The following is a 72089-nucleotide window of genomic DNA, read 5'->3' as shown; positions in this document are numbered from 1 at the left end:
TACTAATTTTCTTAGCTTTGACCAAAAAGATGGTAATACTAAAAAATAAAAATAACTAATAAGTTTTAAACAAGAAAATTCTCACACTCAAGTTTTTCTGGTTAGTAATTAGCTCCCCAAAAAAGTTTGTTATTACCAGATTGAGAATGAATAAAGATTTATGTGGTGGTGATATTTTATCGTTGTGTTCATTTATTCTTTAAGGACTAACTCCAGCACAGTCAGAGCCACTTGACAGGTGTGAAAGACCAGCAGCTGTAGAAACACACTGTCTCCTGCAGGAAACCCCACACCTGCATGTAGAAGGCGTTGGTCCACATAGAAAACTTGAAACTTTCACTGTAATCTATGGCTTTCCTTTGATATTTGACTTGCTACTGTGTCCTAAGTAAACAGTGACAATAGTTAGGGCTAGCATGACTCCTTCAAGCAAACAACTCCAGTTACAAAGAGGTAAAAAAATATTATGTGGGTTTTAATTGGCTAGATTTGCCATCTCTCTACTGTATGTGATGAAAGGTTACCAGATGAAGAAAAGCAGCAGTAAATTCTAGTTATTGCTCAGGAAATTGCTGTAGCACTTCATTTTAAATGCAATTCAAAGCGAAATGCTATTAATAAAAAGGCTCATGACATGAAAAGTTTATTTTAGAGTGGTATAATGCAATTTAGGGGGATGCTGGAATTCCAGGGTGGGATGTTAGACTATCTACAGAGCAGGAAATGATTTGCATTAGGGGAAACTTGAACATAATTGAAATCAGTTAGGAAGTATGGATAACAGGGAATCTAGTGTTTTTACAATGCTCTCTTTCTCCCTCAGGATGCTCACTACTAAATAGCTGGGGGAAAAGTTTTAAAATATCATTTACATCATGAGAGGTAGCTTAGAGGTATATGAGATTTAAATTTAACCTGAAACTGATGAATGGCAGAATCTTAGTACTGTGTTGACAAATTTTTGTGGAATGGTATAGAAGTATAAAGTAGAACAATTGATCCTTAGCTTTGCCAAGATTTCCAGTGTGGCTTCCAAATTTTTCCAATACCCTTTGGACATATCCTATGGCATATCTTCATGCAATATATTTTAATGCTAGGTTTTAAGCATTTTCCTAAGATGTCATTTGTATGAAGAAAACATGAACACAGCCAAAATCTCAATCCATTTCTTATTGCACCCAGGATCCTGATCCAGTTCTCTGTAGAGCAAGATTTAAGATTACTCACTCATTTCAACATGTAAAATTAGAAGATACTTATGTTAGATGATGGATACTTGATACCCACATGGGGATATAAATGGAAAAACAAAACAAAATACAAAAACTGTACCATTCTATTTTTGTATGCAAAATGATTTCTTTGATTTAGACTTTTTGGCAACTATTTATAAAACACAGCTTTCTTTGTGACAGACTGCCTCTCTAATGTTATAACCATATTAAAAACTAAATAATTTAGGAAAGAATGGAGAGGTCTGTTTCTCATTGCACTCAAGAGAACACACAATGGTTATACCAAGTTTCTAATGAATTCATTGGTTTTGGGGTGCATGTTGGTAGGGACTGCCTTTCTTGTTGAAGAGAAGATCTATTGACATTTGTTTCCCGTGGGACTCACTGCATGCTGCCATGTCTCTCACCATTGAGTTTTCTCCTGGCCTTCAGCATGCCCTGCATCACTCTTACACTCAAGACTGAATATACACAAGGTAGCTTGCCCAGAGGAACTTCAATCTTCCATTCTTTGATCACCAGGATCTGGCTGTGTTTCAGGCTTTCAATTCACTGTAATCATAGCCAGTAATGTAGCATTTGAATGAAATTAATAAATAATAATAATACAAAACTGCAAGCTGCTACTATGATTGATCTAAAATACAGACATTGCCGTTGGGCCAATATTTTAATCCTGATGTCTGTACATTGAAGACTCAGCATATCCACCTGCAAGCAAGGAGACAGAGAGCAAACCCTCTTGACTTTCATTCTTTTTTACCCAAAATCAGAGAGCATCTTCTGTTTAAAGAGCAGAATTCTATAGCAACTTTCATCTTTTCATTACTAAATAATTACATGGAGGGCATGTAAACTTTGCTGTTAAATGTGCATCTAGAGGGTTTATAGGAACCCATCCTTGTCAAAGTTTTACAAAGCATGTTTCAATACTCCTATCTCACTTGGTCTTCAAAGCAACTCTATTTCCCCACTTCATGATGTGAAAAGTGAAATGCAGTAAAAAAAAAAAAAAAAAAGGCTTGTCCATGGTTACAAAGCTAGTAAGAGTCAGAACCAGGAGAACACAGATCTTCTCTATCCTGGTAAATGCTCTTTCTAGCCTGTGACTCTGCTTATCAAAGCTCTTCAATAGTTGGTCTTCATTGCTAAATTCATAGCATTTAGCTGACCCTACAATTTGGTTCATAATTTGACACACATCTTCCTCCATACCTTTTGAGGGAGAAGTTCCTCTCCAACACAGTGGTTTCTGGCTTATTTTCACACAGGCTTCTGAACACAATTATAACTTAATGACTCCAGAGTTTCCTAGAACTGGTATTCTTTTCTGAAATGAGTTACCCAGATCTTTTTTATGCACAGCTGCATGAAATGAAATGGAAATATGAGATCACCATTCTTCATTCTCTTGCTCAAATTCAGATCTGCAAATATGTTCTGAAAGCCTACTGTGTGCCAGATACTGGGCTATATGTTTTTAGATGTAAGTATTAAAGAAAATACTTGACACTATATCAGCTCTGGCTGGCCTCAAACACTCTTCTGACCTAGCCTCAGGGTTTTGCTATCTTTTTCTGAAAGAGAAACTGGCTTAACATTTGCTGAAGCTCAGATTTACTGATGTTGAATGCTTTGTAAATCCAATAAATACAGTTCGGAAATTTCGATGTTGATCTTTTTATTCTTCTCTTATCTGGCCAGCTGCAGGGATCATGAGCACTCTGGCCTGTGAGGTTGAGAAGCACATGGCTGGTCAGTCCCTGCCTGGTTGAGAGGCGGTCTGCAGTCCAAAAAGAAATAGGCTCAAGTGCTGCCAGTAAAATATGGACACAGGAGTCTTATGCCATCAGAGTCATCTTTTTGACCCTTGATAATCTTGATAAAAGAAACATGACTACATGCTTATGTTAAGCAAAAAATGTGTAATCTCTGAGTAGTATCTTTAAGGATTGTGATGGACTGCTTTGTCTTTTAGGAAACTAACTCTAATAATAGTGTTGACAATAAGTTGGGGAAAATGGAAACAGAGGTAAGTTAGGAGAGTGTTGCAGTAATCTAAACAAAAGAAAAATAGGACCTGAAAGACTAGAGACGCAGTAAGAACACTGAGTAGCTAAAATATTCACTAACATTTTTAGATATGATAAAGGATAAAAATGGGAAGATATTTCAAAGTTTCTAGTTGAGAGACAATGAAAAATGATGTTCTTAGCATAGATAAATAGAAGAACATCGGTTCAGAAAGAACATATGTTTAGCTTCTAGAAAGATTAGTTTGAGTTCACTTTGAAACATCTATGGTGGGTGGTAGTGGTGGGGAACGAGTGCTCAAGAAAGCTTGAGGATGACAATTTGGAGGTCAACAATGTTTAGGATCAAAGTCATGGTCATTTAGTGTGATAAGACTATAGTCCACGCATGAAAACTGAAGAAGAACAATTAAAGATGGAAGATTGCCAAGAAAGGATCTGAGGCAGCATTCTGATAGGTATAGAAAATGAAGGAGAATGTGATAGCAAAAGAAGCTGAAAAGAGATTTTTTTAAATGTCAAATTCTGCCAAATTCAATTAAGAAAATCACTAAAAAGCCTGCTTTGAATTTAAAAAAGTTTTCCAGGCAGCTTAAAGAGAGTAGTTTATTTACAATGATGGAAACAGAAGTCAGATTGCAGGGCACTGGGGAATGGATAGAAGGAAGTGCAGACAGTTCATAGGAAAATAATCTTTCAAGAAGCTAACCCAAAAGGCGAAGGGATGAACATTCATTGCTAGGAAATAAAAAGATTTGAATTGAAGAATAAAGTTAAACCACAAAAATAAAAGTCATTGTAATTAAAGCATTCTGGTTCTTTACATTTTCTATAAATATTATAAAATGGTGGACGCTAGGTTTATAAAAGAAACTCCCATTGTGCAGAGAAAAATCTACACCCTATTAAGTACAGATATTTAGCTTGCTAGTGTTGAAATTTAAACTTGGAATTATTCAGGACAAATGGGCAAGTATAAACTAAAACCTACAATTATCATTTCCACAGTCTTTGGCAAAGCAGCTAATATCAGAATACCGACACTACAAAGTAAACGAAGGTAGATCTAGCTATCAAAATAACAATAATTAGAACTGTTTAAATAAACTAAAATTCCAGTAGACATTGTTACAGCAAGATCCCCACGGCTTAGGTGGTTAGCTTATGAGGCATTTCTATTTCTTACTTTAAATAGATCAATGTTAGAATGTCCTGACCAGTACATCAAATGTTATTTGGGATAGAATGGATCTCTATAGGTCTCTAAGAAAAAATTGACTTTGTGGTTTTAACATTCACCATCATTTTAACAAATGCACATGTTTATAGAGGATTGTATATATCTATACATAGTTATTACATTTTATAGATGTCCAACTACTCTTTTCTTTGCTTTCTTCCAAGATAATAAATTTCACTCTGAACATGTGGTCTCAAGCTAGAGAAAACTCTCCACACTTCATTGTGGCTAGGTGGGGTCCCTCTTAACCTCATCTTCCCAGTTAAAGTGAAATGTTTTAAAATTACTTTTCCTTCCTTGCATTCTCTTCCATTGCCACAAAATAGAACAGTGACGTGCCTAAGACCCAGCTTTTGTGGGGTTTTTTTGAGGTATATTTTACGTAGTGTAAGATGTATAGATTTTAAGTGGAGAATTTTGACAAAATGTATTCATCCATTTATCACTTAAATCAAGATAAAGAAAATGTCTATTATTCCTAAAGTTTCCTCATACCACTTTTCCATTCATGTTGTTGCGTGTACTAATAGTTCATTTCTTTTCATTGCTAAGTCATAGTCTCTTGTGTGACTATACCATAATATACTTACTCACATTTTTATCCACTCTTTTATTGATGGGAATGTGGTTGTCTCTAGTTTGGGGCTTTTATGAGAACAGTTGCTATGAATAATCTTGTTAAAATTTTTGTGTGAACATATGTTTTCATTCTTCTCAAGTTAATATCTAGAACGGAATTACTGGGCTATAGGGAAAGTGTGTGTTTAAATTGTATTATAGAAACTGTCAGAACAATTTCCAAAGTTGTTGTACTACGTTACATTCCCATGAGCAAAGTATGTAGGACCCGGTTTCCATCATGCAGATGAAGACAACACTGGAAGGGATGAGGAAGCAACTATGTGGGAGGAAACTTGCTCCTTGAATGGAACAATACCCCACCACCTTGGACCACTTACTTCAGCTCTCTTCCATGAAAGTAAGATAAATAGTGACATATCAAAGGGATGGAAGAATGAGTTCTCTACCCATACCATGGGAGTACATTTTTTTATAGAGAATTTTTTAACAATAAAAATCAGCTAAAATTCAATCTGCTTTTTTTGTCATCCTATACTGCATTTCTAAACAATGTCAGTGATACTGACAAGGAGTATTCCTGTATACAAGGGCAGGCTACTCATATGCCCCATCCTTGGAGTATCACTGAAATAAATGACTATCTTGCTCAAGCCACTGTATATTTTTAATACTCATCTATTCTTGAAATTTTTCTCTAAAATATCTTGATTTTAGATCTACATTCTTGGATCATTACATACTTTCTTAGAACTATACAAATATTGTGCCAGTGTCTAGTGTTACTGATAAATAAAAATAAATTAAATTTTAGGGTGTATTCTTAAACATTTGAGTTATGAACTACAAATAATCAAATCAAGTAGTCTATTATTTACTTTTAATATTACACAGCCAGGATCTGTTTTATGGAATTAATACTTTCACAGGAAATTAGAGGTACCTTATATTTAAAAATACAAAAACCTGCATTACACAGCAGTAATTTAGGCCATCATCCTGTTTGTTAATCTTGAGCAGTAGAGTCCACCCCAACAGCACTTGCAGAGCATCATATCAAGGGTTATTACAGTTCTGTAACCTCTCTTTGTCAATCACCTCTCAGCCTGACCAAATAAAGTGAAGCCAACACCCAAATCAATCCTCATTCACAACACTTTACATTCTCGACCAATGACCTTGCTGTTTGGCTGCCTTTAACACCTTTACTTCAAACTTGGGATTGAATATGTCTTCCCTTTGAGTTACAACCTTGACTTCTCCTAAGTGTAATTCTTCTCCATGACAAGGACACATCCACAGAATAGATTAGTACACTCCCTGGCACTCACTACATGTGATACAAAACTAGCACTTATATGAACAGAAGAAAGTACAAGAAAGCTCTATTCTTGCTTGATTTAACAAGCAGAATTTGGGTTTTTTGGACCTTGGAACAGAATAAAATAAATTGTACAAATACCTATCTGCTTTAAAAACATATTTGTATATACATCTTGTCCAGGTTGTCCAGGCAAAGAACTCCAGTACCACACCTGTAGATGAACGAGTTTCATTTATTACTCACTGCAGAAAGGGAAAACAAACATCATGGGGTACCATGGAGCATCATAGCAAGAGGATATCAGAAAGGACTTATCAGATTTGAGCTTGTTTTCAGTGGTCTGGGGGAACTTTTAAAGATGTGGGGCTTTAAGCTAGATTGGATGTTGTCATGAGGGGAGGATAATTTTACCTTTGGGCGTCTTAATAGATCTTATGTAGGAGCAAATACTAAGCAAAGCTAAAGCAGTAACTGGTAAAGAAGCAGCAGTCACTCATATCAACCAGGATGGGGGAATGGTTGATCTTTTTTAAGATTGAAGATATGTGATTCACGCTTTTGTCTGTGTTCAGACATGATTATATAATCGACTGATCTTTTTTTAAATCAAGCCATCATAGTCAGAGTTTACTTGTCTGATGTTGATGTTCTGAGACAACAGGACATTAATACTTATGAGTTCCAGGCCAGCTCCTTGATATCTGCAGTGGCTTTTGTCCTTCTGTATCAGTTTTCTACTGCTGCCATAACAAATTATCACAAATATATTGGCATAATACAAAATTATTATCTTACATTCCTATAGGTCAGAAGTCCAACAAGAGTTAAAATAAAAGTGTTGGCAGGACTGTGTTCCCTTCAGGATGCTGTGAGGGAGAATCCATGTCCTGAAATTTTCCAGCTCGTACCTCTAACAGCTGCATTTCTGGGCTCATGGTCCCCTTCCTCTATCTTCAAAGTCATCAGGTCAAGTACTTCTCACATCACATCACTCTAACCTCCTCTTCTTCTATTTTTAAGGATCCTTTTGACGACATTGGGCCTACCTGGATAATCCTGGGTAATCTCCCCATCTCAAAGTCCTTAAAAGCAATCATATCTGAAAAGTCCCTGTTGTCTTTCAAAGTAGCATATTCATGGTTCTAAGGATTAGCTTGTGGACAATTTAGAGGGACCCTTATTCTGTCCACCATACCATCACACTCTGGTGTTTATTATCCATTTCAAATTTTCTTATACAATTAGAAAGAAGTTCACATAAAAGAAAAAAAAATCCAAATTAAGGGGCCTTGGTTTGGTTTATCCAGTGGTTCAGAAGTGTCAAAGACTCAAGTTCCTTTCTTCTTTCAGGTCTCTTGTCCACTTCATCCTAAGGTACTCGTCATTGTTAGCATGGCTTCTAGTACCAATCCTGGATACATGCTTCCTAGTTGTCAATTAAAAGGTGAACATTGACTGGCTTCCAATGCCTCTCTTTTAAGTGTGAGAAACTTTGTTCTTTTCTAAATCTCCTCGCAAACCACTTCTGAGCTCATTAGTTCAAATTTCCTAGGCCTGCCCATCTTGAATTAATCATTGGCAAAGGAGATAGACTGACATTAATTGTTTTTAGCATATCAGTTGAGGTGCAATGGGGAGTTACTCCAATTGTCCATCTCATTATCTAGAGTTCTTATCAGCACTGGGTCCATTGAATTAAAAAGAAATTAGGAGAGAGATGTCAAGGTATAGGTGGACTCTGAACTCACCTCCTCCCATGGACACAACAAATTTACAACTACTCCAGGAGCAATCACCCCTGAGAGAAAACTGAAAGCTCGAGAAAAATAACTCCCACAACAAGAGTCAGTCCTGACTGAGGTGGAAGCCTCAGAAATTCCTTTCTGGAAAGAAAAAAAAAAAAAGCCAAGCCACCTTCACAAGCTGCTGGGCTTCATGGCCTGCCAGGAGTAATCTTAAGGTACATAGCCCTCCCTGGAGGGGGACCTGAGTGGGGGAGTATTATGGCTATCAGCATCCTTTGGACTCAGCACAACTGAGATGAGTGTCATAATATCTGGCTTTGCTGACTATTAACCACAATGAGAAATACCCCCAGAAAATATATCGGACATAAGGGGGTAAGAGCCAACTCTCAAAAGACCCATGAACAAATTCACCAGTTTCAGAAAGCAACCTAAAATCACCAGAAAGAAAGGTGCACAGTCCTTTGGTGAAGAGACTCACCTGATAGGCTCTGGGTGCACCTTGGTGAGAGGTGAGACCTCTCCAGAGACTGAGACATTGGTGGCAGCCATTATTGTGACCTAGTACAGGTGTGCTGACACAGATACTGGGAGATGTTATTGGAGTTCTTACTGAAGTCTACTTCCTCTAGTGGATGGCCTGCCCCACCCACTAGAGCACCAATTTAATTCAGTTCAGCCAGGACAGGCAGTCTGCTCTAGGGACGAGCCCTATGCAACAAGAAAGCCCTCAGGAAACTTGTGGGCCTGCATAGGCTGGGTGCCTGGATCCACTGCAGCCAAGTGAGTGGGTCCGCCTCCAGGGGACAAGGTGTGCATGAGGAGTGGGTGGGTTATTTGGGACATTGGTCTAGTGTGTGGGGCCTCTGCAGTGGGACAACTGGGTCCACTTCAGGGGATCATGACATGTAGACAAGACAGGACTGTGTTGACAGTGTGTGTGGCCCTGTGGGTGGAAGAACTTGTCAGCTGCAAAAGTGTTGTGCTTCTCAAACAGTCACATAGGGGATTGGCTCCACCTTCCAAAGCCTGAAACAATTAGGTGTTCCCATACTTGGGGCCAGCCCCAATCAGCTGCAACCCTGAGAGCACTGACAAGAGCCTTGCAGGCTGGAGGCCTAAAGCAATTGTAAGCTCATGAGCCTAGTAACAAGCCACGCTGGGGGCATATGCACTTAACAGAAAAATTGCAACAGGAATATGATATTAGGCCTTGCAGCCAACTCTGCTGGGGCTCCCTATGCCTGATAAAAGATTCATAGCAGCCACACACAGGTGAGCATTACAACCAGCTAGCCAAAGGGACAGCCTAGCCTCCCTGGGCATCCGCAGCAACAGCAATCCTGTCATAATAGAAGGACACATGTAGCCCACATAGAGGTCACTCCTGAAACATTTGGAACTGGTGATGAGAGGGAAGCACATTGCTGGGCCTCATAAGGCATCTCTTAGACAAGGCCAACTCTCCAAGATTAGGAGACATAGCTGAACCACCTAATACATAGATATAAGCACAGAGAAAGAGGCAAAATGAGGAGGCAAAGGAATTTATTCCAAGTAAGGGAAGAGGACAAAACCCCAGGAAAACAACTAAATGAAACAGAAATATACAGTCTACCCAACAGAGTTCAAACAAAATGTCACAAGGATGCTCACTGATCTTGGGAGAAGAATGGATGAGCTCAGTGTGAACATGAACAAAAAAAATGGAAAATATAAAAAAAGAACCTATCAGAAACAAAGAATACAACACTGGAAATGAAAAAATTGACTAGAGGGACTCAATAACAGAGTAGATGATACAGAAGAATGGATCAGTGAGCTAGAGGAAAGATTAAAGGAAATCGCCCAAGCTGAACAGACAAAAGAAAAAGGAATTAAAAAGAACGAGGACAGTCTAAGCAACCTCTGGGACAAGATCAAGTTCACTAACATCTGTATTATAGGTGTCTCAGAAGGAGAAGAGAAAAACAAAGGGGCAGAGAATCTATTTGAAGAAATAATAGCTGAAAACTTTCCTAACGTAAGGAAGGAAACAGACACCCAGGTACAGGCAGCACAGAGAGCAGCAAACAAGATAAACCCAAAGAGGCCCACACCAAGACACGTTATAATTAAATGTCAACAATTAAAGACAAAGAGAGAATCCTAAAAGCTGCAAGAGAAAGGAACAAGTTACATACAAAGAAAACCTCATAAGGCTATCTGCTTTTTATCAGCAGAAACTTTACATGCTAGAAGGAAGTGGCGTGATATACTTAAAGTGCTGAAAGGAAAAAACCTACAGTCAAGAATACTCTACTCAGTAAGGTTGTCATTCAGAATGCAAGGAGAGATAAAGAGTTTCCCAGACAAGCAAAAACTAAAGGAGTTTATCACCAAGAAACCAGTTTTATAAGAAATGCTAAAGGGACTTACTTCAGTGGGAAATAGAAGACCATAAATGGGAATAAAAAATTATCATAGCACAACCAGAAGGACCTACAACTAGAATATACAACTGTGTACTGAGGGGCTTGGGGAGAAGAAGAAGAAAAAGAAAAAAAATAAAATTATCAAAAAAAGGTCAATAAAATCACTGGTATGGGCAAAAACACATTAAAGGTGGCAGATCAACCACCTATGAAGATAATATGAAGGTCACAAGACAAAAGTACTAAAATTACCTATTTCCATGATAAGAGGGTAATGGACACACACACACACACACACACAAAACAGATTAGATATGATATCAAAAACATAACATGCGGGAAGAGGGAGTGAAAAAGTAAAGCTTTTAGAAAGAATTCAAACTAAAGAGACCATCAACTTAACATAGATTGCTATATATGTAGGTTATTATACATGAACCTCATGGTAAGCGCAAACGACAAACCTATAATAAATACACAAAAAATTAAGAGAAGGAATGTAAATGTAGTACTAAAGAAAGTCATCAAGCCATAAATGAAGAAAGCAAGAGAAGAAGAAAGGAACAGAGAAGAACTACTAAAACACCCAGAAAAAATGGCAATAAGTACATATTTATCAATAACTACTTTAAATGTCAATGGAATAAAACTTCCAAACAAAAAGCATAGGGTGGCCTACTGGATGAAAAAACAAGACCCATATATATGCTGCAGACAAGAGATGCACTTCAGACCTAAAGACACTCACAAACTGAAAGCGAAGGGGTGGTAAAAGATACTCCATACAAATTGCAAAGAAAAGAAAGCTGGGGTAGCAATACTTATATCAGACAAAACAGACTTTAAAACAAAAACTAACAAGAGACAAAGAAGGGCATTACATAATGATAAAGGGAACAATTCAAGAAGAGGATAAAACACTTGTAAATATCTATGTGCCCAACATAGCAGCACTTAAATATATAAAGCAATTATTAACAGACATAAAAGGAGAAATAGACAGTAACGCAATAATACTAGGGGACTTTAATATACCACCTACACCAATGTGATCATCCAAACAGAAGATTAATAAGGAAACATTGGCCTTAAATGACACATTAGGCCAGATGGACTTAGTAGATATATATAGAACATTCCATCCCCAAACTGCAGAATACACATATTTTTCAAACGCACATGGAACATTCTCCAGGATTGATCACATATTAGGCTGCAAAACAAGTCTCAATAAATTTTAGAACCTTGAAATAATACTAAGAATCTTTTGTGACTATAATGGTATGAAATTAGAAATCAACCTCCAGAAGAAAACTGGAAAACCCACAAATATGTGGAGATTAAACAAAATGCTATTGAACAAAAATTGGGTCAATGAAGAAATCAAGGGAGAAATAAAAGACACCTAGGTACGATGAAGATGTAAATATGACATACCAAAATTTATGGGATACAGCAAAAGCGGTTCTAAGAGGGAAGTTTATAGCAGTACAAGCCTACCTCAACAAGCAAGAAAAACCTCAAATAAACAATCTAAAAGTGATACTAAATGAACCAGGAAAAGAAGAACAAACAAAAGCCCAAATTGGTGGAAGGAAGGAAATAATAAAAATCAGAGCAGAAACAAATAAAATAGAAACTAAAAAATAATGGAAAAAAAATCAATGAAACCAAGAGCCGGATCTTTGAAAAGATAAACAAAATTGACAAATCTTTAGCCAGACTTACCAAGGAAAAAGAGAGAAGGCTCAAAATAAATAAAATTAGAAATGAAAGAGGAGAAATTACAACAGAGTCCTCAGAAATAAAAAAGATTATGAGAGAATACTATGAAAAGCTATACGCCAACAAATTGGATAATCTAGAAGAAATGGATAAATTCTTAAAAACATACAACCTTCCAAAACTAAACCAAGAAGATATACAGAATTTAAATAGACCAATCACCAGTAAGGAGATCAAAACAGTAATCAAAACCTCCCAAAAAATAAAACTCCAGGACCAGGAGTCTTCCCCAGTGAATTCTACCAAACATTCAAAGGCTTAATACCTACCCTTCTCAAACTCTTCCAAAAAATTGAGGGGGATAGGAAGATTCCTAATTCATTCTATGAAGCCAACATCACCCTGATAACAAACCAGAAAAGGACAACACAAACAAAGAAAATTACAGGCCAATGTCACTGAGGAACATCAATGCAAATATCCTCAACAAAATACTAGCAAATTGAATACATCAGTACGTTAAAAAGATTATACACCATGATCAAGTGGGATTTATTCCAGTGATGCAGGGATGGTTCAACATCCACAAATCAATCAATGTGATACACCACGTTAATAAAGTGAAGAATAAAAATCACATGTGATCATCTCAATTATGCACAGAAAGCATTTAACAAGATACAGCATCCATTTAGGATAAAAACTCTGAATAAAATGGGTATAGAAGAAAAGTGTATCAATAATAAAGGCCATATATGACAAACCCACAGCTAATATCATTCTCAATGGAGAAAAACTGAAAGCTAGCCCACTAAGAACAGGAAACATACAAGGATGCGCACTTATTTATTTTATTTAGCATAGTATTGGAAGTCCTTGCCAGAGCAATTAGGCAAGAAAAAGGAAAGCCTTCTCCCTGTATTTTAGCACCACTCTACTAAAGACTTGTTTTTGCAGTTCCTTTTACACACTAGATCACGTCCACCTTATAACAAAAAATTGCAAGGCATACTAAGAGGCAAAAGACACAATTTGAAGAGATATGGCAAGCATCATAACCAGACCCAGATATTGCAGGGATGTTGGAATTATCAGATCATGAATTTAAAACAAATGTGATTCCTACATTAAGAGCTTTAATGGAAAAAGTAGACAAGATGACAAAACAAATGGATAATGTAAGCAGAGAGATGGAAGTTCTAAGAAAGAATTAAAAAGTGCTAGAAATTTTTAAAAAATCCACTAATAGAAGTGACAAATGCCTTTGATAGTCTCACTAGTAGATTGGACATGGCCAAAGAAGGAATCTCTCAGTGTGAGGATCTACCAATAAAAACTTCCCAAACTGAAAAGCAAAGAAAAAAGACTGCAGAACAAAACAATAAAAAACAGCAAAGAATATCAAAGAACGGTGAGACAACTATAAAAATTGTAACACACACTTAATAGGAATACTAAAAGGAGAAAAAAGAGAAACAGAAGCAATATTTGAAGAAATAAAAATAGAGATTGAGGGGCTGGACCCGTGGCCGAGTGGTTAAGTTCTCACATTCTGCTTCGGCGGCCCAGTGATTTGCTGGTTTGGATCCTGGGTGTGGACGTGGCACTGCTCTTCAAGCCATACTGAGGTGGCATCCCACATGCCACAACTAGAAGGACCCACAGCTAAAAATACACAACTATGTACCAGGGGGCTTTGGGGAGAAAAGGGAAAAATTTTAAAAAATCCTTAAAAAAAAAAAGTGATTGATTTATCCCAAATTAATGTCAGACACCAAACCACAAATGCAGGATGCTGAGAACACCTAGTAGGATAAATGCCAAACAAACTACCCGTAGGCATATCATATCAAACTGCAAAAAATCAAAGATAAAAGAAAAATACACTAAAAGGACAATTAACTGGCTCCAAACATTCTTCCCATTAATGTTAGGTAGAGTTCCCCACTATTTATATCTCAATCTATCTCTTCTTCAAAAAAAGTAAAAGAGAAGAGATTTTTACATGAATCAAATCAACACTTAGTGTACTTAGTGTTAGGCATCAGAGAAGTAATTTCACAGTAAGAGTTCAACAGTCAATTTTACTGAAATAACAGGCTTTGAATTCACACACATCTGAATTTAACTTCTTGCTCAGCTTCTAACTACATGTTTGGCATTAAAATAATACTATCTAATTTCATTAAGCCTTAGTTTTGACCTCCTAAAAAGGACAGCAGTGTTTATTTAGCAGGGTTGCTATGAATATTAGGGACTGTATATATAAAACCTAGTGTACATCTACCAAGCAGAAGTAGCTGCTCAATAAATGATTATCATTAGGAGTAGTGAAAGGTTACAACAATGTATAAAAGAAGAGAAACAGAACAAAAAATGTTTACCTGGTGTGTTTTCTTCTAGCCATTTAATCCTAAAATTCCATAAAATTCATTTTGTCCTAAAATCCAGTCTTTCCGGATAATCCAGTGACAAGGAAGAGGCTAACATCATGAACCCACTCCTACTGGAGCTCTTTCCTATCCTTGATTTCTGTTAGACCTACCTTCTCTCTAGGTCATATAAACAGAATACTTTAGCTTTTCAAAAAATTACTTGCTAATCCAGTAAACAAAGGAACAAACATTGAGAGAACAAGAGAGAAGAATTAAGAATATAAAGTCATATCTCTGGTCAAAATGTGATTGCAAAACTTTCTTGGCCCCCAAGGCTAGAGACTCTTCCTACTGTTGGAAGCAGTAGTCTCTCTCCTGGCCTTTCCCGGAAGTTTTTCAAGGTCAATAGCTTGAAGGCAATATCTCAACTCTAGATGCACCAAAACCATCTGGGGAGTTTTAAATATACTTCTGTCTGAGCTCTGTCCTCAATAATGTTGGGTTTTATTGGTCCCTAGTGGGGCCTTGGGAGCAGCGTTGGTTTTTAAACTCTCCAGGTGATGTAATGAGCATTCAGAGCTGAAGGCCACTAGTTTAAAGCAAACTTTCACATAGACTTCAGGCTAATCCCTCCGTTCATCTCAAGGCCCATCTTTTGTGCTTTGTGTCAGAACTCACTTCACCCTCTAGCTGCCACTTTTTCCTCTTGGGATCTACTCTGGTGTCCTGATGCTCATTTCTTTATTAATGTGCTTCCAGTATTCCTTCCACTGGTTGTGAGTTGAGCGAATCAATGCATCATTCTATTCCTCAATTAGCCACTGATTCTTGGCATCTGGAAATGGGTTCTGGGGTGTGTGTGTGTGTGTGTGTGTGTGTGTGTGTGTGTGTGGCCTTTTTGCACAGGTGCAAAGTATGTATTTTTAAATGTTAATTTTTTCTTGAAGAAAGATCAGCCAGCTCTGAAATACTGTGTAAAATGTGCTCCTCTTTTAAAGGAGATGGCATGTATCAAGCACTGTGCATATGTAGGCTCTCAGGAAAGGCCTGATTTGTGAACTAAATTGGGTTCTATTTTTCCTACTGGGCTGAATTTCTTGTGGCTGGGGAGTCAAGCTAACCAGTGCCATAAAAATTTATCGCTACTCAACATTCTTCCTATGACCTGCCTACACATGAGCTCAAAGAATTTTATCATATTTTCTTATTCATTAGCCATAGATTAAATCTCTGTATGATTAAAATGTGTAGGTTCTGTTATCCACTTACCAAATTTCTTTGTTCCTAAGAGCTGACACTTTTTGGGTCTTATGGAGGCCCCACATTACTGCCAACACTTTCCTTGCACGTAAATAGCAAAATGACTTCTACCCAAAATGAAAACAGGTTGCCGATGAAATAAAAAAAGATAGCCTATTGAAAAACTTGTCCCCACTTTAATTGTAAATATATCATCTCAAGATCACTTTGGATTAAGCCCTTACTTAGTACTCCATGAAAATAGTACTCAGATGTGCCTGAGATTTTTTGCCCTGACACTTATACTATTGTTACACTTTTTCCCCCTTATTTGGTTTACGCATCCATTGTAACATAAACACAAGATTCACATTTTGGAAACACTATGAGAAAAATCCGAAGTCGTTCGGATAGAAATTTAGCTCTCTAGTATACACCTATTTTGTGATCTCTTTGTGAATAAATCCTCAGCTATTTTTCACAAGATGGTGTATGGTTTCTCTCACGCACAATCCATTATCTTAGGAAACAATTTTATTGGTAAAGAAATATGATTACTCTGCAATAATACTATGAAGACCAAAACTGAGAGCTACAATAGAAAAGAGATTTCAGTAATGCCATTCTCAATTTGTTGCCTTTTTTCTTTTCTGTATGTACTGAAATCTTAATAGTTTCTGCTCATGTTTTCCACCCATTTTCTTATCAGCTCTAACTCTAGATTTCAGTGATCTTTAAATTATTTTAGCTGATAAATGTCATAATTTAAGACTCCCCTTGTCTCATAGGAGACTCTAGAGAGAATCATCATTAACTTTAATAATATTAGTAATAATCATTCAAGGAGATTTATAGACAGACATTGTTACAAAGCTTGCCCAAACCCTGAAATACACTTTAAGAAACATCTCTGCCTATTTATATTTAGACACATTTAGACTCATTATGATTTATTACCAAAAGGTGATTATTTTTGGTTATAAAAATTCTTTCAGCAAATGACAGCCCTCAAGGTCTTGGTATTTTCTAACATTTACTCCCTGCAAATATAAAATGCTCTTACCTTTCTCTCAATGGCAAAGGTGGAAATAATTGGTAGCTTTTGTGTCTGGTCAGTTCTAACACTCCTTCCCTTAGCTCCACTCCCTTGATGTCATCACCCTCACCAAATACACACGCGCGCGCGCACACACACACACACACACACACTATATATATATATATATATATATATATATATATACACTAGTGATAATATATACAGTATCTGCTGACCACCTAGGAATAGCTATTACAGCTAGGTGGCCCAGTGGACATGGGAACTTCCTTCTCTCTACAGTTGCCTTGTAGATTTTTCCTCCTTTTCTCATAACTTTGCCATGGCCTGTGCCTATCCACAGATAGCATTCTCTCAACTCTCAGCTCTGCAAAATCTCCCAAGTCCAAGAGTATCCCAAGACTTGGCCCTGTCCCACCCCCACTTGCAATCAGGTCCCTACTCCAGAGTTGCCACAGGCAGTTCATACAAGAACCTGCTCTAGTTTCCCTACACCAACCTAGACAAACCAGTTACCCCTGTAGTGTACCCACCCCCTGGCTGACGGGATGCCTATAAATTTTGCCTCGTTAATTAACAGATACTAGAAGAGTTGGCCAGGGGTGGGAAAGGAGTGCAAAAAGATAGCTAGTAATAAGAGTAACTTTTACAAGGAGATTTATTTTTCATCATTACTTATGGTCCAGCCTTCCAAAAATCTTGACTAGGATTCTTATTCTACAATTAAAGATAAACAAGTCTGGGAAAAACTTTATATTTATAAGCCGTAGGTCAGGAAGGTGAAATGTCCAGATACAAGCTACAGGAAATTGAAAGAGACAAATCAACTCTTGAGTCCCCTGAAGCAAGAAGGTCACCAAGAATGAGCCCTGGGCATAGAAGTACTTAGAAGAAAGTGCTGCTCCTTAAACCTCTTGTCTTTCCTTCTCAGGCCTAGAGTGCCTCTGATGCCAGTTTTTAATACCCACCATCAGTCTTAGCCCTGCCAGAAACCTGCCTTGGGAACTTGGGGCTGGAATCTAAAATACTAGAAGAAGTGATCACACAGATCCAACACAATAGAGTAAAATATGTTGCTAGACAACTAAATTAGGAGCTGATTTTTGTTCCTCTTATGATGATTATCTTTATAGAAACATGAATAAAGTATTATACTTCGAGAACACTGTGAGTTAAATTAGCCTCTGCAAACCTGTATTTTTTTCATAGAGCTGATTCTCAAGAAGCCCCAGGATTGAAAATCCCTGGAATACAGAGAATTCTGCTTAATTTCCAATAGAAAGGAGACATTCAAGAATTTAACCATTTCCCCCACAATACTTTAAGAAATACTTGAAGAATATGAAGGTTTCTTTCTCTGTGAGTGAAACATTAGTCAGTGAGTACATTTCTTTATTTGGCTGGTTAGGGAGGCTGTATTTAATGCTACAATTCCAGCCTGCTCCTGGGAAATGAGGCAAAAGGTGTGAAAAAAGAATAAGTGAAAGACGCAAATGTCCCAAGACTGAAAATTGAGAATTTGAAGGTGTAGTAGTTTGAGAGGAAATGCAAGATATTGGATTTCTTTCTCTAAGTGATGAGCTGATATGGTTGATATTAGTTGTGTTAGTAAAAACAATGGAAATAGCAACCACCATCCATTATAAGGACTTCCATGATAGTACTTATTATGGGCTAGGCACTGGGCTAAGAGTTTTACATACACTGTCCTACGTCATCCTTACTGCAATCCTGCAAAGTTGGTTCTCTCATCTCCATTTTATGTTCAATGATATGGTGACACAAAGGTATTCACTAATTTGCCCTGAGTCTCATCACTTATAAATGGAAGAGGTGGGATTTGGGCCTATTTCCAAAGTCTATGTTATTTTAAGCAAGCACTGCTGCCTTTCAAGATTCAGGAAGGTAAATGGAATATGTGCTTTTTGCAAGCTCATTGATTTCTTTATTTGAGTATTCATTGTTTTTTTTTTCCCATTCATTTTAAAAATTCCTTTTGAAAAGCTATAACCTTGGCTCAGGTAAATAAAGGGGAAAAGAATTTTCTTTCTCCATAAAGATAGTGGGATGTTACTGGTCCTATGGTAGTTTCTGCCACTAACTTGCTGTGTGACCTGTGCAAAATGTGCACTTTCTGGGGGCCCAGATTCTTCATGTGTATGTTGAGGAGGTTGGCCTGGAGATCTCCGAAGTCTGTGATGTTTCACATGCTGGTGTTCTTGCGAATGTTCTGTCTCAGAATCCTGAGAACACAGGGAAACTGGGAATGAAAGAAAGGTGAAAACACCATAAGAAGACTGTGGGAACCATAAACGTGCTCCCTTCCTGCCTTCAGTTTTCCTTCACAGTTAGTATTCATTTGATTCAACCCCTCAGATCCCAAAGGACAGAATGTTATACAAACAGCACCAATGACCACTCTGGCCTGCACCTCAGGAAGAGGAGGGGAACAAGTACATAAATAAATAATGTAACAGTGGAACTGGGCAATTTTGTGGCCTTTGGGGGCCACTGGAGAGTGCCAATTTGGACCACACAAGGCTCCGGGGGTTGTAAAACAGCAAACCGCAACACGGTGTCCACTTGAAGCCTTTCACCACAGTGTGTTAGCCAGAAGCTGACTAACCAAAACTCCTCTGTGGTACAGTACAGCCAGCACAGTCTCTGGAAATCCTCACTGAGCTCTCCAGTCCGGATGGGCACAGAAGTCCTCTGGGTCTATGATTCCCAAAGGCCAGTCTGAGGATGTGTCCATCAATGTCAAAGTTTTCATGAGTCTGCTGCAAGACACAAAAGAGGCAGAAAAAGAAAGCAGAGTATGTTTTCCATAAAGTTAAGTTTGTTCACTTAAAGGATTGTCCTTTATTCTATTTTTTTGACTTTTTAAAATTAAAATATCCTTTTTCAATGAAATTATAGTGATAATAAATGGTTGATTGTATACGTTGTCTATTTTACATTCTTTGCTTGGCAAACATACATCAGGTTCCAGATTTATTTTTGAAATTTCACTGATTTGTGAAATGGAATTTGGCAGACCTTGTTGTTTTAAGGTGTGCTAGTGGGATGAAGCCTCCAGAATCTCCTGCTCCACAAATCAGGCAGCAGAGCTTTCACCTGAAGGAGGGAAACCCCTGAACCACCTCTAAGCTTTGGAAATTTGAGCCATTTGCTCCAGGTTCATGTTTTTGGATCTCACTTAATCTGTACTGTTCAATCGTGATTCAACAGGCTCACAAGAAAGCTCAGCTTGTCAACACTAAAAAAATAAATTTTAAAAGTTATCCAAGACTTATTTAGAGAAGCCCAGATTTAATTTATAAGCCTCTATAAAATAGAATGCTTTTCTTTTATTTCTTTGTACTTTGGAGAATGCTCTTGATGTTTACTGCAACCTGATTTTGCTGGATGCCAATTATGATATGGGTGGGAATAAGAGGCCAATGACAACCAAGCTACCAATTTGTGAGCACATGCAATGTGCAAAATCGTTTTTCTTTTATTTCCTCCTAAGTTCACAACCATTGCAATTTGAAAGAATGGAGAAATTCAGCTTAAAGTGGTAGTGTAAAATGGTAGAAATAACAAGGATTTTGGCATCCAGTAAATCTGACTATGAGCCCTAGCTCGGTGGCGTTGGACAACTACTTGAAGTTTTTCCTCACTTATAAAATTAAGGTAATAGTGATGGTTCACGGAGCTATTATGAGAAATGCATAATATATCACAGATGTGAAACATCCCATTTAATGGCTGTTATATGGGAGGAACTCAGCATTTGGCTAGATGACTTTATCAAGTTTATGATTCTTGTTAAGCAGCAGAGCTGAGAGCTCCAGTCTCTGCCTCTCAGTCTATGATCCTTGCAATACAGCAAGAATAACTGGTTCATTGAGCAGGCTGAGCTCAGTGGGGCATAAACATGACATTGTTGTCGTTTTCTCTATTCATTACCTTTAAATATCCTGCTAAAACTCCCTCTCCTCCTTTAATGGTATCTCAGGTTCCACAGCAATAGACTCACAGGTATGAAAATGCCCAGTGAATTTGGTCCAGCTATTTGAAATTACCAATTTATCCCTTTCAGACTGTGACCTTGCATTCCCTCTATTGCCATGTCAATATTTATAAGACTTACTTTTACAGCCAAATTGTGAAGTACACTCCCTGAAAATACCAGCCTTCTGTCGAAGTAAGTGTAGAGACGTTTGGACAATGCTCTGAGCATGAAGAGGAGATAGAGGGGTAGTTTGGACTATTACTGTGCTGTATTCCTGCTGACTTGGCACATTTCCTGTCCAAATTTATTGTTTTTTCTTCTCTAATACTAAAGAATAGGCTTGTATTGCTGTGCAACAAATTACTGCAATTGTGGAGCTTAAAACAAAGCACATTTATTATCTCACAGTTTCTGTGGATCTGGAGTCTGGGCAGGACTTAGCTGGACTCTTGGATAGGGTCTCCCTAGGTTGCATTCAACGCATCAATTGGGTCTGTGATTTCATCTGAGGTTCGACTGGGGAAGGATATACTTTTGTTAGCAGAATTCAGTTCCTCATGGCTTTATGATGAGGGCTTCAGTTTCTTGCTGCCTATCAGCTAGAGGCTGCCCTCATCACCCAGAAGCTGTCCACAGTTTCTTGGACATGTGGGCCTCCCGACAGAGGCAGCCCACAACCAGGCTGCTAACTTCTTCAAAGCCAGCAAGGAAGTGAGAGACTCCAGCAAGATGAGTGCTGGAATCTTATGTAACATTATCATATAATTCCATACACATAACCACGTGCATCCTGCAAACTTTGCCACATTCTATTGTTTATAAGCAAGTCATACACAAGGGGAGAGAACTATAAAAGGGTATGAACATGAGGAGGTGGAGCCTGTGGGAGGGTTCCCTAGAGTCTGTAGGTCACGAGCCTGTATCATTGAAATATGAGGATCCATTAATCCCTGGTGAAAATTATGAGCTGTAAAGAAATGCAGAGCTCCACAGTGTCCCCATCAAACTATACAGAACAACTTTGGAGGGATTGGAACTCACAAAAGAGTGGAGAAACTAGTGACTTACAATAAGTAAGTCTATATTCATATTAAACCCTGCCTCTGTGCCCATTGAGTGTATTCCTTCTTACAGGAAGGGACTTCTTATCTTAAAGGCCTTTTGAATTCTATAAGCTCCTCCACTAGAAATGGTCATGGTTTGGCAAAATGAACATGTTTGAGAAATGGAGTAACAGAAGGAGATTATAACATTTTGGATTAGTACTGGAGATCCATGAATGTTTGATAGGTACATTTTATTACTCAACATGAGTGTAGCATAAGGACTAGAGTTAGGGATGAGGATAGATTTAACAACATTGTAAGGAGGTACCAACTTCTTAATCATATGAAAGCCGTGATTACAAACCAAGGAGCATATGTCAGTTATCACATAATGGAATTAAGTGAGAAGTATTCACCCTCTTTGGAAAAAATTAGTATTTTCTATGCTAGGGCCTTTTTTTCCTTTGGCTACTAATGTGACAACTACTCTCCTAATCCATCTTAAGAATTTTCCTATCTATTTCACCCCCAGTTTTATATAGGCCTTATTTTCTTTGGGTCCATTTCTGCTGCTAAGACAACACACTTGCTCTATGATTATTTCAATACCTAGAGCTTATCTGTGTTTAGGGAAGGATGCATGCTTCTGCCTCTTAGCATTTCTAGAAGTATCCTTTAGATAACTGAATTTTTATGCTAACTGTGGTAATTTACATGAGAACTTAAATGTAACAATTTTTATTTACTTAAAGCCTTTTTACACAAGTAAAACTACCAATTAGAAAAACAAAATGATTTTGGCAGAATGAAGCACCAATTTTTGCTTCTCAAAACGTGCTCTCCATATTTTATGATGACTTGCCTCATCTAATTTCAAATAAAGTTCTAATTCATTTTTCCACTTCTTATTAGGTATATTCCTGGCTGTAGATCTTTAAGCATAAGGTTTAAAATAAAGAATGGCTTTTTAATACTAAATTTGAACTGTCCCCTTCACCCACCGAATTATCACAAATTATATATAATGTATATAAAATACTACACAAATGTTATTAAACTATTATAACTTTTATTTTTTTTAGAATGAGGGAATTCTTTGAAATATCTGAGACCTTAAGAAAATAATACTGCAAAACAAAAGAATGCAATATGCAAGGATCAAAAAATCAGAGTGCTCTTGCATTTTTGGTATTTATTTTTTGTTTGTTTAAAGCAAAAACTTGATGCTATATGTTTTTAATTTGTGTTGCTTCAAATTCTACTTTTAGCAGTTCAACTCTGACTTCTATGTTAAATCTGGATATTTTATTTTATTATTCGATGATAAAAGGACCTAGGAAATAGCTACTTGAAAAAGACAGAAGCTACATGGGCATCTGGTTTAATTTACAGCTCTTGTTCATTACCCTTATATGAAAATCTCAGAACATATGTGGCAAAGGCTTCTGAGAAGAAACCTTTAACCTGAACCTGAATTCTGAAGTTATGAACTAAAGTTATAAAGTTAACAATAACTTTCTGTACAACTATTTTTTTAATGTAGTAGAATTCTGTTTTGACTTTATGTACAGCTATATTTTTTAATGCAATAGAATACTTTGGACAGTGACTAATGAAGTATAATCATCCAGGGACCTGGAAAACATTGTAATTCTTACCTGATTTTGTTTCCATCCAAATTCATTTTTTTCCTTGAAATATATGTCATCAATATAAAGATTAAAGTACAAAGTCAATCATAAGACACTATATTCTGGTAACAAATGGTTTAAGAGAAGAATTAAGGCAAGAAAAAAAGGAATGATATGTACCCCAAATTCCTAGTTAGCTCCAGGCAGAGCAAGGGCAAAATGCCAATGGTGTGGGTGACCAGAAATGCTCCCGTTGAGGTGGGCAGTGCAGTATGCTCTGTGGCACATTGTACATGCCCCAAACTGTATGACTTCCTATAATGAAGACCCACTTCCTACAGAATCCAGTGCTAAATCCCCAATCCAGCTGCCCAGTGATAGAGAAATTGATTAGATAGTAGATAGATTGATAGATAGATAGATAGGTGGCTGGATAGCTGGATAATCGGTTGAAAAGACAGACATATATACATACATACAAATATATACATGTACACACACATTTGTATACAAATACATACATATATTTCTGTCAATTTATCTGTTGCTAAATGGTTGCCTGCAAAAGAGCATTGTATTTTTTAAAGCAAAATAAATAAACAGAAATTAATTTCCCTGCTATGGTTTAGCCTTATGTCTTGAATCTATCCTGTATAAGTAGGCATTAATACACATATTTATCTTTATATCTACTTTTTTATGTATTTCTGTATAGATGTGTGCGTTTGTATAGTAGGTTAGATGTCTTTTTAGAATAAACAAAAAAATTTATACATATTAAGGGAGAAAATACTATCCTATTTAATCATTTATATTAGTACTTGGAGTGAAATAATAAATATAAAAATAGGAGATTTGAAATGTTATCAGAAAGCTGTTCGTAATTGAAATGCTAAATCATACATATTTAGGGTACTGCCACCCCATAGCTATTTCCCTCAGCAACACAGCTCCTCCCAATTCACCAACATGTGATTACCACAGAAGTTTTAAAATTCTTGCATGTTTCCCCCGCTCTGGCCACAGTTTATTCATTTAGGAATGGGAACTGGACACAGGTTGAACCAATTAATCTATCCCCAGACTTTAGAAGTTTAAATTCATAGAGTTAACATCAAGTGGGCTTTTTTTCCCCCCGCCATTTGAAATAAAAGTCAGTTTGCAAAGAGAAAGAACGAAGCCAACATATGAAGGGGAGAAAGAAGAAAACGGATTGCTCCTCGGTCCCTATCCCGTAGTCTCAGCTACAGTCCTGCATATTGTCAAATTTAGTTATTTAACTCTTTCTTGGATTCCATCAGGGAATAAATTCTTCCTCTTCCAAAATGTATTCAAGATGCCTTTCTGGTGTTTGTAGTCAAAGAATCATAAAAGATAATGCTATTCTTTACTTGGAAACAATGTCCCTGCTGTTTGGCCAGTGTAATTCCTGTTTATCCTTTAAGTCTCAGCTTTAACCACCATTCATCTAAGTCTTTTCCAAACTGCTCAGTGTGAGTTAATTAGATTTTCTATGTGCCAGATGCTGGACTGCCCCTATAATTCCTATTACCACTCAGTATTGTAATTGCCTCTTTGTTTTTCTTTATCTCATCTAGATACATTAAAATAGGGACAGTATTTATTGCACTCATTGTTCTTTCTCCAATGCATTATACACCACGAGGGACATAGAAGACAGTAAATAATTGTTAAATGAAAGAAAGAATAAAGGAAAAACTAAAAGAAAAAAGTTTAAATTCATATTGGTTTCTTCATATTCATGATTTTTTAATGCATCGATTAAATTTTAACTCAAAGCATAGGCTATCAAGTGACTGATATGTATCATAGTACCATTACTAATAAGACCAGTTTTCAAGTAGAAATAAATGGGATGTTAACTTTATAAATAGTTGTTTTAAATACTATCTTTTTTATAAATGGTGCAAGTGAAAATGCTGATAATAGAGCTCTAGAATACAATCTTAGTTCCTTTTTTTTTAAAAGATTTTATTTTTCCCTTTTTCTCCCAAAGCCCCTTGGTATATAGTTGTGTATTTTTAGTTGTCGGTCCTTCTAGTTGTGGCATGTGGGATGCCACCTCAGCATGGTTTGATGAGCGTTGCCATGTCCGCACCCAGGATTTTAACTGGTGAAACCCTGGGCCGCCGAAACAGAGCACGCACGAACTTAACCATTCGGCCATAGGGCCGGCCCTGCAATCTTAGTTTCTAATGGTTAAATCCCCTAAGCAACTCTCTCCAGATAACAATAATTCCTGCATGGTAAGAAGGCAAATTCCCTTTTCTGAAATATTATTATCTGAAAAACTAAAATGTAATTTGTGCCTCCTAAGTGTTGGAGAACTAACTCAAAACAAGTTTTATGCTTTGTTTTTCAAGAAAAATAACACTTTTTTATGAATCAAACAAAGCACACTCAGTTCACACAAGACTAACGGTTGTTTTTGACACCCAGGAGGAGCTGCCCTTTCAATGAACAGTTTGTCTTGATCTGAAGCCAAGGAAAACATTTGTCCTTAAAAATCTTTGCCTCAAATATTTCATATCTTTAGAACCTCTTGGGAGGTCTTTCAACAGTATTTTCGGTATCCTATTTGAGTATTGTTTATGGTTATTCTTGGAAAATGTCTTTATAAACAATCAGTTGTAAAAGATGCTCCTCTGTTGTATAATCTAAAAACAGTCCCGAGTTTTACTGTTTTTAAATGTCACCTGCATTTCTACATTTGTGTACAAAGCAATTGATTTTCTTCTTCTTTTGTTCACTATTAATTACAAAGTGTAATTAGACATTCATGTTTAGACGAAGAATAATAGCCTGTTATGGTTTTTCAAATGTAATATTCTGCATGAAACAAGTGGAGATGTGAGTTGAAATATAGACTACTTAGTTACTCACGCGAACCAAAACAGCAAGCCTCTCACTTTAGTTACCCTGGTGCAAGATCTTATAGATACATTACTTGTCTCCTGCCAATTTCCATAAGGATACTATAAAAATGTTAATTCAGTCCACAAATCACATTAATATGTTTAGAAAAATTGAATTGTGTATGTCAATGTAATGTAGGCCTGTGTGACCTATTTGTGCAGGATGGATTTAAGATATAAGGCTAAAACTATAGCAGGAAAGGTTTTTTAATATTTATTTGTTTACTTATTTATTCACTATAATACTCTTTTGCAGGCCACTATTCAGCAACTGACAAAGGGAGGTTATTGTACCTAGTAAACCTATCCTTCTTCAGAATTTGGATTTAGACCATTTCTTGACAAAACTCCCTGCTTCCATCAGTAGGAGATGAGTGGGAACCCCAGCTCCCTTGTACAACTGGTGACACACGCCTGCAACCTTCCTTCCCTCACTCACAGCCTCTCCATCATCCCATGCCGGAGACCATTAGAACTCATTTACTAAGCTCTCATCTGTATCCATGACAGAAGACTGATGTCTTAGCTTGAAGACAGGCAGAGAGAGAGAATTCTTTCCTTTTCAGCCTTTTATTCTATTTGGGCCTTCAATGGATTCGATGAAGCTCACTTGCATTGGGGAGGGCAATCTGCTTTGCTCAATCTACCAATTCAAATGTTAATCTCATCCAGTCATCCCATGACAGTCACCACACAAAGACCAAGACTCCCAGGTCAACCCTAATCTACTGGATTCTAATCCACATCTGACTCTGTTCAACTCCTTTTTGATTCCCACTCCTCAGTTACTCAAACCCTTCAGTATGACTTTGGAAACTCAAGATCAAATCTCAGCAAAATCCCCTCTAACCTCAAATGCTTCTCCAAACCATCCCTTTTCCTTCATGCTCCTGGAAAACATCTATCTCCACGGAGGACAGTGATTCCCCTGTAGCCCTCTCAAATAGTGCTGTTTTTCTCTAATGCTCTTGGGCACAAAGGTTGGGTAGGTGTCCCCCTTACTATCCTCTACAATCCCAGGTTTTTAAATTCATGTTGTTAAATCGAACACTTTATCATCCCATTTTGTTGTATGATCTACTACACCAACCCCAACCCACCCCAACTTTATTCTTCGAATATGGTAGATCCTTGGCCCATTGTCACTCATTCCATTGCTACTCCTCTCATACTTATTAAGGAATTCAAATTCATGGAATGGTCCTTTCAATGTCCTGAACTCTCAGTTCCTTGACATTTTTTCCTCTAATATTCTCCTCTCTGCCTTAGATACTCAATACATAGTAATTTCTTTGAACTTTTTATTATTAATTACAGCAATTGAAGTGTAGTATCAATCTCAAATAGTGTACAAACATACTCAATCTTTTCAACTCACCCTTTCTACCAGATTTCAGGTCCAACTTTCCTTTTTTCCTACCAGGAACTTCAATCTCTGGATACCACCAACTTTTCACTATTCTCATCTCCATCTTATCCTCTTCTCTCCACCTTTAATTATATGATCAATCATTTTAATTACTTCTTTGAATATACTTCCAATTTCCTTTTCCCTCTCTGGCTTTTTAGTACTTGTGTGGCTAGACTGTGGCCCTGGTTAAATCCAACTCCCCATGCTGGTGAACATATTAGAGAAAAGCAAAGAAAACAAAACAAAATCAAAGCATACACAAACTGTGAAGAACGTTATCTTAAATATATAGCCACTGACCTTCAATACTTCCAGGAAATCATAGAATATGTTCCTAGGCCATTCTCTCACCTTCTCTTCTAACTCTTTTAGAGCTTCTCCTCTCAAGCTTCCAACAGTCCTCCACCCTCTCTCTTGCTCATAACCTTGTGTATTAGTCTCAGTTCTCCAAACAAATCAATATCATATAAATAACATTATTATATTATATTATATTATATTATATTATATTATATTATATGTGAAAGCAGGAGAAGACTAATGTCTTAGCTTGAAGACAGGCAGAGAGAGAGAATTCTTTCTTTGTCAGCCTTTTATTCTATTCAGGTCTTCAGTGGATTCGATGAAACCCACCCACGTTGGGGAGGGCAATCTGCTTTACTGATCTACCAATTCAAATGTTAATCTCATCCAGAAACACCCGCACAGACACGTGCAGAAATAATGTTTAACCAATTTCTGGACACTCCATGGTCCAGTCAAGCTGACACATAAAATTAATCATCACCTCATGTTTCCTCCTTCACTGAGAACACAGATGCAATCTGAAAAGAACCCTTACAAGCACACAACCTCTTCTCCAACAACATCCACTCGCCAGCCAGTCTTTGTGCCAGAATCATCTGGCTTTATTCCTGTCACATTTGGATGCTGTATGTGCTGTAAGTGGAGGCAAAACCATGCAATTGCACAGTAAGCTATACACACTCTTGCCTTCTGGAAGGCATTGCTTTGGCAATTTTCTCTGCCTTTCTCTCAGTCATGTCTTTTTCTCTCTAAAGTGGATCATTCCCATCCTCATTTAAACGTGTGCTTATTTCTCTCTTAAAATAATAAAATAAAATTAAACTTCTTTTAACCCCATTTCCACTCCAGTATTTCAGATTCCACCCCACTCTGATCATCAAAGCCAAAGTTGTTTTTAGTTACTGTCTCCAATTTCCTTACACTCATTCTCTCTTAAATCTACTCTAAAGCTTTTTGCCTCAACTACTGCACTGAACATGCTCTGCATAGCTAAATCCAGCAGTTTTCAGCCCTGGCTTAGTAGCATCATTGCACACAATTGACTGCATACTTGTTCTGCTCTCCTTCCAGGGTACCCCACCTGCCTGCCTTTCCTTCTACCTCACTTGTTACTCTTTAAATCAGACGTGGGTGAGACTCAAGGTATGATTCATCTTGAGGCAAATTCTTCTCCAGCTGGAACCTGTGAAACCAACATGCTATATGCTTTCAAAGTACAATTGTGTGACAGGCATAGGATAGACATCCTCATTCCAAAAGGAATAAATAAGAAAGAAAAAAGGGGTAACAGGTCCCAAGCATGTCCAAGAGCCAATGAGACAAGTTCCATTAGAATTTGGGATTCAAGAATAACCATTTTCGAGTAAATGCTCTGCCCTACAGTCCCACCAGGCAGTGGTCCTGCCCCTGCGTCTTCGCTGGGCAGGGGATGGGCCCCCAAGGCATTGAGCAGCCTGCCCCAATGGCCCTTCTGAGCCTGTGCTCCATCCATATAGTGCTTCTCTGCCTGGGCCTTGCAGCTGTCAGGGGCTGGAGTCCTGAGCACACAGCTCTGCCAGGAGGTCCCATCCTTTGAAATCTAGGTGGAGGAAGCTGTGCCCTCACAGCTCAGCTAGGTGCAGTCCACACCTCACCAGGACCCTCTGAGCTCTACCTGAGAAGGTCAAGGAATGCAGCATATAGTGTGGGGAGTTGAGCCTGAGTTGTGAGGTGAGAGTGCAGGGTATGCCAAGGTCCCTAAGACACTAGAAGCTCCTCCTTTGCTTTCTTCCATTGTCTTGAACAAGAGTTCCTGGCTTCTGTTGAGATAGCTGACAATTCTCCTCATCAAATGATCTTTTGACCACATCCTTAGTGTTCTCTCCTTAATGTGCCCTTTCTCACTTTTTTACAACGTGGATAAGCTGAGAATTTTCCAAATCTTTAAGCTCTGCTTCATTTTTGACTAAGAATTCCATCTTTAAGAGGACCCAAGATGAACCTTCAACACTTTGCTCAGAAATAGCTTCAGATAAATATCCAGTGTCATCACTTGCAAGTTCTACCTTCCATAAAGCATTAGGACAGGAACGTGATTCAGCCAACTTCTTTGCCACTTTATAACAAGGATGGCCTTTCCTCCAGTGTCCAATAACATATTCCTCATTTCTGTCTGAGACGTCATCAGAATGGCCTTTACTGTCCATATTTCTACCAAAATTCTGTTCATGATTACTTAGGTATTCTCTAAGAAGATTGAGGCTTTCTCTACAGCTCTCCTCTTTTCTTTCTGAGCCTTCATCAGAGTCATCCTGAATGGTCCATATGTGGTAATGCAGACTTTTTCTAGTACTGTATGCATCTCAAAACTCTTCCAGCCCAGTTTCAAAGTGGCTTCCCCATTTTTAGGTATTTGTTAGAACAGCATCCTCTTCTCAGTACCAATTTCTGTTTTGGTCCATTTGGGCTGCTATAACAGAATACCATAGACTGAGTGGCTTATAAAGAGCAGAAATCTGTTTCTTATAGTTCTGGAGGTTGGGAAGCCCAAGATCAAGGTGCCAGCAGATTGGGTGTCTGATGAGAGCCCACTTCCTGGTTCATAGACAGCTGTCATTCACTGTGTCATTATGTGGCAGAAGTGACAAGGACGTTCTCTGGGGCCTGTTTTATAAGAGTGCTATTTCCATTCATGAGGACTCTGCCATCATGAACCAATCACCTCCCGAAGGCCCCACCTCCAAACACCATCACTTTGTGGGAATAGGTTTCAACATATGAATTTTGGGGGGACACAGTTTATGGCATTTCGTCTTATCCTCAATTGCTAGTACTTTCTCATGTCCCCAGCCACTAAATGAGGGGGAACTCCAGGACCCAGTCCTTGAATTTCTTCTTTGTTTTGTCTTCACTCATTCCTTGGATTATCTCATCTGATTTCATGATTTTAAATAGCACTGACTTGTTGATAGTCTCAAATTCATATTTTACCTAAACCCCAAACCTTATGTACCCAAAGGCCTACTTGATATCCCACTTGAATGTTTAACAGGCATCTGAAACTTAATATGTCTAGAATTAAGCTTTGGTATCTCACTCCAACATGCTCCTCAGACAATTTTACTTACTTATTGGCAACATTATTCTTTCAGGTGCTCAGGCCACAAGGCTTAGAGTCATCCATGGTTCTCCACTTTCTTTCATTCCCCATATATGTAGAGGATGTCTATTTCTCTCCTCACTCTTACCTCTCCCTTCAACTTCCCGAAGTTTGGTGGTTTCCAAAATATCCCCATCTCTAACCTGAATTTTAACAAAAGCTTCCTAAATTGTCTCCTTGTTTCTTCTCTTGCCCCTTTCAGAACAAGCTCAATACAACCTGCTCAAAATACTGGATTAACTTCCCATTTCATACAAGGTAAAAGGAAAATCATCGATCACCACCTGCAATACCCTACATGATCATCCCCACCACCCACCCTGACCCTTTGCTTTTCCCATTCACCTCACTCCAGCCTTACTGGCCTCCTCCCCTTAAACTTGCCAAACTTTCTTTCATCTCTAAATATTCACAATTGCTGTTTCCTCATTGAGGGCATCTTCCCGATGTCTGCATGGCCAGCTCCCTCATTTCCATCAGATCTCTATTCAAGTATTACCTTCTAAATGTGCCCTTCTTTAGTATTTCCATTTAAAATTTTAGCACTCTCCTCCTCTTCCCAGTGCAATTCGTCTCTCTACCTACTTTCTCTCCTAAACATTCATCGCTATCAATATACTCTATGTATTTACTTATTCATTGTGCTTCTTGGCCATCTTCCCTACCAGAAATAAGGCTCCAGGAGGGCAGGGGTCTTTGTATGTTGTGTTGGCTGTTTTATCCCCACCATCTAGAAGCATATGGAGGTACTCAGCTGCTATTTAATGAATGAATGAGAAAGTGACCTGCAAATGTTAAGATAGTACCTGACTTTCCTTTGAGGAAGCCACTGAAAAGAAAAGCAAGAGACCCATTTTACTCCATTCAATCTTCCATACAGAAATCTATGATTCAAATAGCTTAGGAAGCTCCTACAGTCCTAAAAATCTAGAGGTTACTGCTTTTCAAATGTTTATGAGTAAAAGAATCACTGTTTGTTAAAAACACAGATTGCATTGCCCTGTCCCCAAAGATTCTGCCTTAGTAGGTGTGTGAAAGACCCACTGGAATTTGCATTTTTAACAGGCACACCATTGATGTTCACACAGTTCTTCAAGATAATGCTGTGGGTTCAGAAATGATTGAAATTGAGTGGTTTATGTAAATGCAGAAAGGAGAGAAAATTCTTCATTATAGTTAACGTGCTGAGTTAAAGAAAATGGGTCTGGTTTGCATTTTTGGTGTGCATTCTTCTCAGGAGAGAGCTTAAAGTAGAACAGCAATTTGCAAAACATACCATAAAAACTCAGTTTGTATTCATCCTCAGGAGATATGAAGATTTGGCCTTTAAAAGTAAGATCTATGCCAAAGCTTTCATAGAAAAACAATTGTTTCTTTAAAATTTTTGTTTATAAATACTATGGAAAACTTCAACTCACTACCTACAGAAGAGGTTATTTGATTCCTGATGCCTATGAAGAGCTAATGCCAGTCATATGTGCAGCATTCCATTTGGAGAAAATAATTCTCTTCTCTTGGATAGATAAAGAACTGGGCTCATGATAATCTTCACCATAATTGTGACACCCAGTTCTTCTCATTGCTACCTGATTTTCCATGGACTTCTGCCTCTAGCAAAGATATTTTGCTGTGTATTTCGTTCTGAGTTAATTACCTACTCCGATAGATGGCATTATAATAGATGTTATCTCATCAACATTCAGAACTGTTCTCTAGCTTGAAAAGAAACAGAGTAAAGAAAAGACTTCTTAATTACACTCTGTGTTCCCACTCATTAATTGACCTTTCTTTCAACTAACCATAAATCAACTAATGTGGTATACATTGCAGATAAATTAACAAATGTCCACACAACATATTGTGTCTATCGAAAGAAATTTATTCATTTGTAATCAGTTCTATTTATCACCAGTTTTTGAGGGATAGATCCTATTAATATTCCAAAAAAGAAAATAGACATTATTTTCTTTTATTCTTTATAAACATGTTAATCTGGATGAAACCATCTCTTCGTCCAAAATTCCAAAGTCAATATCCAGTTCTTCAATAGTTCTCTTTTCTAGGTCTAGATCATTTCAAACACAAGAATAAAAGAGATTAAAGATAGACTAGAGGAAGTCTAGCACCAGTATGTTTCTGTGACTGAAGCAGCTCTGACATTCTGAACTTGCTAGCTTCGGAGAGGTCATAGCAGAAATGCAAGGTGAAATATAAACTGGTTTAGTATTCATCTTTTATTTCAAGAGTGACTTTCGGAACTCAACACAAAGGTTATCTGCTTTGAAACAAAGAATATTTTCAGGTACCAGAGTCTACTGATCAAGAATTGAAGTCTTAGGGTATTAGTTGGTGTAAAATTGATTTCATAAAAAAAAGACTTTCCCTGTTTCTCATATTTAATAAAACTCCAAGAAGATAGGGGCTAGGGAGGAGGAAGTCAGTGGGCAAAGTAGAATTGACACCACTGAAGTTCTCCAGGTAGGTGCCTCTGCCGTGTTCTCCCTGCCTAGCCGGGAGATAGGTAGGAGAAGGCTGACGGTAGAGAGGTCAGTGAACTATTTCCTGTTGCCTCGGGGAGACAGAAAACCAGCAGAGCCCCATCCCACTTGAACAAATGAACAAATCAAGACACTTTTTGGACTATTGAGGAAACTTGAATATGGAGTCAATATTGTCGTTAAATAAGAAATGTCTTTGTAGTTTTAGACATACATACTAAAATGTTTGGTGATGAAAATAATGTTATAAAATTTTTATGCATTTTAACTAAAATGTATTAGAACCAAATGTGACGAAATGTGAATCTTTGTTAGTCTAGGTATAAGGAGGTTCTTCATATTCTATTCTCTTCCTTCATATAGAAGAGAAGATATGTACTAAAAGCATGAAAAAGAACACAGAATAAGCCAGCAATACATAGATCACAGCTACTACGTAAAAGTATTTTATTCCATGCATCAAGGAGGTAGGAATTTTCCTTTATCCTTCTAGGTTCTTCTGGCTGGTCTAAGAATTAAATTGACAAGTTACAGGTTAACAGGAGAAAATTCAATTTAGTTTCATATGTACAGGGGTTCCACAAGAATATAGGGGGCCCAAGGACAAATCAAGCAGAAACTTACATGATATCTTGAGCTAAGGAGAAGGGATAGTGGTTTGGGACTTCAGAGAGGAGGAAGGTAATTCACATGGAGATGGAAAAGCAAATGTTTGGTAGACAAATGTTTGCTGAGCCATGCAGAGACAACAGGACACAGAGTGGACTCTGGTCTCTAGGCCTGCCAAGTCTCCCCCACCACAGCCGGCCCATATTCTTTGTAGATATCTCTGGTGATAGCACTATTCCAGGAACAGTCCTTTATCTAAATTCTTTTAGACAGTTAAGAAGGAAGTAACAAGAAAAACTGCCTGAGTCTTCTGTTTCTTAAAAATAACCAGCCTGAATTAATCCTCATGACAAAGAGACACATTTTGGGGGGACAGATTTTGCTCCCCTACCTATGTAAACATCCCTGTAGGTAATTGTCACTCTTATGCTTTGAGTAAAATGGTTTGGTGCCATCACAAAGTCCTATGATGAGGCAAACTTTTTCTGTTTCCAGGAGATGCTATCTTTTTTTATACCTTAGCTCTTAGTCATTTTGTGTTATCTTCTCTGTAGTGTACTGGAAGATCAATTTTTACCAGAAAATAACTCCAAATATTACTCCTTGATTAGTCACACATTTTCATTTTTCCCATCTTTAGCTCATTGCATACATAAATATGTAGTCTATTCAACAATGTATCTAATCTCCTAGACTGCAATATCAATGAATACAAGAAAATATAATACCAAGTTTACTTAAAATATGCAACTTATTTTTGTATAGAGCAATATAAAACAAACAGTCCTATCTTAGTGATAAAAAATATACATAGAAGAGTAGAGATAGCACAGGCTGTTGAGTTAGAAAGAAAGCTCACTTATACAGTGGTATTTTTTTAACGATGCCCGCATTCATATTCATTCAAATCCTTAATTACTCAGTATTGATAGTACAGGTTCCAGATATTAAGAAATTGTGTCATTGTTTTCCAAAGTGAAAACATTCAGCTGAAAAAAACTGAGCAGGTGAGATTAATTACGAAAAGTCCTGGGTATACCTGCACATATTTACCTTCATAATATAAGTAATGCCCCCTAAGCATTAAAAAAAAAAAAAAAATAGTAGACATTACCTCTTCAATATAATTTGAAGTAAAAGCCATATTTTCTTCTCTCATCCTGACCTTACTCCATCTATATACTTCTAGTGAGGGAATAACAGAAACTCATTAGAGAAAAGGAGTCCAGAATAATTCAGAATTGTATTCATCAACTGCTTCTAGATTGGAGCTATCTTCCAAGATCCAAAGAGTAAAGTGAGCTGTTTAGCCGCACATACCATCTGTCGTTTGCACCAGGACCAATAGCAGTATGTTAACAAGAGGATAAGGAGCCATTATAGTCTTATATATGCCCCTTGAAGAGGAGAAAAACTTGCTTGTAGTGAATTGATAACCTTACATATTTTATAGTTGAATCCAAAGAACAACTTAAAAATCAACCTAAAAAAAAGTACCTAAAGTTTCAAAGGTTTTTGTTTCCATAAATTTTCCTAAAATCATCTTATAACGTTGTGAAACTCTAATTCTTCTCCATCAGAGAAGGAAAGCATCTGTCTCTATGGTTAGGATAGTTTCTAGTTCTCTCACTGTGCATTTCTCTGAAAAGTCTTCCAAAACCTAAGTCAATTATCTTCCAAATTTTTAATGGGAAAATGAGTTTCCCTGAAGCAAAACATGCAGTGTCTTTTTAATGTGATATATGCCAATTCTAAAGGATGCTTTTAAAATATTATCATAAATGATTTTATAAGCAAATAGATAGACAAAATTTCCACTCACTCATTCATATTCATGCAAATGTATCTTGCTCATAAGTACGTATAGTTTTATCCATCTAATCTTTCTATCTCTATAAATAATTAAGATTTCAATTGGTAGATGAAGTGAAATGAGCAAATCTTTATTCTAAATGTGGGTTATTGAACATTTCTAAGTATTAAGTCCATCACATATTGCTATAATTGATTATAATGGTGCTACTCACAGTTAACACTTTGCCGCCACTTCCTTGCTTCAAGAGGTTTATATCTCAGCTATAAACATTTGCTCTGTGTTGAACTACATGTTGAAGATGTCAGCCTTTGAAACATCACTTTTATAAAGTTGAAAAATGAGCAATCATTCTGGACTTTTTTCTTAACAACACTCTATCTTCACAAAGTAACGAACATGTTTGAATAAAATATTTTTCTAACTGTGTGAGGAATTTTTTAAGCAAGATTTGGCTGTGACAGAACTACATTAGAAAAAATTACGTAAATTCAGAAATTACTTTCTTTTTTTATGTTCTTGGAGTTTAGTTCTTTATACCATTGTGGTATAAAGTATAAGAGAATATGTAATCTAAAGCCACAGTATGCTTTAAACCGTTTGATTCTTTCAAATACCTTGGATCTAATTTGCTAAAAGAGGTTTTCTTACTAATTACATATTGGCTTTCCATGTATATATGTTTACCAAACATCTAAGGTCTAGTATAGCTTCAACATTGATGATAAAAGTTTAGTAAAACACAATCCTTATTTGGTAGAGAAGGTGGAAAAGTGAACTAATATTTATAAAATAAATCTTAATGCCCAATATATGTAACTACCTCAGTAAACGCTTGTTAAATGCACACACACACACACACATATGAACTACAATATTTATAAAATGATTTGGTAGCCTGTGGGAGTAGTTGTTAAAGTCTGATTCAAATATCTAAACACTGAATAATTTTAAAGTTCTGCAAAAGGTTTTATAAAGTTTAGATACATCAAATTGTCTACATTTATGGACAATTAGTCTCAGGAGCATTTGATACAGTTTCTAAGATTGATCTATAAATCAGAGATGGCAAAATCAAATGCCCACGGGAACTAAGTAGATAACAGGAATATGTGATCCATGACTGGGAAAAGTCTAGGGCTGAGACTGGGGTTGGGAGGAGCTGGTGGAGAGGTTCCTGAATAAATCTCTAATTACTTGTCCCACTCAAAGTCATTCTTAATTAAAAAATTTTTAAAACATCGTGCCTGCCAAACCAAACAGGTCTACATGGCAGATTTGGTCCAGCTGCCCACACCAAGGCCTGAATATCTGTCAAATACAATCCAGTATGTTTTTAGATGTTTTGCATTAAATTTACCTTCAATTTTAGTCTTTATCCTATTTTTGTCACTAGTTGCTATCTATAATTTATTTATAGGGAACTATATCTGTTTGCCAGTTTAAGTTGACAATTTATTTTTAATGTAAGTAATTGCTGAGGGAGTTAAAAACGTGGTGCTAAAAATAGATTTAACAGACATACAGACGTGGCCTCATTAATAATAGAATTTATTGACGTGTTCATGGTTGATGGTTCAGAAACTCAATTTAGTTAGTTTACTTAAATCCACTAGATTCTGAGGCCTGAATAAAATTAACCATACTCAGAAGAACCAATAGATAACAAAAAGAATAGCTATTAATTATTGGTCACCTAATATGGAGCCAGCCATTATGATAATTACTTTAAATATAGTACTGCAATTTATTTTTCTAATTGTGGTAGAATATATGTAACATAAAATTAGTCATCTTAACTGTTTTTAAGTGTACAGTTCAGTAATGGTAAGTGTATTCACATTATTGTGCATCCAATCTCCAAAACTCTTTTCATCTTACAGAACTGAAACTCTATACCATCCCGTTAAAAAGTAACTCCCCATTTTCCTGTCTCCATAGCTTCCAGCAACCATCATTCTACTTTCTGCTTCTGTGAGTTTGACTATTGTTGATACCTTATATAAGTGACATTATGCAGTACTGGCTTATTTCACTTAGCATAATGTCAGGTTTCATCCGTGTTGTCATGTATGGCAGAATTTCCTTCTTTTTTTTAAGGTTGAATAATATTCCATTGTGTATATATTGTTAAAAAACAAAACTCAGCTGAATAAATTTGAAGATCTAATTGACTTTATTTAACGATTCATGAATCTAGCAGCATCCCGTCTAGCCTAGAAAGTTGAGCTCCTAAGAGCTGTGCAAAATGGAAGGCTTTTATTGGCAGAAGGAGTCAGAGACAAGAAAAGAGCAGATTACCTCATTGTTCTTTGTGGAATGGAATGCTTCTGTCAGGTGGATTGTCTTTCTACTGCTGACCAGGAAATTCCAGATTGACTGGTTTAAGATTACATTCCTGGGAGAGATTGACACTGCAGTTAGGTTGGGTATTAAGTCTTGGTTGGCTGATATGAGGCTTAGCACAAGTGACTCCATTTTGGGCCTGTTGTCTCTATTTTTCAACAGTATATACTAAATTTTGTTTAACAACATTCAATGATGGACACAAGTTGCTTGCATCTTTTGGTTAGTGTGAATAAAGCTGCTATTGAAGGGTGGTAAAATATGTGCCTTTTTGTGCCAAATGTGCCTTTTTGGTGTAAGGATTTTCTTGAGAAACAGCGGACAAAAGAGAAGCTCTGAAAACAGAGATGAAGTTAACCTTTAGTAAGAGAAATCTAATTTATAAAGGAGATTTCCATTTGTGAGGGTGTCTTCCTCTTTGTACCAGGAAGAGAAAGATGACTAAATCACAAGAAACTCTTAATGGAGAAGACATGGACTTAAATCTGCTCAAGAAAACTTATCCTTGATTACTGTAATTTTCTTTGTCACCTCTCTATAACTGACCTCCCCCACATCCTTCTCTCTTTACCTGAAGATGGCATTTGAGTCTAAATTCTAAGTGAGATTTACTCATTTTTCCCTGGGTGTCTTCCTTGTTTGCATGAGGTATACATGTTAATAAACCCGAGTGTGTTTTTCTTTTGTTAATCTGTCTATGCTACATGGACCCCGGCTGACAATTCAGAAGGATAGGGGCCATCTTTTTACTCCCCTACACTAAGAACATGAGTAGACAAATATTTCTTTGACACCCTGCTCTCAATTCTTTTGGGTCTATACCTAGAAATGAAATTGCAGGATCATACAGTAATTTTATTTTGAATTTTCTGAGGAACACCATATGTTTTAAATAGCATCTATAGCATTTTACATTTCCATCAATTTAATTTTAAAATAATAATAAAGTTCTATTACCCCTATATGACAGTTGAGAAACTGAGGCCCAGAGAAAATAAGAAACATCTTAGCTCCCAAATTTGATAAGGGACAATTCCAGGATATGTAATGGGATGTTTAAGAATGAGGACACAGGAGGCCATGCACACCTGAATTCAAAGCCCAGGTCAGCTTCTGAGGGCCAGGAGCCCTTGGACATATTACAGAGGTTCCTGACGTCTCAGCTTCCTCATCTATAAATGAGAATGAATAACTTATATGGCAGGTGGTTACGAGTGGATTAAATGAGACTGCCCATGAAAGATATTTATGCTTAGGGAAGGAAAAATATTTTCTTCCTCCATCTTTGTACATCTTTGACTTGGACTTGACTTGTAACAAAAGAAAGATTAACAAAAGAAAAACATACGAATTTACTTAATATAAATTTTGTGTGACACAAGAACTTTTATTGGCAAATGAAGACTCAAGAAGTGGTTAAACCTGAGTAATTTGATGCTAGATTTGATAAAGAGTGAAAAGTTATGGAAAGATTCTAAGGACAAAGAGCATGAGGTAAGTGTAGTAAATTGATGGAAACTTAGCAAATCTTGTTCATTCAGATTCCTCTGTGCCCCTTAGTCTTCAGAAATAAAGATGACCCTCTGGATGTAGAGAGGGCATCTCTCACATGAGTGAGCATCTTATGATCTGCTTCAGGGGAAGGTCAGAAAGTTCTTCCTGCACGTGTCATTTCACAATTTCCTTCTGGTTGAAAGGGTCAATATGCCAACGTGCCATATTTTGAGATCGCACGTCTTAAACCCCATCATATGCTTGTTACATAGTAGGCATTCAATAATTAAGTCCTGAGCATCACATTAAGCTCCTTGATTAGTTTAAGTACAAGAGTTTATTCCGATAGATTCTTCCTGTAGTTGGCTCATTTAAATTATTTCACTCTAGTTACACACCAAAATTAACATCAGTCCCTAGTTGTTCTGTATCCATGATTGGCTTCTCTCATGCTGGTTTGGATTCTAATCGCTCCATGATACTGAGGAGGGGATTCTCATTCTTTTCTGCAATGTTAAAAATTGTCCTGTGTATATTAACTACTAATAGAATTTATCCATTCCTATTGATTTCCCAGAAATATCAATCTTATTTTTAAGGCAATAGGTGCTGTTTCAATAGACTTTACATGAAAAGCCACTCAAGATTTTGTGTCAGACTTTGGACATTGGAATAGTGCCAGTGACCTTGAGGTTCACAGGTTAGATGGTTACAGCAATGAAGCAGGAGAAACATGTTCGTCCAACTTCCATCTCAGGTGTACTATCTTTCCAGCTTGCCCTGAATCAGAAACGGAACTGGAAATGCTTGAGGCAGTATGGAGAAGCATTGGGGAGTTTTCTAAGTTTCTTCCCCCTCCACCCTCCACCCCCAGCTTGTGGCTATGCTTTAGCAGCATTGCTGACACCTTAAGGGAAGAAACACAAAGAATATACTCAGTTGGAAGTTCTCAGCAAATAGATCCATGTGCTAACAGGCCGACATTATTTTAATCCATTCACATATTTTGAGCCTACTCAATTGTAATACTTGCCCAGTGGCACAAGACACTTGCCATAAATAAATAAAAATATTACCATACCGGTTTTTAAATTTTCTCATAAACGTGTTTAGGGCAACATAGATTTATCACTATATTTGTAGGCTATGAGAACAAAGTATAAATTATGGGAATAGTAAACTCCCCCCCAGAGAAGCATGTTTGAAAGTGAAATTCGGGCAGTTTCATCAAGTCAAGTGGCATATTGCTCAGATGGGCAAGGCTGCTCAGATCTAATTCAACCAAGAAACTGCTAAACATGAGTGAAAGTCAGATTGGAATGCATCCTGTTATGGCCACTCAGGGCAGATGAGGAAAGTGCAAGGATACACAGAGAGATGCAACTGATTTTTAATAGGAGACAGAGATCCATCCAGAGAGAAGGCAGGAAACTACATTACTGCACAGATAAAATTTTTAAAGTTATTGTTTGAGGGAAAACACACAAAAAATAAACAGATAACTCTTTGCAAAATGCACACTGGATCTTGTGTAAAATATTGATGGGATTCAGGACATGGTATGCCAAAATATGACCCCTGGGCATACTGAATATCTTAAGCCAAAGCAGTCTGAGAAAGCATCAGAAGCAGGAAGGTCACTCTCAACCTGCCTGCCCCCATCACTCATCTTTCCTGAAACAGGCCATAAAACTCTCCTGTGAGGGACCAGCCCGGTGACGTAGCAGTTAAGTGTGCACGTTCCGCTTCAGCGGCCCAGGGTTTGCTGTCGGATACCAGGTGTGGACATGGCACTGCTTGGCAAGCCATGCTGTGGTAGGCGTCCCACATATAAAGTGGCAGAAGATGGGCACGGATGTTAGCTCATGGCCAGTCTTCCTCAGCAAAAAGAGGAGGATTGGCAGCAGATGTTAGCTCAGGACTAATCTTCCTCAAAACAAAACAAAACTCTCCTGTGAAAGGTCCTTTCTCTGTACCAAGAGGAAGAAGGCATTCTTATCCCCAGAAACAGGAAATTTGGGGCCCAGAAATCTATACGAACAAACCTTGTTAAACCAACTCTTGTCTTCCTAGTTACTTCTTGACCATTTACTACCCCTAACCCAAACCCTTCCATCTTGTCAAATTTTCACAAACGTTATTTCTTTGTCTAAAAGGTAGAAGAGCTTCTTGTCCTGCTCACTTCTTCAGGGTCTTCATTCTCTTGTGAAGGCTCCCATGTACATGTAAAAATTCAGTAAAATTTGTATGCATTTCTCCTGTTAATCTATCTCTGTCAGTTTAATTTTCACACCCAGCCAGGGACCCCAAGAAGGCAGAGGAAAACTTTTTCCTTCTCGACGTCTGTGGCCAATGAGAACATAAAAAAGAGTTCAACATCATTAGTCATTAGGGAAAAGAAAACTAAAACCACAATGAGATTTCACTATTATGCACTAGAATGGTTAAGATTAAAAAAAAAATAAGACTGTCCATGTGGAAATTTTAGTGAGGAGGTGCAGCAAACAGGACTCTCATACATTAGCTAGTGAAGATGAAAAATGATAGAACAGTTGTTTGTTTTCTATTTTGCATAAGATATTTTAAAAAACTGAGGAAAAGCTGATAAACAGTGTCTAAAATAAACGTGTAGAAATAAAGAACTTGGTAAATTACATATCATTAATTTTATTTTAAAAATCAAGTTAAGTGTTACAGTCTGAAACACCTCCTTCTAGTTCAGAATGAGGAATTTTACTCAAAACAGATTTAAAGGTGATAAGAGTCTAAGCCCTCTGACAATGAAAAGTCTATACCATGAAGTATTTTGATGCGGTTCAGTGCTTGCTACCCCAAAATACGGCACCTTGGCGTATTAAATATTTTAAGCTGAGGGAGTCTGAGAAAACAGCAGAAGCAGGAATGTCACTCTGGCCTTCCCCCACCCTCCCCTCCTCGCTGTAATGGGCCTAAAAGCCCCATGTCAGAGGTGCCTGACATGCCCTCTACCTGGAGGAAGGAGCATCCTTATCCCTGAATAAAAAGGGGATTCCGAGAAGAATAGAAACAATCAGTCTTGCTAGGTTCCTGCCAGTTTCCTACACTTGCCTCATGCTCCTTAAACTGTCATATCTCTCCACCACTGTCCACTCTTCATCAAACCTAGTATGAGCATACTCAGGTTTACTGTTGCTCTGAGTCTTTATTTCCTTATAAAGTCTGCTGTGTCCTGTAAAACTTAAATAAATTTGTTTACTTTTCTCTTGTTAATCTATTTTTGCCAGTTTCATTTTTAGACTCAGCCAGGGACCCTAAACACGGTTGAGGAAAGTTTTTTCTTCCCCTACAATTTCTTAAATCCATTTTTCTGCCTGGAATGATTTATATTTTTAAATATTTGCCTTTTCCCTAAACTCTAAAGAACACTGGTCACTTTCTTATTCATTACTCACCTAGGGCGAGCCCCCCGGATGCTCTCTTGGGTGGTTAGTGCTGAAAGTGTGAGCAGATATCAGGAAGATGTGGGATAACCCATTCTCTCCATAAGCTTATTGTCTACTTGAAGAGGGAGTTGTCTGGAATCCGCATCATTAGATTAATTTCTCAGCTTAAGGTGTTTTCTCCAAAGCGAACCTCTTAATATAAAAATATATTTTGAGATATGGGAGCACATGGAATAATTAGAAAGCCCTAAGTGATGTGTTTCACATCAGCAGAGCTTGGATATTTTCTACTTTCTCCTTGGAGATGGGGAAGGATGCCTTGAAAGACAATTTGAGAGAAGTGCCTAATGCCCATGAACTGATATTTTCATACCTTTAAGAGAAGGGACAAGAAAGTGAGGTAAGAAGAGAATTAGCATTTGTCTATCCCCAACTACATGTAAAGGATCTTACATGCACTATCTAATTTCAATATGAACATTTCTAAGGGAAAGTTATTTTTATCCACAATTTACAGAAAAGAGACTTGCACTGTCTTAAGTTCACTTGGCTACAAAGGGAAGAGATGACATTGATTTCTTGTTTCTGTTGTTTCCACTACATGATAAATCTTACCAATGTCTATATCTTCCATCTGTATCCAGGAAATTCGAATCTAGGTGTTGAGAACTGACAAACTATGCAAAATACTCAGTATTGTTTCTGAAAAGACTGTAAATTTAATAAGACAGTTGATGAAAGCAAAAAAAGGAAAACAAAGACCAAAACCAAGATATAACATGGGAGAAATACACTGTTAGGCCCTTGTTGGATCAAATGATATGAGTTTCCTTTCTTTTTCCTTTATTTATGATCTTTGTCTCTAGATCAATTAAACGTATATTACATTAAAATTTATATTTCAGTAATTTGGAAGTAATTTCCTGAAGAATGACCAAATGGTCTTTTAGGCAGACGCCTACATTTTGGTGGGTAAACCTATGTTGCCATCTAGTGGTGAAATCTTAGAACTACAGACACAAACTCCCTGAGACCTATAGAGAGGCTAATTCGTGAGCCCAGAAAATGCAACAAAATATACACAATGACAAACAATATCAGAGGCAGGGACTAAAATTCTCTTAGGATCCTGTGGTCTAATTGCATTCAGACAGATTCTCAGATGTGTAGACACAAGGCTGGATTACAGTGAAGTTTTATAAAAGCATTCATGTGTTTAATGCCTCACTAAGGTGTTGAGTAATGATACCTCCAAAGTCGGATGGAATATGGTTCATTACTTTTGTTCAAACTGTAATTTATAAACTGTAGTTTATAAATATCCTTCTTGAATTAGCATTGGAAAACGACTAAACCTAAGAAACACTGATGCTCAGAGGACAATGGAGGTAGAAAAAATAGAATAATGGATTATGACTTAGATATGAGTTCAGGAATGGTTCTCTCATGGCGAGAGAAGAGCACTGTAAATACAGTGTCATAAGCTCAGACTTTCTCCTGGTGTTTCCCCAAAATTTGATGCTAACTCCCCATTCTAGCAACCCTTTTCAGTCTACCCATGGGAACAATGATAAAAAGCAAAAATATCAGTAGGTAAGTTGTGGTATGTAAACCCATGAATGCAGTTTCCCTTGAATCAGGAGGGAAGATAAGGAACTAAGATAGGGGACAGGTACACCATCCATCCATCTTTTGTACCTTCTCTGAGCATTTGTCATGTGCCAGTCCTTTTGCTAGTTACTAGAGCTAACGCAAGTAAGTACTGGTCTAGTGGGGAAAAATTAACTTATGACGACAACCCAAAATAAACGACACAACTGAGACTCCCACAAAATCTTGGTGAGCAAGGAGTGAAGAATAAGTAACTGACAGTAGGAACCAGGAGAAGCTTCATGAACAAGGTATGAATTGAACTTGGCATTGAATTATGAGTAGGGGCTTAACAGATGTTTAAGAAGATCAGAGGCCTAGAAACATCAGAAAACTCTTCTACTAGAAAAACAGTTGGAAGATTTAGGCTTTCTGAAGAAGGCAAACTCATTGTGCTCTTGCAGGAAAAGATCCTGGGCAGCCAGAGGGTGATAGCTGATGGGCAATAGGTGGAGTCATGGAGATCACTAACAGAGAAGATGACTAGGAAATCCATCTAAAACACAAGCCACTGAATCACCAGACACTATATTTCTGTACTTTTGTAATTTTATTTGGCATCAGCTTAAAAAAAAATCAACCACTAGAAGTTAATCTCCATGAGAGCATTTTGTCCATTTTTGTCACTGCTGAAATCCTCAGTGATTAGAAAAGTGTCTGGTACCTAGTAGTAGCTAAATAAATATGTAAATATCTGTGAATTGAAATTTAAAACCATTCAGTAAACACTTATTCAGCGCTTGCTGTATGCTGGCACTGTGACAGGATATGTTGGGCATGTTGTCTTTTTGCCCAAGAGAATTAAGTTATAGACAAGCTATAATTATAATTGGTGAGAAACAAACTTTCTTAAATGACTGGGAAATCTACCAGAACAGCACTGTTCAATATGGTGGTCACTAACCACATGTGGCTATTGAGCAGTTGAAATGCGTCTTGTCTAACTTGAGATGTGCTGTAAGTCTAAAATACGCTCCAGACTTCAAGGGCTTGGAACAAACAAAAAAGAATACAAAAATATCTCATTAAAATTTTTCTATTGATGGCATATTGAAATGGTAATATTTTAAATATCTTGTGTTAAGTAAAATATATCATTAAAATTAAATTAATTGTTTCTCTTTACAGTCTATTGATGTGGTTACTGAAAAATGTAAAATTACGGGGCCAGCCTGATGGTGCAGCAAAGTTCACACGTTCCACTTCTCGGTGGCCCAGGGTTCGCCGGTTCGGATCCCGGGTGCGGACATGGCACAGCTTGGCAAAAGCCATGCTGTGGTAGGCATCCCACGTATAAAGTGGAGGAAGTGGGCATGGATGTTAGCTCAGGGCCAGTCTTCCTCAGCAAAAAGAGGAGGATTAGCAGTAGTTAGCTCAGGGCTAATCTTCCTCAAAAAATAAAAATGTAAAAGTACATATATATGTCACTTTATACATCTATTGAACAATGTTCTGCTGGAAAATCAAGAATAGAACTATTATCTTATTTTCAATGTATGAGTTGAAAAACTTCTTTACGTTCATCTCTCAATTATATTGATTTTGAGTACTGAGGCTAGGGATGAGTTTGATAAACAATTTTAATGACTTAGGTGAGTTATGCAATTAAGAAAGACTGTACCCGATTCTAGTCAGCAATCTAACTCAATGCTCGATGATTCATATGCAGATATAGAGAACCAGTCTTGATTCTCCACAAATCCTAAGATTCCTCACTCACTGGAGGAAAGGTAAAAAACTTTCAATAGTTTCTCTGGCTGGCATTCAGATTTGACCTACTGTTCCAGCTTGTACATGGGATCAATTTCTTTGTGAGGAGTTCCACTTCATGGATGCAGTAAAATAGTAAATCACTGAAAATGGTAGAATTTGGGAGTTTCATCTATGCAGCTAGTCAGAGTGTTGAAACTTGCCTTTCAGAGCTGTATGATCATGACGCAGAGCATGCTGGCTAACTGGAAATGCTTTCCCCTCAGCCAACTCTGCTGATAGCAATTCTTAGAATACTAATGGAGGTGCGTGCTTCTCATGTGAAATAGCAGTATTATGAAAGTCCAACTTGGAAATTCTGTGCATCATGGAACCAGGAAACAAATATATTAGGAAGAAATTGGGATGGCAGAGCATGGATAACAGCAGGGATGGCTGAGCAGTGTTATTCTGTGCTGGGAAAGTTATGAAAGGGTTTTGTCTAGAAAGAATGAGTTGCAGTTTAAAAAGCATGTGAGCACCAGTCATTAGCAAAAGAGAAATAATCAGAAACCCGACAAATTGCAACATAAGATGAGAAAAAATTGATAGATAACCTGGCTTTTAACTCTTTTCTGCCAGTGCAAAAATTGGGTTCACACGTGGTCAAGACTCAACCTGAATTTCAGGCAGTGAATTGACTCTAGGTGTGTTCTACTCATTATTGCTATTTGCCAAATATTCTTGGTTCTCTCCTTTTCCTAGCACATAATAGTATTTTACTTCCTGGTAATCTCGTGGTTTGACAGGAACTCGTGATTAATTATTCAACAATTTGCTTGTGGAAGTGAGGTAAGTCTCTTTTGAGCTAGAGACTTCTATTAGTGAATGACTGTCAATGCTATATGGGATCTAAGACCTATAATAAACTGAGGCACATTGATTACCCTAACTCCCATGTAATAAACTGACCAGAATTAGCCTTTCAAAATAACTTATTTATTATAGAGCTATTTGACATAACAAAAAACTATTCAATACAGAAAGCTATTCAATCTACCAGACTTAAGTTGTTTAGTCTATACAGACAGGTACACATATTCCTTTGGGCTACAAATAAAGGAAACACAGTGCCTTAACCTCTAAGCTTTGTTCCTCCACACCCCCCACGGCACCAGCTCCAACCCTCAACCAGTGGTACATAGTTTTCTGATAGGTATAGAAGCTCTCTCTTTCTCTGGTAGCTGCCTACACTGTCATTGTGGATTGAATTCAATATGAGTGATATCCAGAGATTTGGGTTCTTTCAAATGTTAGAAGAGTGAGGGAACAGCTCACTCTTCAGCTCTGCAGTAGGAACAAAAGCCATCAAGATACGGAAGTTCAAGGTTTATTTGTGTAACGAGAATTTCCGTTTCTGAGATTGGGTCCTCTAGGATTGGTGGTGTTTATTCCTTGCTGTGATTGGCTATGTGCAAAATAAGTTACTGTGATGTATTGATCCTAGATGTAATTCATGTACATACATGGGCTTTTCAACCCCATCCATTTGGTGGTAGATTTTACAGATAATCAATTAGACAATACTCATATGTTGATTCTATGGCCACACCTGGAACTTAATGTGCATTTTAGACACACGTGCACACGGAAAGTACTTTCAGAGTTCTGTTCCCTCTGGTATGATGACTGCCAAGGCTCAAGAGCGTGGCAGCTCCATCAGCTTTGGTCCTTGATTGATTATAACTAAAGATTTCTTTCTTTAATAATCAGCAAGATGTAGATAAAAGAAAAAACATTAAACCTGGAATTACTGGTTTGGACTGTACTCTTGGTTTTGTTATTTACTTGCTATGTCACCATAGGAAAACAAATCTTTCTCTTTGAGTTTTGATTCCCTTATCTTTAAAATAAGGCTAATAATGCCAACCAAACTGAAGGTTATGGAGAACAAATGAGGTAAAATAAAAAAAGCTATTCTACAGATGGACAGTAATTCATGATATGAGAAACGGTAGATTTAACACTTTCTATTGAAAGTTTTCTAAATTCTCTTTTAACATAAAACCCCAATATGACTAGAAGCATTTGAATAGGGGTAAAGTCAAGGCAGGCTCAAGGATGGTCCTTAGCTTTCCAATGTAGATGGTGCTGTCATCAACTGAAATAGAGATTATGGAAGGAGGAGAAAGTTTGCGTTCTGTTGTTGTCTCAGAGAATAAAGTAATTTGCATGACTAATTTAGAAAAATGTGGCTAACTTTTTCTTAAACTTCTCTACGTAGACTTTAGGAATAGAATTTCCCATTTGCACATTAGGAGTTGATCAATCTCCTTTCCTTTCCCAATACATAAATGCAGTTATTAACTTCATGCACATCTAAATGCAGTAGAATACGCTCTCCGAGCCTTATCAATCCTTCTACTATAATTCCTTAGAATTGCTCACCACTCTTTCTCTCTGTCAATAAGGTTGGAGTTTAATTCCCAGACACTATATTTTGCCACACCTTCCTTTATCTCCCTCAAGGCTGCATAGCAAAAGTGTAGGCTGTTTTGATACTACTAGATTTCTATTTTTATGTTTATTCTTGGCTTTAGGAGAAGGTGATCCTTTGAGTAGGAATCAGTTTGTGTCCATTGGTGCTGGGTTTGTCAGATGTATGACTGTTCTTTCTCTTCTATTTCACCCGTCACAGCATAATGGCTATCACTCTTGCCCACCTTGAAATTTGAGCAGTACATAGGCCATAGTCTATTAATCATTTGACTTTGTAACTCTGAAGTAACATTTTAATGAGCATTTAGATAGGGTTTGCATTTTGTTAACAGAAAGAATGGGAGCTCTTCATTCATTCATCGAACAATTATAGTTTACTTACTAAATATTCTCAGTATAGGAGGTCTCCAAGGAAAAATAAAATATGTCAAATTGCCCCTCAATTAATTTATAGTCTCATTGAAGAAAAAGGAATGCATCCATTAACCATTTTAGTTTTGCTTTTCTAAAATATTTCAATTCCCTTTTGTTTTTACCTTCAAATAAAATGTTTTTGGCAACTCCCTAATACATTTGGGCTGTGTAGAGAGTCAATCTAAATACAAAATAAGATTTCAGTGAAGCATTTCTTTTTTGTGACTAAGTGGCATTTATTAGCAGGAATGCAAGTTAACATTTAAATACAAAATTTTGAATTCAACAATAATTACTAAATTGGTTTTCTTTTTTATCATTTGAAGATAAAACCAATCCTACGGGATACCACCAGGGACTGGCGTCTAGTTTTGGTTAAAATGTTAAAGTTTGCTTTTGAATAACTGAGAGAAAGTAAGATGTTAACATATCCTTCTCGGGGAAGTATTTTTAACAGCAATTTTTAAAGTAGAAATTCCCAATAATTTTCTTAAATTTTTACTTGATTTTGTTTAGATAGTAATCTAATTTAAAATGTTTGCCAATCTAATTTGTGGATAAGAAAAATTATACTCATATAGCTTCTTACGTTCATAATGCCAATAGGTATACAAATGAATAACTGAGGGAATTGACAAAGAATTCAAAGGAAAAGAACCACTTGAATTTATTAATTATGTTTCTCACTGAAAATTGCTTCAGTTCTCAACTTAATTGTCCCATGGAGACCTATCCTTTATTGCCTTTACACATACCAAACGCACACACACACACACACACACACCATGCGCATCTACACATTTTAATTTAGTCCAATAGGAAACATTCACCTAAAGCTTTGTTTGATTTCCATACTTTTAAAAACCTCCTCAGATCCATTTCCCTGCTGTCCTATTTTCCTTCAGCTCCATCCTGAAGAAAGCCTCTCTCTGTGATTTGAAACATTTCCCAGTGTCTGCTGCACTGGCTAATTTTTCATCTTATTAATACCAATAATATGATGCAGTTGAGCACTCTGCAGTGTTTTGATAAGATTCCATGGGGGTCTAGCCTTTTCCAGCTATATAAAAATGTTCAAAAAAGAACGCATGAAGGCGAAAATATATGCCCTGCTGACCATTTGTACCAAAGGAGATTAGAACACACGTGGAAGTCTGTTCTATAGAAGTATTTTCTGAAGACAAGAGCCATAGAGAGGGCTTCATTAACTTCCAAACACTTCAAAATAAAAAACGAGAGGAACGTGTCTTGGAAAGACTAGACAAGACATCACACTAAAAGGCATACGCATTATGATAAGTAAAGGGGGATGTTTGATTTTGAGAGTATTGATTTCAATTTCTGTTTCAATAATATGAGAAAAAGTGGTAGTTCCAAGAGGGAAAATAAAGCGTTATACTTTTATCAGACATTGGCCACTTTGGGCTTACTTACTCATACCTTCTAGCTCCCTCAGTCTCAACACCAAAAAGGGAAGACAAATCCCACTGATTTTACAGTATAGTGAACAAAAAAAAAGGATTTATTTGATTCATCCTAAAATTTCAGGAAAAAGAATAACTGTAACGATTTAAGCATGCTACCTTTTGCAGATATGATCCATATGGGAAATTATAGTGAGCCTAGGAGCTTATACAGGTTTCAGGAAATTGTGAAATTTTGGTATACCTTAATATATCAGGAGCAGGGGCCGGCCCAGTGGCGCAGCAGTTCAGTTCACATGTTCTGCTTTTTGGTGGCCCAGGGTTCACTGGTTCGGATCCCGGGTGCGGACATGGCACCGCTTGGCAAGCCATACTGTGGTAGGCATCCCACATATAAAGTAGAAGAAGATGGGCACGGATGTTAGCTCATGGCCAGTCTTCCTCAGCAAAAAAAGAGGAGGACTGGCAGTAGTTAGCTCAGGGCTAATCTTCCTCAAAAAAAAAAAAAAAAAAAAAATATATGTATATATCAGGAGCAATTTAGCAATTCCGACTAAGGGTTAAATTTCTAATTTGCCTTTGACAGGTAAAGCTATTAGCTATTTGATGAGTAATTTTTTTAAATGTGTTAGAAGATGTGAGTTCAACAATTAATAATTTTTATTAACATTTTTTCATAGACGAATAATATCACAGCTATAGAGAAGAAAAATATTCTGTTTCCTACCACATTTGCCAGGACAAAGGATATTATGAAATCTCTGCCCCAGGAGCTAGCTGAAAGTCATTTCTCATGTCCCCATTTTGGCTACATCTTATACTAAGTGAGGTAAATAAAAGATATTATGATCCAAATAGCAAAAATAACCAAATAAATGAAAACAACAAAAAAACCTCAAAAATTCTGAGGACCAATTAAATGACTATATTGAGCCAAGTCAATTTTTTTACTATTATTTTAACCCAAATGGCTAAATTTTAGTTCTTAACTTGTGGCAGAGTTTCTGAATGTGCTGGGAAGGATTTGATCACTATCCCAACTATCCATACATCAAAGGGGCCTCTGAATGTATGTCTTGTGTACATCTGCTGGCACTGTATGTACCAGAGATTTTGTTGCATGCAAAAGGTTTGCCACAAAGTCATTCAAAGTTTATTCAAACTTCCTTTTCACTATTAGTGGAAATTAATTACATCATACTGTTAATATAGTTGATAATTCGATCTAAAAGCTATATACAAAATTTTCTTAATAAAAGGGAATTCTTTCTTTAAACTTACTCAGCCAAACTTTGAATGGATTTGCTTCATTCTAATGCAAGAAATAAAGACGTGGCAAAAATTAATTATTTGAAGTTGTTACCTGTTCCCTTTTAACATGTTAGATGAATTCTGACAATGGAGAAATTCAGAGTTGTAATTTAGTTATGTGAAATATTAAGGACAATGTTTCTCAAGAATCTTCGTATAAAATCAAAACACAATACAATCTTAATATTCTCTCTTATGATGGAAGCCTAGATCAAGTGGTTTGGGTATGAAAAACAGTATCGATAATTTTGATAACTGTGCCTTTTCTACCCCTCAGTTCTTGGTCTATTATCGTGGGGCAAAATCAGCGTCCATATTCAAATCACTCCACCTGCTACTGTTTGCCAATGGATTGAATAAAAGAAAAGAAAATGTGACAATTAAAGTGGAGAATAGTAATATCTCCGATGATATACCAGTGTGCTAATATCCACTTTTTATTAAGTCCAGCATTTTAATTAAGCTGTTGACATATTGAGATTGTCACTTGGAAGAAAATATATATGAACAGGTAGGTCAAACAGAGGGCCATGGAAATTGCCAGTAGTCATTAGACCACATTGAAAAGACAACTTTTTGGAAACATTATAAATGAAGGAAATAAATCAAATAATTCAACATCTTCCATTAAGCTTTAGGGCTATAAATCTGCTCATAATCATTTAAAACAATTGTGAGCAAAGACTTAAATGCATTATGACAATTAGAGTGTTCTTTAAAAATGTAGAATCAGACAATCTTGACAGCTGCTTTACATAAACTATTAAGACACTTAAGTTGCAAGTATTCCCAAAAGAAGAAGAAGAATTAATATTTGGTGGAGTTGCATGCAAGATGGAAGCCCTCTGCACCACCTGAAGGATTCAAGGTGGGGTTAGCCCTTCTAATCTCTGACTGTATCTACAAAAGCTAAGTGAAGTGGAGAAGTAAAGCAATTATCCTGATTAACCAAGCAAAAAGTATTTCTCTGTAAGTCAGAAACACACAATTGTTGAGGCATGAATTATCCAGATTGACTAAACTATCTATGTTGATTGAATTAATCAACTAACACTCTGCTACCTTATCTTGTTTGTATAGACAATGATAAAAAGCAAGGTAATATTGTGAAGTACATCTAATCTCAAACTCTGTACCTATATCTCTCTTCAGAACACAGGACTGAAGGAAAAGGTTATTCCAGGAGACCAAGCACACATTAGAATAAGATGAAAGAAAATTCCAATACCTTGAAATGAGACTACCATAGCCCTAATGATCACATAGTCTCCATAAGCACCCCAGGCCAGAAAAAATAACAAGAGGAAGGCTAGATCATTGATAATCCAGTGATACATATCTCATTTCAACCCCAGAAACCTCACAGTTGTGTAGGGGAGCTTGACTAAATAAAGTATTCAGAGAGGTGAGTAGATAAAATAAATTTGTTTTTAATAGGAGACACTAAAATTAAACAAGTATTTGAGATAGAGGGAGATCTATTTTAGGACAGTCGGTGAAGTCTGACAAGATGTATTAGGTACCTATTTCTGCATTAGTGGCTTAAAACAACACATGTTTATTATCTCACAGTTTCTCTATGTCTGGAGTCTTCTATCAGCTTAGCTTGATCCTCTGCTTTGGGGTTTTTCAAAGGATTGTAATCAAGGTATCTACTACAGCTAAGTTGTCATCTAAAGGCTCGACTGGGGAAGGATTCTCTTCCAACCTCAGTTATATTGTTGTTGGTAAGATTCAGTTCTGTTTGGGTCATTACAATGAGGACTTCAGTAGATGGCTATTGGTCAGGGGCTGCCTCAGGTCCTTGCCACAGGGACTTGCCAACATGACTACTTGCTTCATCAAAGACAGCAAGAGTGAGAGCGTTCTAGGAAGATGGAGGTCAGAATCTTTTTAATCTAATGATGGAAGTGACATCACCTCTAGCTTGAGATATACTATTGGTTAGAATAAAGTTACTAAAGGAAAGGATGAAGGCCCCAAGTGGAAAATCCTGTAAGAGTTCAAGAAACTGAAATAATACAGAATAACTAAAATATTATGAAGGATAGAAAGAGTGTTAAAAGTTGAACTTCAGTTGCTCAGGTAAGTCCTCATAGGCTATGCTAAGTAGTTTAATTGTGTTCTAAGTGTTAGGAAATTTATTCATGGTTCTTTCGCAGGGGAGTCACAAGATTTCATTTATTCTCTAAGCAGATAACTAAGCCTATTGTGTGGAGAATGGAAAGGATGTTGCAGTAGTGGTGATGATGAGATGATAATAGAGGCAAAATAATTGAAAGTGCTCTGGACTGACATGGTAACAATGGCAATAGAGGAAAGAGCACATTCAAGATATATTTTAGAGGTATAACCAACATGGCTTGAATATGGAGACTGAGAAAAGGGGAGAATTTAATTATTATTAAGTTCCTGGCTTAAACAACAGGGTTGGGGGGCATGATTGTACCATTTACTGAGATAAACAAGACTGTGGAGTGGGAATGGGAAAACAATTTGAATAGAAAAAAATAAGTTCAATTTTGGACATGTTAAATTTGAGATGTCTGTGAGACTTGAAGTGGAGATATCAAGTGGAAACAAAAGTCTGTAGCTCAGGGAAAAGATTGGGCTGAATATTTAATTACATGAAATTAATGAAGTTTGGACATAAGCAAACACTCTAGACGATAATGCACTAATAAAGGAAAAGATATTTAGGTTTGATCCCCAGGTCTTCCATCAAATAATTGTCTGTGTTTAGGCAAGCCACGTTATCACTTTAACCCTGTTTGTCAGTTATAAATGCATGTATGATTTTACTTTTGTGAAATGTGAAGCATATAATGTCTCCAGAGAATTATTGTTCAGTTAGCTATGTGACCTTGGTCAAATCACATAGCCTTTCTGAAGCCCAGTTCCCTCCCCTGAAACATGAACAGGTAGCACCTATGAGATGGGAGGTCCCTTCCAGTTTCAAAATTCCGAATCTATGGTTGAACTATAGTGTATGTTTGGAGTTACACAGACTGATGTCCTATTTTACAAGAATATTTCAAAATGATTCAGGACTAAAACAATTTCTAATGTTAAAAATGAACGTTTAATTTAGCTTCTTACTGGTGCACTAAATATAGTATAGTATTTATATAGCATAAATATAGTATAAATATAGTCTCTTCAAATATTTTCACATAATCATCATTTTATGGAAAAAAATCAGGACTGAAGTAAATATAATCCATAGGAGTTTTATTGAATTTTTTAGCAATATATATATTCAGCATTAGACAGCAAATATCTACTTCCAAGTTTTTCTTACCATCTTCATGCCCACAATAATACACAATCAGAATATATTTAATAAGTTCTTCAAAAGAAGGTAAGTGAAAAGAAATCATCCGTTTTTCATTTTACATCAGGCCAAAAGAATCCAACCCTTCTATTTAAAAACAAAAATTATTATATTGGCCAAAATTATCCAAATTGGCTATTTTTTTCTTTAGCATTTACCTTTGTTGCTTTCTTTATCAAACCAAGTCTTGATTAGCCCTATTATGATTATAGAGTTAATGTGCCTTTTACCAAAATTAACCTTATTGTAAAATAGACAATCATCCTAACAATATTTGCATATCTGTTTAGTATGAGAAGTTGTGAGTTGAAATGTTCATGACTTTTCAAAAAGCAACAAATTCATTATCCAAGTATTATAATTCACATTGTAATATATAAACATTAGCAACTGCTTAAGCTATTAAGCAAATACTCTGATTTGAATTTAATTTCTCTTTGTTTTTTTCACCACAATGGTTCGTTTTCCACAATGGTTCTTATGTATGGAGATTTTTTCTTAAGCAATTAAAATGCAGTTATTTTTAGGGAAGTGATTATAAAATTTCCACCATGGAATTCCACACTTGTTCTCCCTGAATGACTCCTTAAACGGCTTTTTTTGTTTGTAGTTTCATTATGACAAACAAGATGGAATCTAAAAATTGTCGTTTTCTTATTTCATCTTCCCTCTCCCATGGCAATTTGTTACACTCGTTTGCTAAAGTGATAAAAATTAAATAGATAAGATAGAAATGGCATGCCCCCCACCCCTGCATATTATCATCATTACCATAAAAACATTAGTCTTCGACTTGTAGGAGTTAGGTAACACTAACAGTCTGCCTATGTTACAATTACAATTGGGTTTCTTTGCTTATTTGTAAATCTCACTTTGCTTACATAATTAAAATCCTAAAGCAGCAGCTAAATTTTTTCTAGTCTCCTAACACTGTCAAAACTAGTCTGACCATTACCTTATCATTTCTGCAAAGAAGTGGAGACCATGCAACACAAATTCCCACATTTCTTCTCTTCGCTTCAATACTTCTTCAGCCATCCTTTCTCCTACCTCGTTATCTTCAAAGTACAACAATCTCTTCTTCTTTTTCACTCTGACAGCACTATTTGTCCCAAAGGCTCCATCTTATCCCACTTTCTCCTATTCTGGGCTCCAATGATTACACTTCCTGCTTCTGCTGTCTGGAATGCTTCCTTTTCCTGACGGGTTGGATCCATTCTATACTAAGAACAAAACAACTATAAAGCCATTATTTACATGAATATCCCTTCAGTTTGCTGCCATATCTCTCCCCTTTCCACTATTACCAAATTTCTAGTATTCTACAGCACTCATTAAATCTTCTTATTCTTATAAAATATATATTCTAGGCCAATACTTTACTAAAGCTGACTTTCAAAGACAAGCAAGAAGTGATTGAAATGATTTCTTTCTCTTTCTACACCTTCCTTAATATCTCTATAGGACTTAAAAATATTCATTATAACCTTCTTCTTGAAGTTCTTTCCTCCTTTGGATTCTTATCACTACATTCTCTTGGCTTCCTTCCAATATTTCTGTGTTCTCTTTGCTTGTTATTTTTAATCCTCTTTTCTGATCATTGTAAGCATTTTTCTATCCATTTCATATTACCTCTTCCTTAGCATATTGTCTCTTGATTTTAGATTTCCCCATGGCTTCAGCAATCCCTTCAAGTAAATGACTCCAGAAGTTACGTTTCCATTGCCTATTTCTCTTCCATTGCCAAGGTTGTGCTGCTGCATTTGTAACTTTCCGATAGATGATATGAATGATTTCTGATATCCATGCATCAATAGCTGAAATTGTTACATCTCTCTCTCCCTCATCAAACACATCTTCTCTTAGGACTCCTTATTTTTTTGACAATATCACCATTCTAGTTAACAAGACAAAAAAAAAAAAAATTCTCAGTATCATCTTACATTCTTTTCTTTCATAGCCACTTTTCTCCATATCCAATTGGTGAATATTGATTCTACCTTTTAAAAGTAGCTATCAAATTTCCTCTTTCCTCTTCATTCCCATTGTCACTACCTATTTAGACCATTCTTACCCCTCACCCAGACTATTGCACTTACTATCTTATCTTTACCTTTTTGTCTTTATGAGCCATTTTCTACTCATTTGCCAGAGTAATAACTTCAAATCATAGCTGAATCATGTCACTTCCATACATGGATGTCAAAATAGAAATAATTTAATAAGGTCTTAGGATATAAGTACAAGGTGTGTCAAGGTGAATCATGCGTAGTATTTTTTTGTTCTTTTTGGGCCGTTTTTTCCCCTTCAAGAAGCTTTTGTTGTTGTTTGCCACCATCCTCTCATAGATAGTGTCCTCACTAATGAGACTTTTTCCACATTTTTATAACTTCTAAAATTCTATTTTTAATTTTTTTACCTTCAGAGCTATTTCAATATTCACTCCCTAACCCAAAATAGGCCCTGGGAGTAGCTAAGTATATAACAAAATAATTAGATGGGTTCATTAGCCAAATTGATGATTCTGCAATTTAATAGCAAAAACACTAATGGATGCTTTGAATTTACCTTTTTTTCTCTTTTACTTGACCAAACATTTAGCAGCTTAAAACTACCAGTGCCACATTATATCTCCTTGTGCAGAGTGGGGTCAGATACCCCTTCATCATCTCCATGCTGGAAGCAAAGTCTTCAAGGAATACTACTCCCTTGTTTCTGCTACCTGAGCATCAAAGGATCAAAGAGACATCCTAGACAATATGTAGCAAACTAATGTTTTCGTATCTCAAAACCGACTATTGATATTTAGCAAACTGCAATGATAAATGCAAATATTAATAAGTATTAATAGGAGTAGCCATTAGCCAGGAGTCAGCTAGTCCTATAACTTTCTTCCTTCCTCATTTTCTACCTAATTGCTTTAGTAGAAATTGCATATTAATAATGAAATAAAAATTTTAAAAAACTGAGAAAACTTTTGAAATAAATATGACTGAGAAAGAAGTAATAACCTATACACACAGAGACAGACAGAAAGAAACAGATCTATAAATTAATAAGGAAACAAAGCAAACTACTCAGTAAATGGACGCGAGACATGAATAGACAAGTCACATATATATATATATAAGTCAAAATGACCAATAAATATAGGTAAATAAATTTAATATCAAGATAAATTAAAAACTATAAAAGTAAAATAATAGATTACAATTGTATACTTATGAATTAACAACGTTGAAAAAGAATTTTAATACCAGTATTAGAAGGGGTGTGGAAAAAGAGTGCCTCATACACTGTTGAGAATATCAAAATTGGCACATGTTTTCCAACAGGCAATTTAATGATACAGCTCACTAAACAATAAGAGGCAAAAATATTAATGTATAATGAATATAACCCATGAAAAACTTTTGTAGGAGATCTTTTAGATTAGGTACGTGCTATTTGATAGGAATGTTAAAATCTGTTTTACCAATTATATGAAATATCTTTTCCAGTAATAGTCAATACTCATTTAACCTGTAAGATTCTAACATTTTCATTTCTTAGAATTAAAAAGTAAAATTGCATGCTAGCGGATGATAAATAATTTTTATCAATATTTACTTTCTTTTTCATTAAATTAATAAGAAAAGATTGATTGTAATGTTTACTGAAGTTTTTATACATAATTTTTTCCTAACTATCCCCCAAACCTTAACACTGTAATTCAAAATAGGTGTGTACTTATATTTATGAAAGGAATATCATATATTTTATCATGCTTCACTTTCTAAATAACTGATAGTTTTAGCTTCATATAACATTAGGTTATTAAAAATCTAAAGAGAGAGGAATTCCAAGATGGCGCCGTGAGTAGTCCTCTTTGTCTCTCGCCCTTCGAGTCTACAATTATTTGGACACTTATCGCTTGACAAAGGATATCCAGACAGCATCTCAGGACGTCTGAGACACCCACGCGACTATACATCGGAAGGCGGATGGACTTTCCTCCAGGAGGATGGGGAAATAGGTGAAAACTCTCCGACCCCGACGGGCAGCCTAGTACCCGCAAGCGGCTTTCTTCCAACGGACGCCCCCAGAGGATCCACACACATCTAGGGCAGGAGCGAGAACACAACAGAGGAGCGACGGTGGAAACAGGTGACCAGAACCCTACCTAAACCCCCCGCAATTACTCCTAAACGCAGAGAGAAACTTTGGAGTTGCACACCTGAGCCCGCGGGGAGAGTCTCTCCCCGCCATTGGTGGGGAGACCCAGCCTGGTGCTCGGGGCGACCGGAGGGTCCCAGAGAGAGACACGGAGGGCACGGAGGTCTCCCAGCTGCCGTTGCCTGCCCCGTGGGACTAGGGGTTGCCGGAGATCTCGGAGAGGACTGGGGCGGGGGAACTTTCAAAGGCCGGTTCGGGCGACCCGGAGGGGAAGCGCCGGAGCTCCGCCAGGCAGCAGACAAAACTCTCTGTCTGCCGGTAGCAGAGGGGCCACGCTGAGCATTCAGAGCTCCCGGCAGAGGCCCGGAGAGAAGCCCAGAGGGCGGGGCGACCCCCAGCTGCCGTTGCCCGCCCGGTGAGGCTAGGGATTGCCGGAGATCTCGGAGAGGACTGGGGCTGGAGAGAGTTCCAGAGACCCAGCTTAGTAGCCTAGGGGGAAACCCTACAGGCTCACAGAAGCCTTAGGGAAAGCCTCTGCACAGCACCAGTAGAAGGCACCCAGCCGCCAGCCACAAGGCTGGAAGACCCCAGGGCAAAAGCAGCATAGCTAGGTGTACTAACCACAGACTGTAGAAGATGCCAATAGCTCTCCTGCGACCCATAGAGGACAAGTGAGATTTGGTGGGTGCCGACAGCAACGGAGCGACAAATATAAGTGATCCCACCCCTGGCCGCTGGAAAAGCCCATAACACCGTTGCAGACCCCAAGGAGAGAGCGCATCTAGGTGGGCAACAACAGTAGGCACCTGCAGCCTGAAGCCCCCCGTGACGGCCCCCACGGCAGAGGAGGGAATCCAAAGGGCCACTGTGGCTACGAAGAGGGGCCCAGGCCCAGTTAGCAACTACAGACAGGGTTCCTGGTTGGTGAAGTATAAACAGCTGCTCCCCGCACCGCAGCAGCTGAAACAAGTGAAAGGAGCAACTAAACTCTATCTCCATGCGGAGGCACAAATCAACATCATCAAGCAATATGAAAAAATACATTAAATCTCCAGAACAGAAAGAAAGTAACAAATACACAGAAAACAATCCCAAAGAAAATGAGATATATAACCTAAATGATGATGACTTCAAAACAGCCATCATTAAAATTCTCAATGAGTTAAGAGAGAATTCTGACCGACAACTCAACGAGTTCAGGAGCTATGTCACAAAAGAGTTTGATACGATAAAGAAGAACCAAACAGAAATATTGGAAATGAAGAACACAATAGAGGAGATTAAGAAAAATCTAGATGCTCTGAACAGCAGGGCCGATAATATGGAGGAAAGAATTAGCAATTTGGAAGATGGCAATATAGAATTGTTGCAGGCAGAGGAGGAGAGAGAAGCAAGACTTAAAAGAAATGAAGAAACTCTCCGAGAATTATCAGACACAATTAGGAGATGCAACGTAAGGATTATAGGTATACCAGAGGGAGAAGAGAAGGAGAAAGGGGCAGAAAATCTATTCAAAGAAATAATGGCTGAGAACTTCCCAAATCTGGTGAGGGAGATGGATCTTCAGGTGACAGAAGCCAATAGATCTCCAAACTTTATCAATGCAAGAAGACCAACTCCACGGCATATAGTAGTGAAGCTAGCAAAAGTCAACGACAAGGAGAAAATATTAAGGACAGCCAGGCAAAAGAAACTAACCTACAAAGGAACCCCCATCAGGCTATCAGCAGATTTCTCAGCAGAAACTTTACAGGCTAGAAGAGAGTGGAATGATATATTCAAAAATCTGAAGGACAAAAACCTACAGCCGAGAATTCTCTACCCAGCAAAAATATCCTTCAAATACGATGGAGAAATAAAACTTTCCCAGATAAACAAAAATTAAGGGAGTTCATTGCCACAAAACCTCCTCTTCAGGAAATCCTCAGGAAAACCCTCATTCCTGAAAAATCCAAAAAAGGAAAGGGGCTACAAAACCAAGAGCAGAGGAGATAAGTAGAAGGACAACAACAGAGAGTAGCAGCTCTACATCAGAACAGATTAAACCATGGGACGAGAAACAAAGGAAACTGAAGAAAACCGGAAAACAAGACACAAAATGGTAGTGGTAGGCCCCCACGTCTCAATAATCACTCTAAATGTAAATGGATTGAACTCCCCAATCAAAAGACACAGAGTGGCAGGGTGGATCAAAGAACAAGATCCAACAATATGCTGCCTCCAGGAAACACACCTCAGCCCCAAAGACAAACACAGACTCAGAGTGAAGGGATGGAGAACAATACTCCAAGCTAATAATGAACAAAAGAAAGCAGGTGTCGCTATACTAATATCAGACAAGGTAGATTTCAAAGCAAAACAGATAAAGAAAGACAAAGAGGGACAGTATATAATGATAAAAGGGACTCTCCACCAAGAAGACATAACACTTATAAATATATACGCACCCAACACAGGAGCACCAAAATTTGTAAAGCAACTCTTAATAGAACTAAAAGAAGACATCAACAACAATACAATAATAGTAGGGGACCTCAACACACCATTAACACCAATGGACAGAACATCCAGACAGAAAATCAACAAGGAAATAATAGAATTAAATGAAAAATTAGACCAGATGGACTTAATAGATATATATAGAACACTTCATCCAAAAACAGCAGGTTACACATTCTTCTCAAGTGCACATGGAACATTCTCAAGGATTGACCATATTTTGGGAACCAAAGCAAACATCAATAAATACAAGAGAGTTGAAATAATATCAAGCATCTTTTCTGATCATAACGCTATTAAACTAGAAATCAACTACAAGAAAAAAGCAGAGAAAGGTGCAAAAATGTGGAGACTAAACAACACGCTTCTCAACAAACAATGGATCATTGAAGAAATTAAAGAAGAAATCAAATATTATCTGGAGACAAATGAAAATGAGAACACGACATACCAAATCATTTGGGATGCAGCAAAAGCAGTCCTAAGAGGGAAATTCATCGCAATACAGGCTCACCTCACTAAACAAGAAAAAGCTCACGTAAGCAACCTCAAACGACACCTAACAGAACTAGAAAAAGAAGAACAAACAAGGCCCAGAGTCAGTAGAAGGAGGGAAATAATAAAAATAAGAGCAGAAATAAACGATATTGAAACAAAAAAGACAATAGAAAGGATCAATGAAACAAAGAGTTGGTTCTTCGAAAGAATTAACAAAATTGACAAACCCCTAGCCAGACTCACCAAGAAAAGAAGAGAGAAATCGCAAATTAATAAAATCAGGAATGACAGAGGAGAAATCACAACAGATACCAATGAAATACAAGAGATCATAAGAGAATACTATGAAAAACTATATGCCAACAAATTGAACAACCTGGAAGAAATGGACAAATTCCTAGACTCCTACAATCTCCCCAAACTGAATCAGGAAGAAATGGAGAATCTGAATAGACCAATCACAAGTAAGGAAATAGAAACGGTAATCAAAAACCTCCCCAAAAACAAGAGTCCAGGACCAGACGGCTTCTCTGGAGAATTCTACCAAACATTCAAAGAAGACTTAATACCTATTCTCCTCAAACTGTTCCAGAAAATTGAGAAAGATGGAGAACTCCCTAACACATTCTATGAAGCCAACATCACTCTGATCCCCAAACCTGACAAGGACAACACAAAGAAGGAGAACTACAGGCCGATATCACTGATGAACATAGATGCAAAAATCCTCAACAAAATTTTGGCAAACCGATTACAGCAATACATCAAAAAGATTATACACCATGATCAAGTGGGATTTATACCAGGGACACAGGGATGGTTCAACATCCGCAAGTCAATCAACGTGATACACTACATCAACAAAATGAAAACCAAAAACCACATGATCATCTCAATAGATGCAGAGAAAGCATTCGACAAGATCCAACACCCATTTATGATAAAAACCCTCAGTAAAATGGGTATAGAAGGAAAGTACCTCAACATAATAAAGGCCATATATGATAGACCCACAGCCAACATCATACTCAATGGACAAAAGCTGAAAGCCATCCCTCTGAGGACAGGAACAAGACAAGGGTGCCCACTGTCACCACTCCTATTCAACATAGTTCTGGAGGTGCTGGCCAGAGCAATTCGGCAGGAAAAAGAAATAAAAGGAATCCAAATAGGTAACGAAGAAGTAAAACTCTCGTTGTTTGCAGACGACATGATCTTATACATAGAAAACCCCAAAGAATCCACAGAAAAACTATTAGAAATAATCAACAACTACAGCAAAGTAGCAGGGTATAAAATTAACGTGCATAAATCAGTAGCATTTCTATACACTAACAATAAACTAACAGAAAAAGAACTCAAGAACTCTATCCCATTCACAATCGCAACGAAAAGAATAAAATACCTTGGGATAAACTTAACCAAGGAAGTGAAGGATCTATACAATGAAAACTACAAGACTTTCTTGAAAGAAATAGGCGATGACATAAAGAGATGGAAAAACATTCCTTGCACATGGATTGGAAGAATAAACATAGTTAAAATGTCCATACTACCTAAAGCAATATACAGATTCAATGCTATCCCAATCAGAATCCCAAGAACATTCTTCACAGAAATTGAACAAACAATCCTAAAATTCATATGGGGCAACAAAAGACCGCGAATTGCTAAAGCAATCCTGAGCAAGAAAAACAAAGCCGGCGGAATCACAATCCCCGATTTCAAAACATACTACAAAGCTACAGTGATCAAAACAGCATGCTACTGGTACAAAAACAGGTCCACAGATCAATGGAACAGAATTGAAAGCCCAGAGATAAAACCACACATCTATGGACAGCTAATCTTCGACAAAGGAGCAGAGGGCCTACAATGGAGAAAAGAAAGTCTCTTCAACAAATGGTGCTGGGAAAACTGGACAGCCACATGCAAAAGATTGAAAATTGACCATTCTTTTTCACCACACACCAAAATAAACTCAAAATGGATCAAAGACCTAAAGATTAAGCCTGAGACAATAAGTCTTTTGGAAGAGAATATAGGCAGTACACTCTTTGACATCAGTTTCAAAAGAATCTTTTCGGACACTGTAACTCCTCAGTTGAGGGAAACAATAGAAAGAATAAACAAATGGGACTTCATCAGACTAAAGAGCTTCTTCAAGGCAAGGGAAAACAGGATTGAAACAAAAAAACAGCTCAGTAATTGGGAAAAAATATTTACAAGTCACTTATCCGACAAAGGGTTAATCTCCATAATATACAAAGAACTCACACTGCTTAACAACAAAAAAACAAACAACCCGATCAAAAAATGGGCAGAGGACATGAACAGACATTTCTCAAAAGAAGATATGAATATGGCCAATAGACACATGAAAAGATGTTCATCATCGCTAATCATCAGGGAAATGCAAATCAAAACTACACTAAGATATCACCTTACCCCCGTTAGATTGGCAAAAGCATCCAAAACCAAGAACGACAAATGTTGGAGAGGTTGTGGAGAAAGAGGAACCCTCATACACTGTTGGTGGGAATGCAAACTGGTACAGCCACTATGGAAAACAGTATGGAGATTTCTCAAAAAGTTAAAAATAGAAATACCCTATGACCCAGCCATCCCATTACTGGGTATCTATCCTAAGAACCTGAAATCAGATATCTCAAGAGTCCGTTGCACCCCTATGTTCATCGCAGCATTATTTACAATAGCCAAGACGTGGAACCAGCCTACATGCCCAGAAACTGATGATTGGATAAAGAAGATGTGGTATATATACACAATGGAATACTACTCAGCCATAAAAAAAGACGAAATTGGCCCATTCACAACAATGTGGATGGACCTCGAGGGCATTATGTTAAGCGAAATAAGTCAGTCAGAGAAAGACGAACTCTATATGACTCCACTCATAGGTGGAAATTAGTATATTGAGAAGGAGATCTGATCGGTGGTTACCAGGGAAAAGGGGGGGTGGGGGGAGGGTACGGAGGGGGAAGTGGTGTACCCACAACATGACTAACAAAAATGTACAACTGAAATCTCACAAGGTTGTAATCTATCATAACATTAATAAAAAAAAAAAATAATAAATAAAAAAAAAATAAAAATAAAAATCTAAAGAGAAATAGCAATTAGATGTATACTTGTATACTTGTTTTAAAACTTATAAACATGGTTAGGTTAATTATATTAGATTATATTGATTGTTTTCAGTAATTGATTATATTTATTAGGCACCAGGTATGCTTCTAGGTGTTGAGAATACAAAGATGAACGTTACTTCGCAGTACACGGAGGCCCAGATTCACTTTACACACTATGCTACAATGGGAACAGATGCTCTGATAGACTGATCCATAAATGACAAGCAGTAGGGTATATTGGAGTACATGAGGAAGCCATTTCATCTAAAACTAATCCAGCCTGACCTTGTTTTTCCAAAAGGGCCTGAAGTGGCCTGTTGAGCATGCATTGTACATCTGCTTTAAATATTTACTACTTCCCAAAGACAAGAATGATGCCCTTAAAGATAGGGATGTGCCTTCCCCCATATCAGCATTTCTTTAAGGATAAGCATCTCTCCCTAAACTAAGGATTAATTACTGACCTGCCATGCTCACCTTGTGACCACTGACCTACTGTGTTCACCAATCTGCTGTGCCAGCAAAGCAATCTTGTGACAGTTTAAAAGGGACATTCCTATCATATATGATGTATGCTCTTTGTTCCAAGATGGTATATAACCACTCTGTACATCCCACTTCTTTGGTGCCCTTCCTTCCTTGGGGAAGGAAGGCCCTGGGCTAGTCCTCAGATCTAGCTCATAACAAATTCACTCCAATTTTTATTTATAGATTGATTATGGATTTGTGTCAACATAGACTCATAATAACTATAATTCATATAACATTCCATGTTGGTTTCACACGTATTCTCTCACTTCTCATGATGATCCTCACCAATATGTAAGAAAATAATACTTATAGTAATCAATCACTAAACTGGAGTTCAGAGAGTTCAAGTGATTTTTCTTAATTTCGAAAGCTAGTAAGTGTAAAGGCTGTAATTTTAACCTAGATCTTCAAATTAAGTCACACATACACACACAAATTACATACATGTGTACATAATGAATATTTTATGTATATTCTTAGAAACTGGCTACTTTTCATTTTAATGAGTTACAAAATATTTGGAAGATTAACTATACACTTTACAATCAGATTGCTGTGGAAGATCTTTTCTTTGTATTTTTAGCATGAAATTTTTAAATGTCAATGTGAAATAATTATTTAATGCCTTTAATAGACAGAAATAAATACATGAAGTTATTTTTCTTGTCCTTTCATTTTTTTTTCTACTTTTTTCTCCCCAAATACCTTGAGTACATAGCTGTATATTTTAGTTGTGGGTCTTTCCAGTTGTGGCATGTGGGATGCTGCCTCAACGTGGCCTGACGAGCGGTGCCATGTTTGTGCCCAGGATCCGAACCAGAGAAACCCTGGGCCACCGAAGCAGAGTGCACAAACTTAACCACTCGGCCATGGGGCTGGCCCTCTTGTCCTTTCATTTTTAACATTATATCTTGTGACTCCATTCTGCCTTGAATGTACTCCCATCGTAAAGCCTATAATATTTTCCTTTTATTTGTTTGCTAATCTGTCAGCTCTTTGAGGGTAGGCGCTACCTCATATTAATATTTTTTTCCTATTTTCTAGATTTCTCTCTAACATGTATTATGTGCTCAGAAGCTATTTGTTAAACAATTGAATGGATTCCTCTGACCTTAACATTATTACATACAAGAAACTAAAGGCATAGTGAATTTCATTATGTCTAGTTAATCTTCAAATTACATGCTTTATGAAAGACAAACCTAAAACTTATGTCTGTTGAAAGATTTTTCTTGATTTATTATTGAAACTTTTATTTCCTCTATCATTATGTTCAATAATTTTATCTTCATTTTGTTTTTCACCTGTACTTCTTGGGTAAAATTTTAATTACTACAAATATTTTAAGCATTGGAAAATTATATTAAAATATAATTCATTATAATATAATATTAGTATATATCACAGCCAAATCATGACTTTGAAATAGGCTGACAATTGAAACTGAATTTAGCCTACAAAATCCCCTTGACACCATATTTACAAAGCAGTCACAGTGTAGCTGTGAGCACATTTCTGTGGATTCACATGATATACTCTTTATCTAATTGGCAATTGAAAATACACTTACAAATATAGGTCCTTAGAGATTGTAGTTTTGGAAATCCATTGCAAAATATAACCCTTAATTATCTTCATTGCTATAAAGGCAATCTGATATATGCCAACATATATTTTTCTCAGTAAGTAAAACCTAGAAAAAGTAATTTTATTGACCTTAAAGTAGTATGTATCCATGAGACCAGAAAACAATTATTTTTTTTCAAAGATGTGTTCAGGGAACAGAGAAGAGATTAAATTTAAAACTCCTTTTAAATGGTTCATGGAATGGCATTAATAGCTAGTCCAAAGGGACTTATGCTAATCTACTTTCTTGGCTAAAACTAAGGGTTTAATGAAAGTGATTTCTATAATGGGTGGATAAAACAGAGTTTGTTCTTGCAATGCATTTTGGTTTTTGTAGGAAATACTGCTATAGGTGATGTTACATAATATTATATCTGCTCTCTTATCTATTGTCGTATTTCATAATAAAAGTTAAAAACAAATATATTTACTAACAGAGTCATAAGGAATTCAATTTTTACCTTAAAAAAGTAGTGCACATAGAAATGGGCTAGTTTGTGACGCCCTCTTCTTCTTCTTTAGTGACATATGGGAATTACAAGCCCCACTTCTCAGGCCTCAGAGAAACAATTCTCTCTGTATTTAGTTGCAGAAATAGCGTAAAATCTTAAATAACTGGAATGAAGTTACCTGTTCATATCTACTTCAATTCAGTAAACCTATTGCATACCTTTCTTACTCTCTCGAATTCTGCTCCAGCTCAAGTGACATTCCTTTTATGACTGCACCATGCTGTGCTCTGCTCTACCACAGAATCCCAGCACAAGTGGTTCCCTCTGCCTGGAATTTCTTCACCAATTCTTTGCATAGTTGATTCTCTTCTCTATCTTTGGGTCTCAGATTAAATGTTAGCTCCTCATTAATTTAGACCATTCTACTTTTATTAGTTATTGTCACATTGTCGTTAGCTCTATCATCAAATCTTTAACTTTCCCTCAATAACTCTTCACACTTGATACTCATTTATATATTTGTGTGTTATTGTGTGTTAGTCTCCATATCTCCTTTCTAACCACCCAGGCACTAGTACCATATTTGACACATAGTCGGTGGTTGATAAATGTTTATACATTTGGGGCTGGCCCTGTGGCCGAGTGGTTAAGTTCGTGCGCTCCGCTGCAGGCGGCCCAGTGTTTCGTTGGTTCGAATCCTGGGCGCGGACATGGCACTGCTCATCAGACCATGCTGAGGCAGCATCCCACATGCCACAACTGGAAGGACCCACAACGAAGAATATACAACTATGTACCGGGGGGCATTGCGGAGAAAAAGGAAAAATAAAATCTTTAAAAAAAATATTTATACATTTAAGGACTTGGATTGCTTAAGGCTTCTTTTTTTTGGTGGTATTGTAATTGAGAAGAAAGAATCCAATCCTTAGAAAAAAAAAGATATAGCCCCAAACGCTACATATTGGCCATGCTCAAGAAAGCGTGTGGTTCAGCTCATGTTCCTACACTATGTACACATTATATTTAATGTAATGAGAACTGACTCCTATGATAAAGAACTTCAGATATACAAGATCTGCAGATGAAAAAAATTATTATAATCAGTATACCAGTATAATCAGTATACCCTCCACCTCCAATGCTTCATGTGAACACATCACATTACAAATAGCATTGATCTTTGTTGTAAAGTACTTGACACATAATAGACGTTCAATAAATATTTCCTGGATGATTGCATTAATAAATAAACTGTAAATTTAATGCTGGGAAACAAGCAAATAAGTTTTAGAAAAATTTCTAACCACAAAGATAGAAGCAAAAATTATTTCTGGTTAACTTAGTTGGAAAATGCATTTCATTGCTTCGGTCTCAAAATATATTGTAAATAGAAATAGTATTGTGATTTTCAGTGATGTCTTAGTTATGCTAGCTGTAATAAAATGAATGTAAATTAGAAAATGTGATTCAGTGTCACAAGAAGAAAGTTTCCTCTGTGGTTCAGTGAAAGAATGTGTGTTGAGTCCAATTGAATTCAGTTTGAAACCCACTTCTGGCAATATTGGCTGGGTCCCTGGGCAAGCTACTTCGAGCCTGACAGCCACAATTTGCTCATTTTCCAAATGGGGATAATACCACATCTGGTTTATTTGATTATCTGGAAATGGCTTCAAAATCTCAATAGGTCCTGGATGATTCCCTAGAATATTAAGGCTAGTGACATATGGGAATATTGTCAAGACATGCAAACTAAAAGAATATGGCAGTTTAATGAGAGAATTAATGGATAGTAATTTTATGACAAATACTTGATTTTAAAACTAATGTTTTATCAAAATGATAACAAAGTAATATCATAGTAAATACTAGTTCAAATTAAAACTTCAAATCTCTAAATGAACCAATAAACAACTGCATACTGCAATCATTTTCTGAAGTTCTGGCGCCGCACTTTCGCCATTCCTAAGGAACAGAAGATCAACGCCACTTGTGTGCATGACAATAAAAACTTACATGAAGGGACTTTGAGGATCGCAATAAAGCACTTCCATTCCCTAAAATATCTTTGTCACTGACTGTGGTGTCTCTAATTCCTTGATATTACCAGAAGAAACAAGTAGAGTTCTGTGGTTAAATGCAAATTAAAAAGTGGTAAGACTGGACTATATGAAACTGCTGTTCTATGTCAAAAATAGAGACAAGCTAATATGGTTTGATATTTACATTTAATTCATAATCAGGCATTAACATCCTACATTAAATTATTTATCAGATTATCTACCTAGTATGAAAAGAAGGAATAGTGTCCCTGGATAAGGGAATAAAGAGACGGGAAAGAGAGTTCCAAAACTTCCAGACTTAGGTAAAGAAATTATCTTATAATGGCACCATAATGCAACCACTGAACAAACAGAAAAAATTCAGAATAACTTGGTTTCGGGTGAATTACAAAGAGAAGCAAAAACAACTTAAGACATTTTGAAGAAAAAAGGAATCAAGAAAACATACTCATAGTTTTTTCATATGTTTGTAGGATTAGGCCTTAGCTAGACATGACATTCATGGTGCTGTTCACAACAGATTGATGATTTATCATTGAAGACTTCTGTCACATAAAAAGTGCTAAGGAGAATGCCATGACTTCTTTAGCACCAGGGTATATACATAAAGCTGGTACTTCATACACACACACATACACACAACAGCCCACAGTATTTATGCAAAGAACATGAAATCTGTAATTCAAAAAGATATACACACCCCTATGTTCACTGCAGAATTATTAACAATAGCCAAGACATGGAAGCAACCCCAGTGCCCAAGAAGAGATGAATGAATAAAGAAGATGTGCTATATATACAATGGAATACTACTCTGCCATAAAAAAGACAAAATTATGCCATTTGTGACAACATGGATGCACCTTGAGGGTTTTATGCTGAGCAAAATAAGTCAAGCAGAGAAAGACAAATATTGTATGATTTCACTTATATGTGAAAGATAACACATAGATAAGAGAACAGGTTAGTGGTTACCAGAGGAGAAGGAGATGGGGGCAGGGTGAAAGGGATAAAGGGGCACATAGGTAAGGTGATGGATAAAAACTAGAGTGCTGCTGGTGACAAGATGCAGTCTATAATACAGTGACATACACCTGTAATTTACACAATGCTGTAAGCCAAGATGACCTCAATAAAATAATTTTTTTAAAAAGATCCATAAATCTGATTCAGAA

The sequence above is a fragment of the Equus caballus genome, chromosome 26 (assembly GCF_041296265.1).
Source record: "Equus caballus isolate H_3958 breed thoroughbred chromosome 26, TB-T2T, whole genome shotgun sequence".
NCBI classification, from domain to species: Eukaryota; Metazoa; Chordata; class Mammalia; order Perissodactyla; family Equidae; genus Equus; species Equus caballus.
This window is presented reverse-complemented; position numbering follows the sequence as displayed.